Source organism: Saccopteryx leptura, chromosome 2, assembly GCF_036850995.1.
Source record: "Saccopteryx leptura isolate mSacLep1 chromosome 2, mSacLep1_pri_phased_curated, whole genome shotgun sequence".
Taxonomy (NCBI): domain Eukaryota; kingdom Metazoa; phylum Chordata; class Mammalia; order Chiroptera; family Emballonuridae; genus Saccopteryx; species Saccopteryx leptura.
In genome coordinates, this window is record NC_089504.1 from 111,483,916 (window position 1) to 111,556,004 (window position 72,089).

General features: G+C 38.8%; 1 protein-coding gene and 1 pseudogene across 4 annotated transcripts; one reads left to right on the forward strand and one right to left on the reverse strand.

Annotated features, from left to right (window-relative positions):
• Positions 1-14,988: 14,988 nt before the first annotated feature.
• On the forward strand, positions 14,989-52,870 carry CPSF6 (cleavage and polyadenylation specific factor 6). 4 transcript variants are annotated; one of them, XM_066368531.1, is made up of 11 exons: positions 14,989-15,115; positions 23,338-23,547; positions 25,730-25,833; positions 30,775-30,920; positions 31,818-31,991; positions 32,122-32,232; positions 32,677-33,181; positions 38,697-38,812; positions 39,323-39,476; positions 43,563-43,755; positions 51,223-52,870. In XM_066368531.1, exons 1-10 carry the CDS (start codon positions 15,056-15,058, stop codon positions 43,750-43,752), a joined length of 1,770 nt encoding a protein of 589 aa, XP_066224628.1. In that variant the 5' UTR covers positions 14,989-15,055; the 3' UTR covers positions 43,753-43,755; positions 51,223-52,870. The 4 variants fall into 4 exon arrangements, with proteins under 4 accessions (XP_066224628.1, XP_066224629.1, XP_066224630.1 ...); XM_066368532.1 differs by having other exon boundaries at positions 43,566-43,755; XM_066368533.1 differs by lacking the exon at positions 32,122-32,232.
• A 12,289-nt stretch (positions 52,871-65,159) lies between these two features.
• Positions 65,160-67,127, reverse strand: LOC136393083 (large ribosomal subunit protein eL27-like; annotated as a pseudogene).
• Between the last annotated feature and the right edge of the window lie 4,962 nt (positions 67,128-72,089).

Sequence of the window (72,089 nt, forward strand, 5' to 3'; positions counted from 1 at the left end):
CCGCCCAGTCAGGCCTATATAGTTTAAGTTTAAAAATTTGGCTCTCAAGAGAAATTTCAATCATTTTACTGTTGATATTTGGCTCTGTTGACTAATGAGTTTGCTGACCACTGTCAAGATCTGTAACTGAATCTTATCTAAAAAATCTCTTTTGCATTATAAAGTAGCATATTCACAGGTTCTAAGTATTGGGATGTGGCCATCATAGTACCTACCATACTACCATTCTTTATTATAAAGTGACCAACTTTTTTACAATGAAAAGGAGGACAAAAATAAATTGAAGAGAACAATATTGTAAATAAAAGAAACATTTTATTCATTGCAACAATAATACACTATAATATGATAAATGCATAATAAAAATATTTGTAATATTTTATTTTTTAATTATGATCACATGCCTATTAATTTTTAATAATAATTGTAAGAAAAAAGTACTCATTTAGATACAAATACATCACATCACACGCAATGAATCAACTCTGCATCGATTGAATACAAACATTTACAGATTAGTCTTCCAATATCAAAAAGGAAGACATGTAGTGTTATAAAGTACCACACCCCAGATTCTGAAAGGCACTGTACCTCATCTCATTGAGTTCACATAGAGACACCCAGCCCAGATGAATTTTGAAGAGTTTTATTAAAGGAGGAGATTTATTAATATGCCGGCCGCATATGGCTGACATGGGGCATCTGCAGGCCCAAATCGTACAGTCCCAAAAACAGTTCAGGGGCTGCTTATATACCCTTGATCATACACGGCCGGGGAGAGCATGACATCATGGTATAGGCTGGCAACATTTGTTTAGGGGATACACAAAAACATTAAGACTTTTAAGGTAATACAATCAAAGATGTTTACAAATCTTTCAGGGTTGCCTTCCCTCACTAGCCTAGAGGTATTTTACCCTCAAGATTCCAGGAAGGGGGGCCCTGGCCGGTTGGCTCAGTGGTAGAGCATCGGCCTGGCATGCAGGGGACCTGGGTTCGATTCCTGGCCAGGGCACATAGGGGAAGCACCCATTTGCTTCTCCACACCCCCCCCCCCTTCCTCTCTGTCTCTCTCTTCCCCTCCTGCAGCCAAGGCTCCATTGGAGCGGAAATGGCCCGGGCACTGGGGATGGCTCCTTGGCCTCTGCCTCAGGCACTAGAGTGGCTCTGGTCGAGGCAGAGCCGCGTTCCGGAGGGGCAGAGCTTCGCCCCTGGTGGGCGTGCCAGGTGGATCCCTGTCGGGGCGCATGCGGGAGTCTGTCTGACTGTCTCTCCCCGTTTCCAGCCTCAGAAAAATACAAAAAAAAAAAAAAAAGATTCCAGGAAGGGGGAGGAACTACAATCAATGCAGGGTGGTATGTAAATTATGCCTCCTATTGAAAAAGAAGTTTCTAGGTTAACCTTTATTTTAGATTTAAAACTGAATGACCTATTGTTCTTGCAAGCCAGAAACTTCTACATTCCTCTCCCCCCCCCCCCCCCAAAGGAAGGATAGAACAGGAAAGCCTGACCTTTCCTTCCAGAATATCAATATCAATTTTCACCTTTTTGGTACTGTACAACAGTAGGAGGACACTTTTCGAGGGAGGATAGAACTTACAAAAGAAGGACTGTCCTCCCTAAAGGAGGATGTTTGGTCACCTTATTTATTATGAATGGCTCTTCTATAAAGCCCCATGGAAAAAAAGTATTTCCGAAACACAGAAAAGGATAGGGCATTTTGCATACTACTTCATTTAAAACAATCATTAACCTTGTGGATGAAAAAGGAGCCACATGCTGAACCTGACAAGTTCAGGGAAAGTCTCTATATGGTGGCCTTGCAAACTCCAAGATCTCAAGTAACTAAGAATGAGACTGCACTTGAACACCAGGTGTGCAGGTTTTAGAGGAGAAAGACCTGCCCGGGCACTTCTCCAAAGGAAGGGCACCAGTTCAAACTAGGGGGACGAATTTTACAGGGTAAGGGAGAGTCTTGAGCAAGTGGGTGTTGAATCAAAAGACCTGGTATGTCCGGAATGCTCCTCCTTGGGGCCACTAACCAGCTTCTTGGAATTCCTCTGCCTCAGGGGCGATAGTCCAGTAAGTAAGGGTGAGGTCTGACAGATAAGTGGAACATCAAAAGGGCAGTGGAATTCCTGGTAAATTCATGTATCTATGTTAGGCAGATAAAATGTATTATGCTCACTTTGTTAAAGATAACACGAGGAGGCAGTCGCCCAGGTGATATTAATGTGTGTTGGGGTGGGCTAAAGGCAGGTGGAATCCTTGTAGCCTGGGGCTTGGTTTTGGGATTAAGCCTTTCCTACCCTTTTTGATGTGGGGTGGTACAATCCAATCATGCCTCAGAAAGTGACTTTGTATTAGAGACTTCCCTATTTTGTATATTGGATTAAAGGTTGTGAAGCTACACTATAAAATAGGGATAGAACGGGAGCTTGCCCTCTTGGTTCCTGGGATCATTAGAGGAGAGAGCAGAGCAGAGAGCAGGAGGCCACATGGAGCAGGCCAGGAGAAGCAGCCAAGATGGCGGAGTGTTGAGTGAGATGCCAGTTTGTATGTAGAGTTTGTATCCGGGATAAGGAAGGAGATGGGGAACTGAGGAGAATAAGGCTGGTGAGCTAGAAACCTTTGATTCTAGGAAACTTGGATAAGTCAGTAGCTTTGTGAGCACTGAATGTGAGTGGGTTTTGGAGCCCAGTGTATGTTTTTTACTTGCCCGCCAGGTGCAAGCTAGAGTTAAAGACTATGGCCCGCCAGTTTGTGGCTCCGTTGTTTCTTTACCGACTGTCCGAATCCAATGCGAACCTGCATGGGCCAGGAGGCTGCTGTGATGGTAGCCCTGGCCGTGGCTCCTGGCTTTACAATCTATCATTTCTCAACTCTGTGGTTACATATAAAAGAAAGGCAGTTATTAATTTTATAATATACAGTGAGGGGTGATGTAAAGTGTAAAGCCAGGAGCCACGGCCAGGGCCACCATCACAGCAGCCCGGCCCATGCAGGTTCGCATTGGATTCAGACAGTCGGTAAAGAAACAGCGGAGCCAAAAACTGATGGGCCATAGCCTTTAATCCTACCTTGCACCCGGCGGGCAAGTAAAAATACACACTGGGCTCCAAAACCCAGTCACACTCAGTGCTCACAAAGCCACTGACTTATCCGAGTTTCCTAGAATCAAAGGTTTCTAGCTCACCAGCCTTCTCCTCAGTTCCCCATCTCCTTCCTTATCCCAGATACAAACTCTACACAAACTGGCATCTCACTCAGCACTCCGCCATCTTGGCTGCTTCTCCTGGCCTCCTCCACGTGGCCTCCTTTAGCTGCTGGCTCTACTCTCTCCGCTCTCTCATGCTAACCTCAGGAACCAAGAGCCCAAACTCTCGTTCCGTCCCTATTTCATAGTGTAGAAAATCCAAACCCTTAATCCAATATACATAACAGGGAAGTCTCTAATACAAAGTCACTTCTCTGAGGCATGATAGGATTGTACCACCTCACACCAAAAAGGGTGGGACAGGCTTAATCCCAAAACCAAGGCTACAAGGATTCTGCTTGCCCCTAGCCCACCCCAACACACATTAATATCACCTGGGCGACTGCCTCCTCGTGTTATCTTTAACAAAGTGAGCATAATACATTTTATCTGCCCAACATAAAGCCAGTGAGCATAATACATTTTATCTGCCTAACATAGATACATGAATTTACCAGGAATTCCACTGCCCTTTTGATGTTCCACTTATCTGTCAGACCTCACCCTTACTTACTGGACTATCGCCCCTGAGGCAGAGGAATTCCAAGAAGCTGGTTAGTGGCCCCAAGGAGGAGCATTCCGGACATACCAGGTCTTTTGATTCAACACCCACTTGCTCAAGACTCTCCCTTACCCTGTAAAATTCGTCCCCCTAGTTTGAACTGGTGCCCTTCCTTTGGAGAAGTGCCCGGGCAGGTCTTTCTCCTCTAAAACCTGCACACCTGGTGTTCAAGTGCAGTCTCATTCTTAGTTACTTGAGATCTTGGAGTTTGCAAGGCCACCATATAGAGACTTTCCCTGAACTTGTCAGGTTCAGCATGTGGCTCCTTTTTCATCCACAAGGTTAATGATTGTTTTAAATGAAGTAGTATGCAAAATGCCCTATCCTTTTCTGTGTTTCGGAAATACTTTTTTTCCATGGGGCTTTATAGAAGAGCCATTCATAATAAATAAGGTGACCAAACATCCTCCTTTAGGGAGGACAGTCCTTCTTTTGTAAGTTCTATCCTCCCTCGAAAAGTGTCCTCCTACTGTTGTAAGGTACCAAAAAGGTGAAAATTGATATTGATATTCTGGAAGGAAAGGTCAGGCTTTCCTGTTCTATCCTTCCTTTAGGGAGGGGGGGGGGGGGGAGAGGAATGTAGAAGTTTCTGCATGGGCCAGGTGGCTGTGATAGTGGCCCTGGCTACTGGCTTTATACTTCTCATATCTCTGTTCCTGTCTGTATGTCCCTATCTATCTTTCTCTCTGTCTCTGTAGAAAACCAAACAAACAAACAAAAAATCAAGTCTCTCTGTTGTCTTTTGCATCAACAATAATCTACCTGATAACATGCCTTTGAAATGTAAAATAATCTTCTTTTCCTGCCTGCCTTGGGGCAGGTATCCCACCAGAGCAGGAACCAACAAACATTATCATGTTAATTAACTATCTTCTTGAAAATGTAAAAGTTTCAGAATATACATTTTTACTTTTTATTCTATCCCAGGCATTTCCCCACTTTACTTTCTCCTGCCTCCCTAATCTATCACCAGTCCATTTCATGTAACCCCCATCCAGCTTCCTCTTTGATATGATGTATAAAGTAAGTGATGAAACTGCCGTTTTTTTGGAGCATTTTCTCAATTTCTTGAGACTTTTCTTTCTGGTGATTGTCGACAGTTTGGCTCAAATAAACTCATAAAAAATTCTTGTAGGCTTGGAAGTTTCATATGTTAAGAATCTGTAACCTGCCTGATCTGTGGTGGTGCAGTGGATGAAGTGCCAACTTGGAATGCTGAGGTTGCTGGTTTGAAACCCTGGGCTTGCTTGACCGGGCGGTGGCGCAGTGGATAGAGCATCGGACTGGGATGCGAAGGACCCAGGTTCAAGACCCTGAGGTTGCCAGCTTGAGCTCGGGCTCATCTGGCTTGAGCAGAAAAAAAAAAGCTCACCAGCTTGGACCCAAGGTCTCTGGCTCAAGCAAGGGGTTACTCGGTCTGCTGTAGCCCCACGGTCAAGGCACATATGAGAAAGCAATCAATGAACAACTAAGGTGTCACAGCAAAAAACTGATGATTGATGCTTCTCATCTCTCTCCGTTCATGTCTGTCTGTCCCTGTCTATCCCTCTCTCTGACTCACTCTCTCTGTCTCTGTAAAAAAAAAAAAAAAAAAAAAAAAAAAAAAAAAAATATATATATATATATATATATATATATATATATATATATATATATATATATAAATAAACATTTAAAAAAATAAAGAAACCCTGGGCTTGCCTAGTTAAGGCACATATGGGAGTTGATGCTTCCTGCTCCTCCCCCTTCTCTCTCTCTCTCTGTCTCTCTGTGTGTAAAATGAATAGATAAAATCTTATATTTAAAAAAAAAAGACTGACCAGGCTGTGGCGCAGTGGATAGAGAGTCGGACTGGGATGCCGAGGACCCAGGTTCAAGACCCCGAGGTCACCAGCTTGAGCGCAGGCTCATCTGGTTTGACCAAAAGCTCACCAGCTTGGACCCAAGATCGCTGGCTCGAGCAAGGGGTTACTCGGTCTGCTGAAGGCCCGCGGTCAAGGCACATATGACAAAGCAATCAATGAACAACTAATGTGTCGCAATGCGCAACGAAAAACTAATGATTGATGCTTCTCATCTCTCTCTGTTCCTGTCTGTCTGTCCCTGTCTATCCCTCTCTCTGACTCTCTGTCTCTGTAAAAAACAAAACAAAACAAAAAAAAAAACTTCAACTTTGGTGAGGTAAATATTAATACCCTGTTGTAAAGCCAGGAGGCACAGCCAGGGCCACCATCACAGCCACCCGGCCCATGCAGGTTCGCATTGGATTCGGACAGTCGGTAAAGAAACAGCGGAGCCAAAAACTGATAGGCCATATTCTTTAATTCTAGCTTGCACCCGGCGGGCAAGTAAAAACACACACTGGGCTCCAAAACCCAGTCACATTCAGTGCTCACAAAGCTACTGACTTATCCGAGTTTCCTAGAATCAAAGGTTTCTAGCTCACCAGACTTATTCTCCTCAGTTCCCCATCTCCTTCCTTATCTCAGATACAAACTCTACACAAACTGGCATCTCACTCAGCACTCTGCCGTCTTAGCTGCTTCTCCTGGCCTCCTCCACGTGGCCTCCTTCCGCTGCTGGCTCTACTCTCTCATGCTAATCATCCCAGGAACCAAGAGCACAAAACTCCCCCTCCATCCCTATTTTATAGTGTAGAAATCCAAACCTTTAATCCAATATACATAACAGGGAAGTCTCTAATACAAAGTCACTTCTCTGAGGCATGATTGGATTGTACCACCCCACATCAAAAAGGGTAGGAAAGGCTTAATCCCAAAACCAAGCCCCAGGCTACAAGGATTCTGCCTGCCTTTAGCCCACCCCAACACACATTAATATCACCTGGGCGACGGCCTCCATCTTTAACAAAGTGAGCATAATACATTTTATCTGCCCAACACCTGTTTTTAAGGATTCTTTTTTTTTTTTTTTTTTTTTTTATATGCTGGTTGAGAAACCATGTATTAGGGCAGCAATTTTCAATCCATGTGCCGTAGAATATTTTATTTTTTTTAATTTTTATTTTTTATTTTTTTTATTTTTTTATTTTTTTTACAGAGGCAGAGATAGACAGGGACAGACAGACAGGAACAGAGAGATGAGAAGCATCAATCATCAGTTTCTCGTTGCGCTTTGCGACTTCTTAGTTGTTCATTGATTGCTTTCTCACATGTGCCTTGACCGCGGGCCTTCAGCAGACTGAGTAACCCCCTGCTGGAGCCAGCGACCTTGGGTCCAAGCTGGTGAGCTCTTTGCTCAAGCCAGATGAGCCCGTGCTCAAGCTGGCGACCTCGGGGTCTCGAACCTGGGTCCTTCCGCATCCCAGTCCGACGCTCTATCCACTGCGCCACCACCTGGTCAGGCTGTTTTTAAGGATTCTGAGATTGAACATTAGAGAAATTAGAAACCTTGACTGAACTAAAGTGTCTGACTAGAAATTTGTATTTAGATTACTAGATTTGTTTCTATGATTCCAACCAACTTTTTCCCACTGTTGGTCAAAAAAGTTTGTAAAATATAATTTTTATGTTTGCTCGCTTATAGTTTGCATTGGGACTGGGCAGCGCCAGGTATATGAGGTCAGTGAATTTGCACATTACCTTCCTGCTTGGGAAGGGCCACTGTTTTGTTAATGTTTGCTGGAGGAGAGGTTTTTGGGCCAAAAAGTTTTGAAGAAGAAGAGGAAGAAAAAAGCCATGATTGCAGATTGAGGGAGAAAGAATACAGAGTGCTAAAGGAGAAGCCATGTTTGGCAGAGAAAGAGAAGGTTTGCTGATGGGAAGCCAGAGGTGAGGGACTTTGCGAGATCTGCTGAGACTGGCGGAAACTTTGATTCTAGGAGGAATCAGAGAAGATTCTTCTGGTTGTGGAATCGGAGAATGTGTCAGTGGCTTTGGGAGGCCTGTGTGTTTCCTCGTTGGCAGCTGTGAGACTTTAATAAAGGAATGGCCCACCATTTTTTGGCTCCATTGTTTCTTTATGTCTGTTCGAATTCAATGAAAACCTGCAACCTGCATGTGCATGGCTGCGACAGTGGAGGCCTCAGGCCATACACTCACCCTACCCAGAACAGATGTTATTTGGCTTATCATTGTATGAATGATTTGTCAGTCTAGACCTTAGGAAACACAGTTTAATTTGGTAGAAAATAAAGAAAAAAAAAGAAAGAATGAGCAAAGGTTTCAAACTGGGAGAAGTCTTTGCATAAAGGATTGGTGGTAACAGCTCTTTACTGACCACATGACTCCAATTATGTTTTTTTTTTTAATTTTTTTTTAAATTTTTTTTTTATTTATTAATTTTAGAGAGGAGAGAGAAAGGGATAGAGAGACACAGAGAGGGAGAGAGAGGAGAGAGAGACAGAGAGAGAAGGTGGGGAGGAGCTGGAAGCATCAACTCCCATATGTGCCTTGACCAGGCAAGCCCAGGGTTTCGAACCGGCGACCTCAGCATTTCCAGGTCGACGCTTTATCCACTGCGCCACCACAGGTCAGGCCAATTTTGTTTCTTGAATGCTATTTGGCCTAAGTTCCCTCATCTGTAAATTGAGATGTTTGGATCTAATAACACCTTTTCCAGTGTTATCTCCCCACCCCCACCCCAGTGGGAAGGGACATTCTATGATTCTATGAGAGAAGCCCTTTACCTCAAGATTAGTGACCAAGCCTGACCTGTGGTGGCGCAGTGGATAAAGCGTGGACCTGAAAATGCTGAGGTCGCCGGTTCGAAACCCTGGGCTTACCTGGTCAAGGCACATATGGGAGGTGATGCTTCCTGCTCCTCCCCCCTTCTCTCTCTCTCTCTCTCTCTCTCTCTCCTTTCTAAAATGAATAAAAAATTAAAATAAAAAAAATTAAAAAAAGATTAATGACCAATCATCCTCCTTTAGAGAGGACAGTGTGGGTCAGATAAGTTTGTAAATATGATGTATATGTTTGCTCACTTATAGTTTGCATCGGGTGTGGGGGACAGGCTGTAAGCAGGCAGGGTATTTATAGCCTAAGGCTTAGTTTTAAGACTAAGCCTTTCCCACCCTTTTAATCCTAAAATCTTCTCAACACTAAGCTTTTCCCCACACCCTTGACTGTTGCATGATGTGGGATGATGCACTCTTATGAGGAATCCCATTTATGCCTCAGATAAGTGACTTTGTATCAGAGACTTCCTTATTTGTACATTGGCTTAAAGGTTTTGATTTCTACACTATAAAATGGGGCAGGCCCTGGCCGGATGGCTCAGTGGTAGAGCTTTGGCCTGGCATGCAGGAGTTCTGGGTTCAATTCCTGGCCAGGGCACACAGGAGAAGCGCCCATCTGCTTCTACACCCCTTCCCCTCTCCTTCCTCCCTGTCTCTCTCTTCCCCTCCTGCAGCCAAGGCTCCATTGGAGCAAAGTTGGCCCAGGTGCTGAGGATGGCTCCATGGCCTCTGCCTTAGGCGCTAGAATGGTTCTGGTTGGTCGCAACAGAGCAATGCCCCAGATGGGCAGAGCATCACCCCCTGGTGGGCATGCCAAGTGGATCCCAGTCAGGCGCATGTGGGAGTCTGTCTGACTGCCTCCCTGTTTCCAACTTCAGAAAAATACAAAAAGATAAATAAAAATAAATTAAATGGGGCAGACCGGGGGCTCACTCTTCGGTTCCTGAAACTAGCATTGCAAGGAGAAGCAGCCAAGATGGTGGAGTGCTGAAGAAGAAGCCAGTTTGTGCAATTTGTGCAGAGAGAAGGAGATGGACAACAGAGGTGAATAAGGCTGGTGAGGTAGAAACCTTTGATTCTAGGAAACTCAGATAAGTCAGTGGCTATGGAAGCCCTGAATGGAAAGAGAAGTGTTTTCCCACTCTGTGCATTTCTTGCCTGCCGGTGCGAGCTAGGATTAAATGTAATGGCCCACCAGTTCTTGGCTCCGTTGTTTCATTACTATTTGCCCGAATCAAGTGTCAACCTGTATGTGCATGGCCACAATGGCGGACCCTGGTCATACAACAGTCCTTCTTTTGTAAGTTCCGTCCTGCCTTGAAAAGTTTCCTCCTACATGTCCTCCTTTTTGATATTGGAAGACTAATCTGTAAATGTCCGTATTCAAACAATGCAAAGTCGATCCATTGTGTGTGTTGTGACGTATTTGTATTTGACATGATGATTCATCAAGGATCAGTACGGTGCGGCGAGATGTGATTATAAGAAGCATGCGCTCCGCACAGGAGACCTGAGAGAGCATGCAATACACTGAGCACATAAATGGCTTTGTGTACTTCTTACTGAAACACAACACAGCACATACGACATTGTAGACTCATGATTATTTCTTTCTCAGTGAATATTCAATCATAGACAGGTAAGCCCAATTCACATTTTATTATCTCATTATCTACTTAATAATTTCCAAATACATATAATTTTATTTACAACTATTTTCCTGAAATTTAAGTTTTAAAGTAGAAATCTAACCTTAAACCATATCTATTAATAACGCATTTTGATTAATAGATGCATAAAACAGACATTTTTTATTTAGAAAATAAATACACCCAAATATCACTCCAAATTAGTGGTTTTGTTTGATATTTAGTTTTATTAATTTATCTTCCAGAAAATTCACCTACCATGATGTAACATTTTCAGTTCCTAATGTGCTTACATTGTTCATGTATATCTATGTTTTATTTTTAATTTTAAATTTCACTTAAGGGATGGAAAAATCAAAAAGGACAGCCCTGGCCGGTTTGCTCAGTGGTAGAGCGTCGGCCTGGTGTGCAGAAGTCCTGGGTTCGATTCCCGGCCAGGGCACACAGGAGAAGCACTCATCTGCTTCTCCACCCCTCCCCCTCTCCTTCCTCTCTGTCTCTCTCTTCCCCTCTTGCAGCCGACGCTCCACTGGAGCAAAGATGGCCCGGGTGCTGGGGATGGCTCCTTGGCCTCTACCCCAGGCTCTAGAGTGGCTCTGGTCACAACAGAGCGACGCCCCAGAGGGGCAGAGCGGAGGGGCAGAGCATCGCCTCCTGGTGGGCGTGCCGGGTGGATCCCGATCGGGCGCATGCGGGAGTCTGTCTGACTGTCTCTCCCCATTTCCAGCTTCAGAAAAATACAAAAAAAAAAAAAAAGAAGAAGAAGGAAAAAAAAGAAAATGCCATTTCAATGATAAATTGAAAAAGGAATCTCCATTCCTCATATCAAAGAAAGACACCAGCCTGACCTGTGGTGGCGCAGTGGATAAAGCGTTGACCTGGAAATGCTGAGGTCGCCGGTTTGAAACCCTGGGCTTGCCTGGTCAAGGCACATATGGGAGTTGATGCTTCCAGCTTCTCCCCCTTCTCTCTCTCTGTCTCTCCTCTCTCTCTCTCTCTCTCTCTCCTCTCTCTCTCTCTCTCTCTCTCTCTGACTCTCCCTCTCCTCTCTAAAATGAATAAATAAATTTAAAAAAAGAAAGACACTATTGTTTTCTGCAATATTTGCAGAGGAGAATTTTGTATTGCAGTTGGGGTCAGAGCAACGATAACAAAATACTTGACCACCAACAAACATAAGCAATTGTTAGATGCATCAGCTTCCAGTTGTAAAGTAACAAGTTTTTTTAAAACTTCATATTATTCTGAAGATAAAAAGTTGGCTGTAATGGAGGGAACATTTGCATTTCATACCATAATTCACAATCAAAGTTTTCATAGTATGGATTGTACAACTAAAGTATTGAAAAAGTTTCACAATGCAGAATTTTCATGTGCCAGGACAAAACGTAAGGCTATTTTGAAATCAGTATTTAAAAATTACTGTGACAAAATTCTGAAGAGGACTTGGAAACTGCAGCATTTGTAATGATTTTATCTGATGCATCAAATCTTTTTTTTTTTTTTTTTTTCTGAAGCTAGAAACGGGGAGAGACAGTCAGACAGACTCCCGCATGCGCCCGACCAGGATCCACCCGGCACGCCCCTGACGCTCTGCCCACCAGGGGGCGATGCTCTGCCCCTACCAGAGCCACTCTAGCGCCTGGGGCAGAGGCCAAGGAGCCATCCCCAGCGCCCGGGCCATCTTCGCTCCAATGGAGCCTTGGCTGCGGGAGGGGAAGAGAGAGAGAGGAAGGAGGGGGGGGGGTGGAGAAGCAAATGGGCACTTCTCCTATGTGCCCTGGCCGGGAATCGAACCTGGGTCCCCCGCACGCCAGGCCGACGCTCTAGCACTGAGCCAACCGGCCAGGGCCTGATGCATCAAATCTTAATAAAATTAAATTGTATCCAATAATAGTAAGATATTTTACTGTTACCAAGGGCATTCAAATAAAAATTTTAAAGTTAGAATCCATTGAGGGCAAAACTTCTGAAATTTTGTCAAACCATCTATACACAGTAATATTATAAATGAAAACAATTTGAAATCCAAAGTTGTTGCACTAACGGCTGATAATACAAATACAAATTTTGGTGGGCAAAGACGCAAAGGGGTGAATAATGTGTATGTAAAATTACAAGAGTTACTCCAAAAGAAAATATTAGGAATAAGTTGTAATGCACATATTTTGTCAAATGCAATCAACACAGCATCATGTGCCATGCCAATTGATGTAGAATAATAACTACAATTTATTTGCATTTTAGTTGTTTTACCGTTAGAGTTGCTACTTTAAAACAATTTTGTGAAAAAGCAAATGTTCAATACAAAAAACTTTTAGGATATTCAAAAATTAGATGGCTTGCTCTAACATCTGCTATAGAGTGAGTTCTACAATTATTTGAGCCTCTCTGTTCATATTTTTAAAGTTTAGACAAATGTCCTAAAATCCTGGAATTGTTTTTCAATAATAAAATAGCTGGGATATTAATGTATTTTGTACATAATTAAGCATCTATTTTTCACAAAACGATTCAAAAGATTGAACGTGAACACATTTCAGCTATGGAAGTTAGTCTTATTTTGAATGACTTTATTCTTTAATATAAACCTCGTTTTGAAGAAAAATTTCTTACTTTAATGATAAAAAGAAAATTGTCAGACTTAGAGGAATCAAATCCGGGCATAACAGAAAAGTTTATCAGAGAAGTGCAGAATTTTTACCAGACATGTTTTCAATATACCGAAGAATAGTCTGAAACAAACACCACGGGAAATAACAGTTTTCAATGGTGTTTTCTTACTTCATCGCAAGTATATTGGACAGATATTGAATCTTGTCTTGAGTTTTTATCTAAAGAAATGCCAGACATCAAAATAGATGACAATGATCTCTTTGAAGAAATTAGAAGACTGAATATATATTTAAATTCTGAAAAATTAATACAACGGGGAAATGAACACATTGAAATTGATAAAAGATGGGTGGAAATATTCAGCCATTTCAAAAATGAACATATTCCATGCTCAATTTACATTGTGCTGCCCTGGAACTAATGCAGCAGTTGAAAGAGGTTTTTCAATTTCTCATGATTTTTGGACAAGTGAGAAGTCGAGATTGAATACAGCTAGAGAGCTGCAGCATTTGCTGTAAAATTCAATATGAAGGATATTTCTTTTTTGTGTGTGTGTTGACAGAGACAGAGAGGGAACAGAGAAGGAACAGACAGACTGGAAGGGAAAAAGATGAGAAGCATCAATTCTTTGTTGTGGCACCTTAGTTTCTCAGTGATTGCTTTCTCATATGTGCCTTGAAAGGGAGGGGGGAGCTACGACAGACCGAGTGACCCCTTGCTCTATCCAGAGACCTTGCTCTAGCTTTGCTCAAACCAGATGAGCCTGTGCTCAAACTGGCGACCTCGGAATTTCGAAATTGGGTCCTCTGTGTCCCAGTTCGACACTCTATCCACTGCGCCACTGTCTGGTCAGGCTGAAGGATATTTCTTATATAGATATTTCCAATATATTGTTACAAGATGATACATTGACAAAAATATTTATTCAATGGAAAAGTAATATTATCTAAATGAGTATTTTTTCTTACAATTATTAAAAATTAATAGGCATGTAAGCATAATTACAATATAAGATATAAATGTTTTTTATTATGCATTTATCATATTATAGTTTTGTTTTGTTTTTTACAGAGACAGAGAAAGTCAGAGAAAGGGATAGATAGGGATAGGAACAGAGAGAGATGAGAAGCATCTATCATAAGTTTCTCGTTGTGACACCTTAGTTGTTCATTGATTGCTTTGTCATATGTGCCTTGACTGTGGGCCTTCAGGTGACCCAGTAACCCCTTGCTCGAGCCAGCGACCTTGGGTCCAAGCTAGTGAGCTTTGCTCAAACCGGATGAGCCCGCCCTCAACCCTGGGGTCTTGAACCTGGGTCCTCCGCATCCCAGTCCGACGCTCTATCCACTGCGCCACCGCCTGGTCAGGCAGTGTATTATTGTTGCAATGAATAAAATGTTTCTTTTATTTACTATATTGATTTCTTCAATTTATTTTGTTCTCCTTTTCATTGTAAAAAAGTTGCTCACCTTCTCAAGATGCCTCCACCTTGGTGGGTTCCAGGATGGCTGCATTCAATTTAGAGGCATCTGAACTATTTCAAAGAAAAGCAACTGGAAAAGAAAATAGAGAAAGAAAGAGAGAGAGAGAGAGAGAGAGAGAGAGAGTGGGAAACTAACTGCAGTTCTAGGGAGGAAAAAAAATGAAGGGCAACGAACGCGGGAAGATGAGATGAAAGAAGAGGATGGCGGGAGATGGAGCTGTTAACATAAACCGAATGCAGATAACCTAAGTAGCATGCAGAGAACTCAAGCCAAACATCATGAGTGTCTAGCATTTACAAGGAGAACGAAACGTTGCTGGTCTCCGCATAAGAATGCGGGATCAGACATTGTTCTTGTTCTCAAGGCGTTCCCAGAACGCAGGGCGTCACACTGTATTTAATCGTGGACATGTAACTCCCGTTCCTGCAGAAACCCTGGCGGTGAGCAATGTAAGAAAAACTAAGAAATGAAAACATTACAAAACGTTACAGTGTGCCAGGAGCGATGAGAGAACACAGTATCTGGAAAGAACTGGCACGTCCCCTACCCCCGGGGCGTAACTCAGACACACAAAAGAACCCATCTCTGCCCTCAGCGACGCAGCCTTCCTTCCCCTGCCGCTCCGCGAGGCTGCTAAGGCTATCGCCGCCCCCGCCACCCCCACCGCCCCCGCCTCAGCCCCCAGCGCCTCGGAAGTGACGTAAGCGCCCCGCCCCCGCCGCTAGATCGGCTGCTTCTGCCGCTGCGAGCGGACCTGCAGGAGGCGGCGGCGGCCGAGGCCGAGGGAAGATGGCGGACGGTGTGGACCACATAGACATTTATGCGGATGTGGGCGAAGAGTTCAATCAGGTACGTGAGGGCCGGGCCGAGCCGCCGAAGCGGGCTGCGCTGCGGCCGGGACCCTAACGTGGGGGCCGCCGGGGCCGCGAGCCGGCGCGGCTGCACACCGTGCGCCTGTGCCATCCGTGGGCCGTGCCGCCGACCCTGGCGCGGCGCCCCTGGACCCTCGTTCTACCGCGTTGTTTCGCGGGCCGCGGGCTGGGCGGCTAGCCGCGGGGCCCCGAGCGCGGACGCGGGCCGCAGGGCTGCCGCCGCCGGCTTCTCCGTCTCCGGGGCCCGCTCCCCATTGTTGGCGGCGGCCGACGGGCGCTTCCCGCCGCGCTAGGCCCGGGCGGTGGGCCGCGTGTCTGCCGCGGGAGAGCGGGCCCCGCCGCGCCCCCGCCCCCGCCGCGGGTCCAGGAAGCGGCCCGGCGGGGCGCGCGCCGTTCGCCCCCTCGGCTCCGGCTCGGTCGCTCGGGCTCCGATTCCTCTCTTCGCTCCATTTTGTCTCCCTGCCCGCGCACGGTCCCCCTCATGGAAGGCCGCGTTCAGCGCCCTTTGTATCCCGCGCGCCCGGTTTCCTGGGCTCCCGGCGTTTGCGGTGGGTCTCGGCGTGGCGCCTTCTGCCTCCTCCCCGCACACTTGCTGCGGCGGCTGAGGTGTGGGCGCGTTTGCAACAAGTCCTATGATTTTCGGACCCATGGATCGCGTTAACAGTTTGTGCACTGCCCGTGCCTGAGTGTCGAGGGCTCGCAGTGCCTTTGTGGCACGGTCGTTCTTGGCCTTTTTGGTGAAAATGCCAAGGTAGATGGTTTGGGCCAAAAGGAAGACCTGGAAGCGGGGTGGTTGGATGGAACAAAAAAGATGGTAGCTCACCAAGAGATCAGAGGAGTGGTTAAAGAACGTTCACCCGAAATTCTTATGGTATCGTTTAAAAGTAAATGACTGTAGATCTGACCCGCTTTCCAAAAGCAAAATGCTAAGTGTCCTTTTTGTTTTGAAAGGTTTGAGGAAATGAAAATGCAAGGTATCTCATCTCACAGGCCACAGTTGACCTAGAACTAGCCGCCAAGCCATGATGCCTGGTGCTGGGCATCCTTGCAAAAGATCTCGTTTGTTACTGGAGTAGTGACGTTTAAGCCCCAAGCCTGCTGTTCACGTCTTCATTGCCTTTTATGTAGTAACACATTTTAATAAAAATCAAATTGTGCCTAATTGCAGTGCATCTAAAGGATTTTTTAAAATGTATTTTCCAGGTATGTATGAGAAACAATAAAATTATACTGGTTGATATGTTTAGTGTTTTTTTTTCTCCCTCCATTAGGGATCTTATGTGTAGGGGATCAAGATTTTTTTTTTTTAATTTGGGAAAGCTGGAAATCCTTTTTGTCAGGAATGACTTTGTGACCCTGGTTTCAGTATTACAATAGAAAAAAGTTGTTGATTTTAGAGGGGGGCGTAAGGGGGGAGAAATGGATTTGTTGTTTCACTTATTTATGCATCCATTTGTTGATTCTTGTATGTGCCCTGACCCGGATGGAACATGCAACCTTGGCGTATCAGGATGATGGTCTACCCATTTGAGCTACCCAGTCAGGGTGAAAAAAAATTTTTCAGTTAGCTTTCAATGTTTCCTACTGTGTTACAGGCTGATATGTTTAAATGTAAACCATTGTAATCAATCCTTAAGTTTTGAAATATTTGTTCTTTTTATTGTGCTTATATTTTGTACATATGATGCCTTAGTTGTGTCAGTGATAGATTAGAAAATTATCTTGAGCTTTATAGACTAATGCTTTTAAGGACACTAGTAGTAGCTGAACACCTCCAGGAATTTTTTTTCCCCTTTTATGAAACATGACATTTCATTCAAAATCAGGCCATACCTGTAAGTAAAAGAACAATTAAGTGTTCAAGACTGTCTTCATTAGCTTTTCTTACAACAGTGTACCACTTTTCTACCCATAATAAAGGAAGAATTGAGGCGAAATTTTAGAACTAAAGCTTTCTTCAGGATCTCTGTGAAATATATGTATTTTAGGCTTGGGCAGACTTAATTTGGTATGGGCATTTCTCTCATATAGCTGAATGGAGTGATACTTGTTTATGCTATAGCTAGTGCTAACGGAGCAGGAGGCAAGAAGAGATTAAAATTTTGTAGCCCTGATGAGGAACCGCTTTATAGTGTTCTTTTTATTTTTTATTGATTGATTTGAGAGAGAGAGAGACAAACATCAATTTGTTGTTCCACTAATTTATGCATTGATTGATTGGTTTTTTATTTTTATTATTTTGTATGTGCCTTGACCGGGTATCAAACCTGTAACGGCGAATTGGGAGGACACTAACCAACTGAACTACCCTGCCAAGGCTATAGGGTTCTTTTTTTAAATGTAACTTTTTGTTGACTTATCTACAGCACTTTATCTCGCACATAGTTGTATAGTTTGGTCAGTAAAATATTTACGCTTTTTCAATAGAGTAATGAGATTAAATGAAAGCCACAAAAAGATGGTTGTTTTTAAGGGTCTTTCTGTTTTTAAAATGTTAGTATTATTGATATTTTTTCTTAATTTTTGTCAGAATTAGAGGCAACTGCAAAATTATTACTGATTTTGCACTGTATTATTAGCTGGTGTCATTATTTGTATTGGTTGCTGTAATAAACTGACTTACTTTGTTGTGGTTGAGCAAAAATGCTTTACCAATATAACCAATCTTGTCTTGACTTATTTTAGCTTCTAAACTGTTGTGAACATTTAAAAAAATCTTTGTTCTTAATATAAACTACAGTTTTCATTGAATTTGTATACTTGGAAAATTTCCGTAGTCTGTGTATTTCCCATTTCTTCTATTTTAAATTGTCATACTTTTATGAAGTTGCTTTTTATGTAAATATTTTGGGAAAACAATATAACCCTATTTCAAAAAGCGGGAGACATTCAACTGTCTTAGAAGAAACTTCAATTAGAGGTGAGGTAATAATAAGTAAATGAAACAAACTATAGTAGAGTTTTTTCACCAGAATTTAAGAATGGAGAATAAAGTTGAAGGGCAGAAGACACAAGGGACTGGGCTATTCTTTATGTGTACTCTATAGTTCAGGGGTCCCCAAACTTTTTACACAGGGGGCCAGTTCACTGTCCCTCAGATTGTTGGAGGGCCGGACTATAAAAAAAACTATGAACAAATCCCTATGCACACTGCACATATCTTATTTTAAAGTAAAAAAAAACAAAACGAGAACAAATACAATATTTAAAATAAAAAACAAGTAAATTTAAATCAACAAACTGACCAGTATTTCAATGGGAACTATCCTCCTCTCACTGACCACCGTGCCCCTTCTGGAAATGCGGCGGGGGCTGGATAAATGGCCTCAGGGGGCCGCATGTGGCCCGCGGGCCGTAGGGACCCCTGCTATAGTTCTTACATCTAAGGTTTTTAGATGTAACCAAATCGAGAACAGTTGCTCCAGTGGAAGGAGAATTTGAACTACTTCCAGACTTCTACATTACTTGAATTTGGAGTTGAGAAGAAAGCAGTTTTGTTTTAGCCTTTAGTGTGTATTGGTTCAATTTGAACTGGGATTTGTACTCAAATATAGTGTTACTAGCCAAATATTTAATAGTTACAAACTTTTATTTTGACTAAAACTCAATTCAAAATGCATTTCATGAGTTTCTGTTATACTCCAACAAAGAGGGATACAAGGAGTGCAGTGGAGTGTGGGTGAGAGGCACTGACATAAACATTCTGACAGGTTGTGTATTGTAGATCCACTCCTCTATGTTTATCTCTTATCTGGAGAATTTTTGTTGGCAGGGAAGAGGAAAGTCAGTAATTTTATCAACTTCATGCATTGAAGTGTAGTGTGTATTTTGCTTGTTTGGGGATCAAAAGCTCTTTTTGATTGATTGATTGAATTTTAGAGAGAGAGTGTTGTGCACCTTATGCATTCATTGGTTGATTTTTTTTTGTACCCTGACGGGATCAATCTGAAATCTTGGTTTATCCAGATAATGCTCTAACCAGCTGTGCTACCTGGCCAGGGCAGATCAGCAGCTCTAAATGTAGAATTTAGTTACTAATCTTCCGCAGAGGGGCACTGATCACAGTGCTGCTTTAGGTAATCTAACCATTGAACTTTAAAAATGAAAATATATCTAAGTAGTGGCCAGGAAAAGAAATCATTTAGAAATTATAGACCTAGACATCCTCATAGGCCAGCTTGCCTTTGTTTCATGAGTCATTAAACTTTATAGTTAATCATGATGTATCTACGCTAGGCAGTTATCTAGACAATTTTGGGAAATGAGTTTATTAGACAAATATCAGTGAAACCTTATTTCTGATAAATTTATATTTAATAAAAAACCCTCTAAGGTAAGGCTGTAAGGTCAAGAATGAGGTAGGTAGAGACTGATTCAGAAACTTGGGTAGGAATGTTTAGGTGAGCTGGAACTTTTCTCGCTTAATCTTATTATTTATGAGTGTGGTCCATTCAGCTGCCTATAAATTGTTCACTTTGTGGTTTATGCGGCATGTTTTTAGTAACCAGTTGGCTTCCTTACTATTAGTTAAGGTTTTTATAGGGATTACAAACTAATTTTAATATCTACTAAGAACAGTTAGACAAAATCAGAAAAAGTGTGCTTTCTAAATAAATGCATATTAGATTGGATTATCTGATATTGGCGTTTGCATGCTAGCATTTTACTTTGTTGGTTATAAAAGGTATAAAATACATTTTGTAAATGCAAAATGTAGCTTTCCCCTGCTCATATTTCTCTAAATGAAAATGACTATTAAATTCCTTTTTTCTTTTTGTTTTTTAGTAGAGAGGCTTTGAAGCAAGTGGCCTTTGCTGTGCCTTTACTGAGTAACATATAATGCAGAAATGATATTACTACAACTTTAGGACCAAAAGTAGTGTTGGGCTTGTGAGGAAGAATGAAGACTATAGTATATACAGTATATCTGTGATGTTAAAATTTTATGGGAGGTAATTAGGGAGAATATATCTAAATAACTGTTTGAAGGAGGGGGTGGTGATAATGGGGGGAAAAAAGGTTGAGAAACATTGCTTTAAGAAGGAACTAACAGAATTTTGGTTACTTTACTGTCCATGTTATTGTTAAGTGTTTTGTGTGACTTGGCAACAGCTACTTGTATATCATGTAGAAGGAAAGAGCTGTTAATTACTGGGAGTTATATATGATATAATGCGAAGCTCTATTGGTGATTAACTACTTTGAAAGGGAGATTAGTTAAGATTGGGCAACATTTTGTATCTAAAAGAATTAGAGGGGTAATGTTGATATTTTCTTGTTTTTGAGTATCATTAACATTTCCTAAAGATAATACTTGAAAAGACTGCATAGTAGAACCTGACATGTTGACCATTTCTCTTTAACAAAGTAGAATCTGTATTTTTTTTTGTTCAGTGGACTTTCAGAACTCTGTGTATGACCTATGATGCACATTTTGCATAATTTCAGAATATGCATGTTTGCCCTCTTTTTTTAAAGTGGAAACAAAGAGTAGGATATGTTCTGCATTGATTTTTAATGTGGAGGATAGGTGTAATATACTAAAGCCAAAAAGGAAAATTACTGCTACTACAAGAGTATGTGCTTTGAGTTGAATTTTTAGTAATAGTGGCAAATACATTTAGATTCATTACTATATTTTCACATCTAAATCATACCGTTGGGGCTAGAAGTACAAGTTGTAGCCTTGAAACAGAGCCAAGCTAACTAGTCCACATGGAGATCAAACCCCAGGATATGGTCTCAATTAGCATCATACTTCAACCAATTGGGAGCAGTTCAACTAACAGACAGTGGCTGATCCTAAATATTGGTAGAGGCATATCACTATGGAAAATTGGTTGGTGTCAACATAGTAATACATGGATGGACAAAAACAGTAAGTGATTCTAGAACTGTGATCCACCAGGTTAGTGTAGCTGCACTTACGCTTGTAAGTTATTGTCTAGTAATGTAAACATTTTCTTAGATTTATGACCCATGGAAAATTAATGTTTTAAAATGCTTGGTGAAAGTATAAATTTAAATACTTTTATTTTTAGTCCTGCAATTACTCTCCTTCAGACCATATATTGTGATTAGAGTCACTGCTGAAGAAATACAACTCCCTTTGTATAATAGTAGTAGTAGAAATAATAATAGTAATAATAATAATAATTCTGTTTGAGGACCAGAACTGGATTGCAAGAGTTTAAAAAGTGCCCACTACCTCTTGTGGGAAGCTTTTTAGTATTTCAAGTGTATGAATCCTCTGCTGCAACTACTGAAATGTCATAACAACACTCACTCCTTTTTTTCTAGTTTTTATTGTCACTACAATTTAAGCATGCTACTTTAACAAAAACTCAGTTCTGCAAGATTATTTTGTTATTGCTGTACAAACAAAATAAAATTATGGGATTATTCAGTGACTTGTGGTCTTAGTTTCTGCCCATTGCTAAAAATGACTTTGTTCTGACATGCTATGGAGATTTTGGGTCCCTTATTAAATGTCTTACATGCTACCTAATTTATGTGAAGATTCTGTTACATAATTAGTAAATTGATTAACTCTATTATGAGAAGATCACTTGAAGATGACTACAAATTTCAGGTCCTTTTGGCTATGTGTATAAACGGTATTTCCCCTTCTTGGGCCCCCCCTTTAAAAAGAAAATTATTTACTCTGGCTTCCTGCTGAAGAACAAAGCAATAGCTATGCTCCTATGGGGCCTATAATAACAATATTTTGTTGATCTATTTACAGTGACATTGCCAGTGCTATCTTTTGGCTGTTCCCTATCTATGTAACAGTACTTAAAACTACACTGCTCACGAAAATTAGGTGATATTTCAAAATGACTATGAAGCAATAAAAAAATCCCCTAATTTTCATGAGCAGTATATTAGCTCCTTTTAATGTGACATTTATATAACAATTCATGCTTAATAAATTGTATTGATGGGAGAGGATATGAGTTATGTCAGAATTATTTGTTATGTAACAAGTTCATATGGAAAACAATACAATAATAATAATACAAAAATAAATTGTTTCCTGTGCTCACACTGTAAACCTACTTTTGCGCTATCCTGTATTCTACAACATAAGAATAAAATAGTTCACATCGATTTTAAGTATTTAGTGGTGGAAAGGGAGGAAGATGAAAATAGATTTTCCTCTAATACAGGCTGGTTAAACCTGTGGCCTAGTAATGGTTACCAAAGGCAATTTGAAGTAGTGTTGAGTGTTCTGCCAATACCTGATTCATTAAGGGGCGAGGGCTTATTTATAAATTGAACCCTCCTTTTTCATTTTTCTCTCCATGTCTGTTTCTTTTTCATTTTCCTCTTCCTTGTTTATATAGGCATGTAAGTGGCATCCACTAGCATTGCTTTAATTCTGCTGGTGACACTGGCAAAGCTTTACTAGATCCTTGTTCATGTCCTTATTCTCTTGCTAATTGACTAGATATTTAAGTCAGGTCAGGTAAGCATTAACTTTTTGTTGACTAATAAAACTATTGCTAGACACTCATTTTGTATAGTTTTACTTCTGTTTTATTTATTGCTTCTCTTTCCCTTGTTCATTTGTTATGTCATTTGGAATTCTTTACATATCCACATTTCCTTATTCTTTCCCTATAGCTTAGCTCACTATGCTTTCTTCTAAAACTAATAGATTTCAGGAGCATTTGAGATATTACTCCCGAACATGTTATTTTGGTTCAAATTATTACAAAAATTGTCAAGAAAGAAAAACTACCAGTTTCACAGGTATGGGAAACAAGATCATGAATACCATTGAAAATAGTAGTCGTGTGGTTAATATTAAAGATTTGGCTCTGATTTTTGTGTCAATTTTTTTTAAAGCTCATCTATTTGTATTATTCATATATTACTTATTAATCTCACTTTAAGAGTATTTTACGACCACGGGAAGTTTTACATTATTTATTTTGTTTCCATGCCATTCTTTTCCCGGAACGTTATTTTCTGTTATAATAGTGGAAAAATAGGATTCATTGTATAGATATTTACTTTATAGGTACTATTCAAGAATATATGTGTGGCATAAAGTGAGAGATTTTTTGCTTATGTCTTTGTGCCTTTTCTGATTTTGTACAAGATTTTAAAAACAAATAGTTGAATGACTTTCAAATCTATTTAGTATAGTAGTCTGATTATTGTATAATCTATAGTATTATTTCTGTATCTCAGGAAGCTGAATATGGTGGGCATGATCAGATAGATTTGTATGATGATGTCATCTCTCCATCTGCAAATAATGGAGATGCCCCAGAAGACCGGGATTACATGGATACCCTCCCACCAACTGTTGGTGATGATGTGGGTAAAGGAGCAGCACCAAATGTGGTCTATACATATACTGGAAAGAGAATTGCATTATACATTGGAAATCTAACATGGGTAGGTAAACTTAGCATACGAATTAAATTATTGGTAATTGATCTTGAACTATTCGAGTAGTTAACATTTTTCTTGAGTTTTATAAAATAAGAATTTGAAGTTCCTAGATTGTTTGTTCTATATAGTATATGCTTGCTTATGAATGGGGGTGGGCAATAAAAGTTTCTTAAAACATAAATTCTAGATTTTGTACTTTCGAGTTTTATAGTCATTAAGCTTATCTTGGTAGAGCTTCCGGTTAAATATACAATAGTTCAATTATTTTGTTTTCAAAGTAGTTATTTTTTACCTATTCCAAGACTTGAGGTATCTCAACTTGACAAAGAAAAATGCTCACAAAAGGTCTCAAACCAGGATTCAGAGCTGTAGGTGAGAAGTAGATGGAGTATGATACAATATGATTCCTGGTTTTAAAGTTTTCATTATCTAATTTATGTTACAGACTTGTGTTTAATTTCTACTCTTAAATTTGAAATATGGTTCATGGAAATACTACTGTATACATTGTATTTCATTTGTGTTTGTAAGACTAAGATTAATGCTTGGGAGTTTCATTAACTGTATATTTAATGTTATTAGCATTAAAATGTAAACACTAAAGCATTCCTATAGAATTTTTACATCCTGACTTAGAAAGGTGTCTAATATATACTGGAAAGTTTAAAATTGTCTAGAAATCAAAACCTGTCACTTGGAAGGAGACTTGACTTTGGGTTGTGAACACACTGTACAGTATACCAGCAATTTTCAAGTGATGTGCTGCAAGAATTTTTAAAACATGTTTAATCAGGCGCACTGACCTCTATTCCCTTTGATTGTTAAATAAAAAATTGAGAACAGCCAGTACAACAATAGTCATCCAGAGTAAATGAGTTAAAATTATACCCTTTCTTTTGTCAAATTGGCAAAAAAATGTAATGTATTTTTTGGTGTGCCACAGAATTTTAGTAATTATGTGTGCCATGAGATGAAAAATGTTGAAAATTGCTGCAGTATACAGAAGATGTATTATACAATTGTACACTTGAAACCTGTGCAATTTTATTAACCAATGTCACTCTAGTAGATTCAATAAAAATTAAAAATAACTTGTCACTCTTCCACTTCCTTAATAGCTTTTGTGTGTGTGTGTGTGTGTGTGTGTGTGTGTGTGTGTGTGTGTGTTTTTCTGAAGTTAGAAGCAGGGAGGCAGTCAGAAAGACTCCCGCATGAGCCCTACTGGGATCCACCTGGCATGCCCACCAGGGGGTGATGGTCGGCCCCTCTGGGGGATTGCTCCACTGTGGCCTGAGCCATTCTAGCGCCTGAGGTGGAGGCCATGGAGCCCCTCAGCTCCCGGGCCAACTTTGCTCCAATGGAGCCTTGGCTGCAGGAGGAGAGAGAGAGAAAGAGAGGAGGGAGAGGGGGAAGGGTGGAGAAGCAGATGGGTGCTTCTCCTGTGTGCCCTGGCCTCCCGGGAATTGAACCCGGGACTTCCACATGCCAGGCCGACACTCGACCACTGAGCCAACTGTCCAGGGCCTATTGTTTACATTTTTAAAAAGCTAATTGGCCATTCTCCTACCACCCAGTTTGAGCAATTTTATATTATTAGAAACTATAGCAGTATCCTTACAGAGAGTGGTTGCTAAGTAAGACTTTGAATCCTAGCACCTCCCCTTATTATTTTGTGATGTTAGACAAGCTCTTTAACCTTTCCATTGTATCCTATGTGAAATAGGAATAAGAGGACTTGTAAGATTGAAGATTTAAATATTTGATAAAAATTACATGATAAATACTCTATTTGGGGTTTTTTGTTTTTGTTTTTATATTTTTAAAAATGGAATTTATTTTCCCAAATAATTGCCTTTAAGGAGAGGAAGTGACAAGTAAGATTGGTTTTATTGAAAAGTTTAAAACATTGCAGTTTAAAGTTGGAAGAGACCAGAAACTTTAATAAGTAAAAAAAAAAAAAAAAAAAGATCCTATCACTAAGGGTTTGTAATCTCTAATTTTTGAAACTTGTTATCAAGGAATCAAGTTTTTTCTGCTGTTTACAAATTGGAGACTGACTTGTAATAACCACACTTAGATTTGCACTATTTTCTCATTTATTCTGGGTTTACCCTTAAAAACTAAATTGAAACAATAAAAATCTTGGATGTGTTTTGATGGTTAATGAAGGGGAAATGTCTTGCAGTGGACAACAGATGAAGACTTAACTGAAGCAGTTCATTCTTTGGGAGTAAATGATATTTTGGAGATAAAATTTTTTGAAAATCGGGCAAATGGCCAATCTAAGGGGTAAGATATTTTTCCCTAATATAAGTTTGTGGCGAGTGATTACATTTTTGGGAGGAAGTTTCTTAAATTTAATGCTAACTATACATGTGTGCAGGATGCTTTATTATCCACATTGGCAGGAGGTTCTTGGGCAGAGATACGTACTCACTTCATTTGCCCCGAGATCTAGCTCAATAAAACTGGTGAAGCTGGAGGTGTGGGCAGTTTGTTATTAAAATTTTCCTGAGTTATCTCCACCGGTGGTTCAAATTGAGATAATAGTTTGAAGAAATGTTACTATCTCTGTGAGTAAAGGTTAGTGGAAGATGGGCGATTAGAGAATAATAAAGCATGGATGTTTTGCTTTATTTTTTTTAAACTGTTAAACTATACAAATAAGATAGAGTCATCATAGGAACATTATAAAACAGATATCCAAAAGTAAAAAAAAAATAAAAGCCACAATCTCACCATCTGTAAATGATCACTCTTAACATTTTAGAGAATATATTTCAGGTTTCTTCATAGTGTTTCTTTATATTTTTATTGCATAAAAATTCCAGTATTATAATTCACATGTTTTTATAACATGTTTGATATAAGGAATAAACCAAGTGTTAATAAATTAACATTTTCTCTAATGTCCTAATTCCTTCGATCATACCTTGATGCTCCTATAAATTATTTTACTATTCTTGTTTTTGCCTATTTTAACTTTTACAGCAGACATCATTTTATATATAAACTATCTCCTGAACTTTTGCAATAGCCTTCTACTTGGTGTTCCTGCTTGTATCCTAATTTCCTACTGTCTGTACTACACATAAGTAGAATTTGGAAAAAAGTAACCATATTTGTTTGCTCAGAATCTTTTCATGGCTTTCTGTCTCACTCAGTAAAGCCAGAATCTGTAGTGTGGCCTACAGGCACTTTGTGTTGGTTACCCACCGCCTTCTACCACTCTGCTTCCTTAGGCTGTTTCAACCACATTAGTCTCTTTGCTCCTCAGACACATTCCTGCTTAGACCTTACACTACTAGTTTTCCTCTTCTGGTTTACTTTTTCCCTAGATATTCACATGGATCTCACTTTGTTCAGGACTCTGTTTAAGAGCTCCCTCCCTGACCATCTTGTGCAAAATAGCACCTTCAGTTCTTGTCGCTGTGTTTCCTTTTTTTTTTTTCCGTTACTAGTGTATATACATTTTAAATACTTACTGATTTTTAGAGGGAGAGAAAGGCAGAGTAGGTGGGAGTAAGGAAGGATCGGGAAGCATTAACTCGTAGTAGTTGCTTCTCAGATGTACCTTGACCGGGCAAGGCTGGGGTTTCGAACCAGCAACTCAGCATTCCAGGTCAGTGTTTTATCCACTGCACTTGTTGATTGCCTTGTCTCCCACTACATTGTAAGTTCCACGAAAGCAGGGATTATGTTTTGTTCACTGTTGTATCTCTAGCCCTAGAATGTTGCCTGGTGAATAGGAGGTAGTATGTTGCTCAGTAATATTTGTTAAATTAATGAATTCATCAGATTATTTCTAAATTTAATTTTGACTCAATCAGCAGAATTTTTTTGTTGACCAGAATAAGGGATCTAGTTAATAACCATTTTGGACATTAAAGAGAAAAGGGTTCTAAGTTCCTTAGAGAAGTGGTCCCCAATCCCCGGGCCGTGGACCGGTACCGGTCCTTGGGCCATTTGGTACTGGTCCGCAGAGAAAGAATAAATAACTTACATTATTTCTGTTTTATTTATATTTAAGTCTGAACGATGTTTTATTTTTAAAAAATGACCAGATTCCCTCTGTTACATCCGTCTAAGACTCACTCTTGACGCTTGTCTCGTAAGTTCTACAATTATATTTTAAAATACCACAGTTTTTACGCCAGTCGCATAATTTTTTATCTTGTGCATTTATCCGTCCCACCCTAAAGGCCGGTCCATGAAAATACTTTCTGACATTAAACCGGTCCGTGGCCCAAAAAAGGTTGGGGACCACTGCCTTGGAGCCCTTCTGGTAATAATCTAATTGTGGTATCTTAGTGTGGTTTCGATTTACATTTTCCTGATGGTTAATGATGTTGAGCATCTTTCAATGGTGGAATTATTCGTAATAACCAAAGAGTGGAAACAACTCAAAATGTCCATCAGTGAATAATAGATTTTTATAAAATACTTTTTATTGACTGATTTTAGAGAGATGGGTGAGGGGGCAGAAAAACATACATTTGTTGTTCCACAACTTCCATTGGTTGCTTTCCATCATAGGTGCCTTGAGTGGGGATTGAGCCTGCAACCTTGGCATATCTGGTGATGCATTAACCAGCTGAGCTACTTGGCCAAGGCTTGTTTTTGGTTTTAAATATATTTTTCTTCATTGGGATATATAATTCACATACCATAAAATTCACCATTTTAAAGTGCTCATTTTTTTTAGTATATTTACAAAGTTGTTAAATCATTTCCACTATCTTTCCAGAACATTATATCACCCCAAAAAGAAATCTCATAACCATTAGCAATCTGTTTTATACGGATTTGCTTATTCTGAACATTCCATATAAATGGAATCTTAAAGTAAGTAGTCCCGTGTGACTGGCTTCTTTCATTTAGCATGGTTTTCAGGTTCACCTGTATTGAAGCATATTATCAGTACTTAATTCTTTTTTTCCTACTATTTCTCCCCCTCCCCTTGAAGGTTTTACTTACTGATTTTTAGAAACAAAAGGGGGAATGGGAAGCATCAACTCCTAGTTGCTTCTCATATGTGCCTTGATTGGGCAAGCACAGGGATATTGCCTGGTGACCTCAGCACTCTAGGTTGACACTTTATCCACTGGGCCACCCCAAGTCAGGCGTACTTAGATCTTTTTATGGCTACATAATCCATTATATAGATGTACTACCTTTTTTTTTCTTTTTCTTTCCTTTTTTTTTTTTTTTTTTTTTTTTGATAGAGTCAGAGAGAGGGATAGATAGGGACAGACAGGAACGGAGAGAGATGAGAACCATCAATCATCAGTTTTTCATTGCGACACCTTAGTTCATTGATTGCTTTCTCATATGTGCCTTGACCGCGGGCCTTCAGCAGACCAAGTAACCCCTTGCTCCGAGCCAGTGACCTTGGGTCCAAACTGGTGAACTTTTGCTTAAACCAGATGAGCCTGCGTTCAAGCTAACGACCTCGGGGTCTCAAACTGGGATCCTCCACATCCTAGTCTGACACTTTATCCACTGCGCCACCACCTGGTCAGACTCTTTTTTTTTTTTTTAATTGATTTTACAGAGAGAGGAAAGGGGGTAGCGTGAAGTATCAGTGTATAGTTGCCTCTCTTTAGTTGTTCATTGCTTGCTTGTCATATGTACCTTGACTGGGCAAGCCCAGAGTTTCAAACCTGCGACCTCAGCATTCTAGGTCAATGCTGTATCCACTACACCACCACAGGTATGGCAGGCAGTGTACCTCTTTTTTATTTTACCCATCATTTAATGGACTTTGGTGTTGTTTCTACTTTTGCTATTGTGAATACTGTCCCTATGAATATTCATGTATGAGCTTTGTATGAACATATATTTTCAATTGTTTCATATGTACACATGTATGCACACATACTTACATATAAGACTAGAATTACTGGATTGTGTGTCAACCTTTATATTTAACTTTTGAAGAATTGCCAGATTGTTTGTCAGAGTGGCTGTGCCATGTCACATTTCCATCAGCAGTGGTTGAGGCTTTCAGTTTCTCCTCATCCACACCAACACTTGTTAATTATCTTTTTTTTTAATAAATAAATTTTTATTAATTTTAATGGGGTGACATCAATAAATCAGGGTACATATATTCAAAGAAAACATGTCCAGGTTATCTTGTCTTTCAATTATGTTGCATACCCATCACCCAAAGTCAGATTGTCCGCCGTCACCTTCTATCTAGTTTTCTTTGTGCCCCTCCCCCTCCCATTAATTATCTTTTTGATTAAAGCTACCCTAGTGAGTATGAAATGAGTATCTCATTGAGGTTTTGATTTACATTTCCCTGATAGTTAATGATGTTGAGCATCTTTTCATGGTGGCATTATTCATAATAAACAGTGGAAACAACTCAGATGTCCATCAATGAATGTGCTTTTTAATTGTGCTATATCTATGTAATGAAATATTAATCAGCTGTAAAAGGAAATTAAGTACAGGTACATGCTGCAACATGCATAAACCTTGAAAACATGCTAAGTGAAAGAGCCAGTCACAAAGGACCGCATGGTGTATGATTCTATTTATCTGAAATGTCCAAAATAGGCAAGTCCACTGAGACAGAAAGTGGATTAGTGGTTGCTTAGGGTTAGGGGATGAAAGGAAATGAAATAACAGCTAATGAGTATTTGGTTTCATTTTGAAGGGATGAAATGATCTAAAATTGATGTGAGGATGGTTGTAAAACTTTAAATATAGTAAAAACCACTGAACTGTATATACCTTAAATGAGCGAATTGTATAGTTTGTTTTTGAGCTTTTTATAGTTTTAAATTAAGAAATATTTTGGCCTGACCAGTCGCTGGCGCAGTGGATAGAGTGTTGGACTGAGATGCGGAGGACCCGGGTTCGAGACCCTGAGGTCACCAGCTTGGACCCAAGGTCGCTGGCTCGAGCAAGGGGTTACTCGGTCTGCTGAAGGCCCGTGGTCAAGGCACATATGAGAAATCAGTGAACAACTAAGGTGTTGCAACGAAAAACTAATGATTGATGCTTCTCATCTCTCCCTTCCTGTCTGTCTGTCCCTGTCCATCCCTCTCTCTGACTCTCTGTAGAAAATAAATAAATAAATAAATCAGTGGTTTTCAACCTTTATTTTTTTTAAAAATATTTTGTTTTCTTAGATAAAGTTAAATTCAGGCCATTTCCTTTTTAAAATAGTAACATCTCTCCTCATTTTCTACTTCTACTCCTTTAAACATCTTTTAGATTTGCCCTTGTTGGTGTTGGATCAGAAGCATCCTCAAAAAAGTTAATGGATTTGTTGCCTAAAAGAGAACTTCATGGTCAGAATCCTGTTGTAACTCCATGCAATAAACAGTTCCTGAGTCAATTTGAAATGCAGTCCAGGAAAAGTAAGCAATTCCTCAGGTTTTTATTAAAGATGTGTATTTTAATCAGTGTTGCTAGCATTAGATATTATACTAGAAAAATTATCTTAATAAATTGGTTTGTGGGAGAATCCACTTTAGAAAGTCCTTGCTTTGAATTTGATTTAATTACTGGTTATGACTGTGGTCCTGTGTACTGGAAACCTACTCCCATTTTTCTCTAGGTGTCACAAACCCAATACAATTCAACAGTGTGCAAGTTCTGTAGCCCTGCCATTCTTGTCCTGTCATTCCCATCCTAGAGAAAGGAAGAAACTACATTGTAATCCTTAGATTGAAGGAAACTTTTGTGGATGTGTGTTAAGGTGGTGGAGAAACCACTGATAACCAGAAAGTATTCGTTGATTTCTGCTTGGCACCAAGACCTTTCACCACTTGGTAAAGTGAATATAGAAAAGATTTGCCATTACCCACTTATGAATGTTATCACTTAAAGAGATGAGAGAATGATCATGTAATTAACAGAAATTCAAGTGGTTTGTTTTATTTTTAATGTATTAACACTTAAAGCTTAACTGAAGAATATGTTACAAAATATAAATGATTTATACTTAATGACATTTAGATTATTGTTGGAGAATTTTGGTCTTGGCTGCTGCAGAGTACTGTATTTTGAAAGTAACTCATTTATTTTTTGGAAATACGTCTATGCCTGGATATTTTGAGATTTCAAAAGAACTGAAATAGATGTGAATGTTTTCCTAATCAATACTTCTCAAGTAGTTTGGACAGGTCTTAGGCATCTACAAGTTGGTGTCTACTATAAATGAAATTTGAAATATGGTTGTTTCTAATAACAGTGGTTACACTTCAGAGAACTATTTTAATAAATGCTATTTATGAGTATTTGGATATTTGCAGCTACACAATCAGGACAAATGTCTGGGGAAGGTAAAGCTGGTCCTCCAGGAGGCAGTTCACGTGCAGCATTTCCACAAGGTGGTAGAGGACGGGGCCGTTTTCCAGGGGCTGTTCCCGGTGGGGACAGATTTCCTGGGCCAGCAGGACCAGGAGGGCCACCCCCACCTTTTCCAGGTAAAATTTTTTTCTTAAATTACCATGGATAAAATATGTCTATCTAATTCCTCTTTTCCTTTTCTCTCTTTTCAAGTAATGCATTATTAATGTGACTTACTCTCCTTGTTATGCTATTTTTGGAATCCAGGAAATTTGATCAAGCATCTTGTTAAAGGAACTCGGCCTTTGTTCCTGGAAACTAGGATTCCATGGCATATGGGGCACAGCATAGAGGAAATACCCATTTTTGGCCTAAAAGGTCTTTATTTTTCTCCAAACTTGCTTGACTTATATATAGAATATTTACATCCGTCTTATTTTCTTACCTCTTAAAAAATTCTTTCAAGACCATTTTTCCTTGTTTCACTTTCTAGCTTGGCATCAGAGTAGAATATAAGGTGGGTGATTTCACTGTAAGAAATGTGTATATGCTGAAAGATGGAAACTATCTCTAAGCTTTATTGTCTTTAGTAAAATTTTTGTTTCAATAATTTTTAAGCATAAATTGAGGAAGTTAAATTTATAAGTATATACTTTATCTTTGTAGTTGTTAGTATAGCATTACCATATAGGTTTTATTTAAAGGGAAAGAATATTGGTCTACGAGTTATGCTTTAAAAGTATAATCTTGGTATAAAGGTTAAAATACCTTATTAAAGTGTTTTTTTTCTCTCTCTCTCTCTCTCCCTCCTTTGTTCTATAGCTGGACAGACTCCACCACGTCCACCTTTAGGTCCTCCAGGCCCACCTGGTCCACCAGGCCCTCCGCCTCCTGGTCAGGTTCTGCCTCCTCCTTTAGCTGGGCCTCCTAATCGAGGAGATCGCCCTCCACCACCAGTTCTTTTTCCTGGACAACCTTTTGGGCAGCCTCCATTGGGTCCGCTTCCTCCTGGTCCTCCACCTCCAGTTCCAGGCTACGGCCCTCCTCCTGGTCCACCACCTCCACAACAGGGACCACCTCCACCACCAGGCCCCTTTCCACCTCGCCCACCTGGTCCTCTTGGGCCACCCCTTACACTTGCTCCTCCTCCGCATCTTCCTGGACCACCTCCAGGTGCTCCACCACCAGCTCCACATGTGAACCCTGCTTTCTTTCCTCCACCAACCAACAGCGGCATGCCTACATCAGATAGCCGGGGTCCACCACCTACAGATCCATATGGCCGACCTCCGCCATATGATAGGGGTGACTATGGGCCTCCTGGAAGGTAAGTTAGTGTGTATCTTTGAATGGAGATGATGTGTTTGGTAAAAGATATTCTATGCTCCATCACTGAGGTTTTTTTTTTTGTTTGTTTTTTTGTTTTTTTTTTTTAAATATGGCCTTTTCCCCAGACATATAATTTTCTGTGTTATTTTCTTACTAGAAGAGGCAGTATGGTAGGGTGAAAACATACAGGACAGAATTGGGAACAATCAGTTCTGCTATTTTATGGCCATGTGATTTAGGGCAAATCAGTGAATCTTGGGGTCATTTCTTTCATATATTATTTTATTTTTATTTTTTTAAATAAATGTTTTTAACAATTTTTTAAAAAAAATTTTATTTATTGATTTTAGCGAGAGGAAGGAAGAGAGAGAGAGGGAACCTCTACGTGATCCTGTATGTGCTCTGACTGGGGATCAAACCAGCAACCATTGTACTTCAAGGCAGTGCTCTAACCATCTGAGCTATCCCCACCAAGGCTTCCTTCATATTTTAAGTTAAAAGAAGTTAATAAAGATAATTTACCTTGCTGGATAGCTTAGCTTGTTAGAGCTTTGTCTTGATAGGCCAAGGTTGTAGGTTTGATCCCCAGTAAGGACACATATAAGAATCAACCAATAGATGCCTAAATAAGTAGAACAACAAATCAGTGTTTTTCTCTCCCCCCAAAAAAAATTAATTAAAAAAAATTTTTTTAATGATAATTTATTACCTTTAAAATTATCTAGGCCCTGGCCGGTTGGCTCAGCAGTAGAGCGTCGGCCTGGTGTGCGGGGGACCCCGGTTCGATTCCCGGCCAGGGCACACAGGAGAAGCACCCATTTGCTTCTCCACCTCCACTCCCCTCCTTCCTCTCTGTCTCTCTCTTCCCCTCCCTCAGCCAAGGCTCCATTGGAGCAAAGATGGCCCGGGCGCTGGGGATGGCTCCTTGGCCTCTGCCCCAGGTGGCAGAGCTATGCCCCGGAGGGGCAGAGCATCACCCCCTGGTGGGCAGAGCTTTGCCCCTGGTGGGCGTGCCGGGTGGATTCCGGCCAGGCACATGCGGGAGTCTGTCTGTCTCCCCGTTTCCAGCTTCAGAAAAATACAAAATACAAAAACAAAAAAAAAAAAAAATCTAAAAAATAAAAATGCAATTTAAGGAATAAAGAGAATTAAGGGTTATCATGTCTGCAAAATAAATACAAAAACAGACAAGTAATGGAATCCTTATGTTATTTTTAAAAATTTTCCCCATTGATTTGAGAGAGAGAAACATTAACTCACGGATCCACTTGATTGTTCCATTTAATTTTGCAGTAATTGATTGCTTCTTGAACATGCCTTGACCAGGGGTGTAATCCAGAACCTCAGTGCACCAGGATGACATTTTATCCACTGAGCAACCTTGCCAGGGCCTCTTGAAGCTATATTTAAGATTTTTAAATCTTATAAACAGTGTCAAACATGTAACAGAATTTAGTACTTACAAGTTTAGTTTGTTAGATTTACCAGATTTGTATAGCTATTTAGGAATGTTTACTTGTCATTGTGGAATTGAAAAACATTGAAAATGTATTGTGTTAGTTAATGAAAAAGAAAAGATTTTTTTTTTTTTTTTTTTTTAATTTTATTTATTCATTTTAGAGAGGAGAGAGAAGGGAGAGAGAGAGACAGAGAGGGAGAAAGAGAGGAGAGAGAGACAGAGAGAGAAGGTGGGGAGGAGCTGGAAGCATCAACTCCCATATGTGCCTTGACCAGGCAAGCCCAGGGTTTTGAACCGGCGACCTCAGCATTTCCAGGTCGATGCTTTATCCACTGCGCCACCACAGGTCAGGCAGAAAAGATTTTAAAGTCTGATTCTCGGTTAGTGGTAGAGCACTACACAGAGCATTAAAGTTTCTTGTTTTAGGAATAACCCTTTGAGGAGTACAAACATTCATGTACATCCTCATACCTCCTGACCATCCAGAGTACGATCATACAAAAATTTTTATTTTAAAAATGTGTACAGCAACATTAAAAAAAGGCAAATGTATGTTCTTGTTTCCATAAATTGGTTATCAAACAAACATGATTTTAAGTTAATAAAACTGTAGCTAATTTCATTTTTTGAAAAAAAGAAACCTCATTCTCGGGGTCAGCGAGCATGAAAAAAAACTCACTACTCAAAGGGATAATTTACAAGAATATTTGGTTAGACAAAGACTTGTGTGCCTGACCTGTGGTGGCTCAGTGGATAAAGTGTCGACCTGGAAATGCTGAGGTCGCCGGTTCGAAACGCTGGGCTTGCCTGGTCAAGGCACATATGGGAGTTGATGCTTCCAGCTCCTCCCCCCTTCTCTCTGTTTCTCTCTCTCCCTCTCTCTCTCCTCTCTAAAAATGAATAAAAAAAAAAAAAAAAAAAAAGACTTGTGAAACACAGGCTTCATGGCAATTAAAATAATGATGAACCTTAGGGAGAAGCTAAGTGCAAACTCCTGTTGAACTAAGTGATCTCTTAGCCCCCTCCCAAACTACTTAAAAAAAATTTTATCTATACTCTTATAATTTGCAAAATATGTTTATAATTTCCAAGAAATGTTTGCCCCTTCAATTTTTTTTGCATTTATTATAATTGTCACTGTTAAATTACTTTGTATTTCAGTTTTATAATCTCCCAGGATGGATTTGAGAGTCTGCCTAATTCCATCCTATCTCACTGTCCATCCATCCCTCCACCCGCCGGCAAATTTGATGTTATAAACAAAATCTATTAACAGTTATCCAGCCGTAGAGTTTGTGTTTTTTTGACTGCTAAAAATGATTTGTTTTCTTCGGAAGAAATGTTAACATGCTAAACTAATATAAATTTTTCTTTTGTTCACTGTCATTCCTATGAGCAACTACATATCAGGTGTTCACCATTAGTGTATAGGAGTGGGTTGGATGATGGACTGCTTCAACAGCTTAAAGTCCCAGTTTTATATCCAGTATCAGAGTTGGAGGGCAGAAGGTTTTATTGACTAGATTTTTTAGCACGAGAGACAGAAAGAGAGGGACAAGACAGGAAGGAGATGAGAAGCATCAATTCTTCATTGCAGCACCTTTAGTTGCACCTTAGTTCATTGATTTTCCATATGTGCTTTGACGAGGGGGGGGGGGGGAGGGTAGCTGAGCCAGTGACCTTGGGCTTCCAGCCAGAGACCTTTGGGCTCAAGCTAGCGACCAAGGGATCATGTCTGATCCTGCACTCAAGCCGGATGAGCTCAGGGTTTCCAACCTGGGTCCTCAGTGTCGCAGGCAGATGCTCTATCCACTGCGCCACCGCCTGGTCAGGTTGACTGCTGTAGTTTTTTGTTTTTGTTTTTTTTTAATTTTTTCTGTAGGTTTTTAAAAAAATTTTTTTTTATAGAGACAGAGATTCAGAGAGAGGGATAGACAGGGACAGACAGGAACGGAAAGAGATGAGAAGCATCAATCATTAGTTTTTTTTCCTTGCGCATTGCAACACCTTAGTTGTTCATTGATTGCTTTCTCATATGTGCCTTGACCGTGGGCCTTTAGCAGGCCGAGTAACCCCTTGCTTGAGCCAGCGACCTTGGGCTCAAGCTGGCGACCTCAGGGTCTCGAACCTGGGTCTTCCACATCCCAGTCCAACGCTCTATCCACTGTGCCACCGCCTGGTCAGGCTGTAGTTTTTTATTGAGGAAGAAAAAACTGATCGTCGGTGGACAGAAGTCAACAGCATTTGGGTTTATAATTTGGGCAGGATGTATTTAAAGTCTTGGGGGGAAAATGAGCACATTATAAGTATGCAAAAGATTAGATTAGCTATTTTGGGAAAGGACTACTGCTTGCCTCAACTTAACATCCTAACTCATAAATAAGAGAGCAAAAAAATTTTACCTTTTTCTGTAATGTACTTGTACAATTTTTAAACTTGCCAAGCAGCTTTAGAAAATCTTGGCATTTTATTCATTTTTCAACAAATATTTACACTTATTGAGTACCTTTTATTTTCCAGATATTCTTCCAGGGATTCAGTGGCAAACAGGATAGTCTAAGATCTTGTCTGTCCTGAAATTCTGTTAATCAAACAATTATACTTGTGAGTTGGGACCTCGGCCTAGAGCAGGGGTCCCCAAACTTTTTACACAGGGGGCCAGTTTACTGTCCCTCAGACCATTGGAGGGCCGGACTATAAAAAAAACTATGAAAAAATCCCTATGCACACTGCTCATATCTTATTTTAAAGTAAAAAAAAAAAAACGGGAACAAATACAATATTTAAAATAAAGAACAAGTAAATTTAAATCAACAAACTGACCAGTATTTTAATGGGAACTATGGGCCTCCTTTTGGCTAATGAGATGGTCAATGTGCTCCTCTCACTGACCACCAATGAAAGAGGTGCCCCTTCCAGAAGTGCGGCAGGAGCCGGATAAATGACCTCAGGGGGCCGCATGCGGGCCGTAGTTTGGGGACCCCTGGCCTAGAGGATCCAAACAAAATACGCAATATTTGTTTCAGTCAACATTTTTTGTGTGTGTATTTATCAAGACGGTTTCTTGTATCTGGGGTTTTTTTGTTTGTTTTGGATTGGGGAGGGACAGACAGGAAGGGAGAGAGATGAGCAGCATCAACTCATAGTTGCAGCACCTTAGTTCATTGATTGCTTTCTCATATGCGCCTTGACTTGGAGGCTCTAGCTGAGCCAGTGACCCCTTGCTCAAGCCAGTGTCTTTGGGCTTCAATCAGCAACCATGGGGTGAAGTCTATGATCCCACGCTCAAGCTTGCAACCTCGGGGTTTCAAACCTGAGTTCTCAGCCTCCCAGGCCAATGCTCTCTCCACTGTACCACTGCACTGCCTGGACAGGCTTTTTTTTTTTTTTTTTTCTTTTTTCTTTTTTTTTTTTTTTTTTGTGGCAGAGACAGAGAGAGTCAGAGAGCGGGACAGATAGGGACAGACAAGACAGGAAGGGAGAGAGATGAGAAACATCAATTCTTTGTTGCGGTTCCTTAGTTGTCTGTTGATTGATTTCTCAAATGTGCCTTGACCGGGGGGAGGGGGGGGGGGCTACAGCAGACTGAGTGACCCCTTGCTCGAGCCAGCGACCTTGGGCTCAAGCTGGTGAGCCCTGCTCAAACCTGATGAGCCCGCAGTCAAGCTGGTGACCTTGGGGTCTCGAACCTGGGTTCTTCCCATCCCAGTTTGATGCTCTGTCCACTGTGCCACAGCCTGGTCAGGCTGGACAGGCTCTTATATCTGTTTTTGTATGACTGAAAAAGATCATATTGTGTATATATATAAACATATAATTTCTGGCCTCCAGAAAGACAAGATTTCTAAGCCGCTTACTTCATTTTAGCTATAGTGGTGTAAGAGAATTTTGCTTAGAGTTGCTTTCTTTATAGGAGAAAACTAATATGCTACACTCTGAAAAAGTAAATACTAGCTCTAAAGCACTTGTCAAAAGCAAGCAGTATGAATTGCTTTATACTAAGATCAACTTAGAAATTTGTTCAGTATGATTTAAGGTTATTCTGATTTTATAGGGAAATGGATACAGCAAGAACGCCATTGAGTGAAGCTGAATTTGAAGAAATTATGAATAGAAATAGGGCGATCTCAAGCAGTGCTATTTCAAGAGCTGTGTCTGATGCCAGTGCTGGTTTGTATATTTTTTCCTGTATTAATATTTCTTATTTACATTATTAAGAATGATCATTTACATATAGCAATATTTATATTCCCAAATCAGTACTTGTACTTTATTTAAAAGGTATTAAAGAAAGCCGTGAAATATGGGGACCGTCTACAGCTTAAAATGTTCCCCTGAGGAATATCCAGTGTAATGGAAAAACTCCCAATTTAAAATTTTTGGTGTAGGTTCAAATCTTAGCCCTAACATTTAATGGTTCAGCGGCCTTAGGGCAGCTTATTATCATCATTAACAAAAGGATAACCTTCACACCGTTACAATAATAACTATAATTTCATGATAATTTTATGCACATAAAAGCCTTTTCCAAATGTGAATGCTAAAAAAAAATTTAAGACAACTTATGTTGTCATTTTAAAATTCACTTTTGCAAAATGCTTTATCTCTGTTACTGCAGGGATTTGGTGGTATTTTTAAACAAAATTCATTTGACTTCACTCTGTCTTCTTTCCCTCACAGGTGATTATGGAAGTGCTATTGAGACATTGGTAACTGCAATTTCTTTAATTAAACAATCCAAAGTATCTGCTGATGATCGTTGCAAAGTTCTTATTAGCTCTTTGCAAGATTGCCTTCATGGAATTGAATCCAAGTCTTATGGTTCTGGATCAAGGTAAAACTTTTCTGTCTCACATCTATTTAAAACTACTACTTTTACAATAGAAAAAATATAGTAGTTTTGGGACTTGAAAATAGGACTTTGATTATACTTATTACTGTTTTCTCAGAGAGTGATTTTTTCTTCTTTTTTTTAAAAATTTTTATTTATTTATTTTTTACAGAGACAGAGAGTGAGTCAGTCAGTTTTTCATTGCGCATTGCAACACCTTAATTGTTCATTGATTGCTTTCTCATATGTGACTTGACTGCGAGCCTTCAGCAGACCGAGTAACCCCTTGCTGGAGCCAGCGACCTTTGGGTTCAAGCTGGTGGGCTTTTCCTCAAACCAGATGAGCCCGCACTCAAGCTGGCGACCTCGGGGTCTTGAACCCAGGTCCTCTGCATCCCAGTCCGATGCTCTATCCACTGCGCCACCGCCTGGTCAGGCTGATTTTTTTTTTTTTTTTTTTTTTACTGTAAATCAAATAACAGGTGTTCGTTTGCTTAAAACCCCTCAAAGGCTTCCATTTACACTTAGATGAAGACTGTAAACATGGAGAGGTACTCTGATAAAGTTCCTGTCTCAGTTTTTCAGCCTCTTTGTGTTCCTCTCCCCTTGCTTACTATTCTCTAGCCATACTGGTCTTCCTTCTCTTTCTCTTGACACCTCATGTAATATGATCACCTCACTGTTTTTCTACTTGATGTTTTTTCTTTCTTTTTTATTCATTCATTCATCCATTTATTGTTTGTTTGTTTGTTTAATTTAGTGGAAGGAAGACAGAGACAGAGAAAGACATTGATTTGTTATTCCACTTCTTTATGCATTCATTGGTTGATTCTTGTATGTGCCCTAACTGGGGATCGAATTTACAACCTTGACCTATTGTGACTACCACTGACACTAAACAACTGAGCCTACCTGGCCAGGGTGTACCTGATATTCTTTCTCTTAGGAGCCATTTTCCTCAGCTTATCACATAACTTCTTATTTTTCATGCTTCAACTCAATGAAACTTCTAGCAGGGATCTTCCCCCAAGATGTTTTGTCATCTTATTATTTCTTTCATAGCACTTACTATAATCTATTCTTATTTATTGTTCTCATTTGTTTTCACTATGCATGTTGAAAGATAGTACCTTACCTGTCCTGTTCACTACAATATGTCTTTTTAAATTCAATTTATTGGGGTGATGTTAGTTAATAACATTATGTAAGATACAAATGTACAATTTTAAATACATCATCTTCATATTGCATTGTGTTTGCACCACCGAAAGTCAAGTCTCCTTTCATCACCATATATTTGACCCCCTTTACCTTGTTCAAAATCCTTCACTGCTTTTACCCTCTGGTAACCACCATACTATTATCTGAGTATTTCTTGCTTTCTCTTTCATATCCTACATTTGGGTGAAATCATATGGTTCTTGTCCTTTTGCTTAGCATGATGTTCTCAACATCTGTTTATAGGTGAATATAATGCTAAGCTTTTGACTATTTCACCTTATGCCTGAGTATATATGAATCACGTCTTTTTTATCCAATCATTCATTGAAGGACACTTGTTGTTTCCATATCTTGGCTACTGTGTATATTGCTGTGATGAACCATCGGGTTACATACATCTTTATGAATAAATGTTTTCTAAATTTTTTCATAGATACCCAGAAGAGGGATTCCTGGATCATATGACAGCTCTATTCTTTTTTGTTGATTTTAGAGAGAAAAGAAGGGGGCTAGAGAGAAACAAACATCCATTTGTTGTTCCACTTATTTATGTATTCACTAGTTCATTGTTATATGTGCCCTGACTAGGAATCCAACTTGCAACCTTGGTATATCAGGACAGTGCTCTGTCCAACTGAACTACCTATCCAGGGGTTGATGCAGTAGCTCTATTCTTAATTTTTTGAGAAACTTCTATACTTGTTTTCCAGAGTGGCTACAATATTTCTAATGACTATATAGAATGGGTGCTAAGTTAACATTTCTTGAACAAGGGAGTTAATGAATGAATGATCAATTTTTAGTTTTTATTTATTTTTTTTAATTTTTACTTATTTATTACAGAGACAGAGAGTGAGTCAGAGAGAGGGATAGACAGGGACAGACAGGAACAGAGAGAGATGAGAAGCATCAATCATTAGTTTTTCATTGCGTGTTGCAACACCTTAGTATTCATTGATTGCTTTCTCATATGTGCCTTGATCGCGGGCCTTCAGCAGACCAAGTAACCCCTTGCTGGAGCCAGGGATCTTGGGTTCAAGCTGGTGGCTTTTCCTCAAACCAGATGAGCCCACACTCAAGCTGGCGACCTCAGGGTCTCAAACCTGGGTCCTCTGCATCCCAGTCCGACGCTCTATCCACTGCGCCACCGCCTGGTCAGGCAATTTTTAGTTTTTAAATTAGGTAAATTCCATTTCTTAGCATTACTGCTAACCTTGAAATTCTATATGTTTTTAGAAGATATATCTTTAATCTTCATATTATATTCTTAGATCTGTCTTCTGTTTATCTGGTGATAATCTTTTTCATAAAGTTATGGAAAAGGAGCTTGTATTATAATGGTCTCCAACTTTGTAATTACTACCCTTTGACCCAGTGTAAGAATTTTTGTATCTGAACAAATTAGCTATAGCTAAAAACCGTATTTTATACAGCTGTCTTTTAAAAGTCCACAGTAAGCACCTAATAATGTTTGCTAAATATTGTTGTCTTATGCAAACCTACAAAATAGAAATTTAAACTAAGTCGATTATTATTTCCTTATCATGAATTTCAAATTTAGAATAGAATTTCTAAAATTATTACTGGTGCTTTTTTTTTTGCCCCCCCAAATGGTTCACCAAACATTTCTCTTTCTTAAGTAACAATGTGAATAGTATCCCAATCTTTACTAGTGGTGGTTGTAATTACTAGGTTTTCTTTTCTGCTTCTCACCATGCTTCCTAGCCCTCCCAGCAAACATTTACATATTATTCGAAGTTTCTTAGAAGAATAGCATATTTTGGTTAGTTATAAATGTAAAATTGGTTATTTACAAATCTACATAAGGTTTTGGTGTCCTGTGTTAATAGATGGTAATTTTTATGTATTTTTTTTAATTTTTATGTATTTAAGTTTTGATGTATATTGAGTAATTTCATGAATTTTATAGCTACAAAACTATGTTTTTTGTTTTTGTTTTTTAGTAGGAGAGAGAGACAGGAAGGGAGAGAAATGAGAAGCATCATCTCATAGTTGCTGTACTTTTGTTCGTTGATTGCTTTCTCATATGTCCCTGATGGGATGTGGGAGCTCCAGCTGAGCCAGTGACCCCTTGCTCAAGCCAGAGGCCATGGGGTCATGTCTGATTTCATGCTCAAGCCGGCTACCTCAGGATTTTGAACCTGGGTCCTCAGCATCCCAGGTCAATGCTCTATCCAGTGCACCACCACCTGGTCAGACTGTATTCTTGAACTTGAAACAGAAGTCCTTTGAAATTTTCTCCTTTACCTTTCTGTTTTTATTCAGTAAACACTGCATGTCTGTTTCAGACTACCAGTTATGTATTTCCCTGGTTTGACAGGTTCCCAATCTGGGGAAAAATATTTTTAAAAATGGAATTTCTAGTTTACGCTTTTAGGTCAGTTGGTAAATCATTATTGACAGTTCAGGATATGATTAGTCTAAACTAGGCTTATAAAGAATTTTTTTTGCTTGAGGATTTAAAAAAAGTATTTATTATTTATTATTACCTGACTGGTGGTGGCACAGTGGATAGAACATTTTCCTGGGATACAGAGATCCAACGTTCCAAACCCCAAGGTTACCAGCTTGAGCGCAGAGTTGCCATCTTGAGTATGGGATCATCGACATGATCTCATTGTCACTGGCATGAGCAAGGGTCACTATTACAGATTTTAGATTAGCAGAGACAGAAACATCTATCTGTTTCTGTATGTTCCCTGACCAGTGATTAAACTGGCATTCTTTGTGTATCTAGACAATGTTCTAACCAACTGAACTGCCTGAGATATTTTTGAATACCAGTTTGTTGAACATCTTATTAAGCAATCTAGTTATGGCGAGCATTAATCCAGTAATTTCTTTTAGAAGACGTGAACGATCAAGAGAGAGGGACCATAGTAGATCACGAGAAAAGAGTCGGCGTCATAAATCCCGTAGTAGGGATCGTCATGATGATTATTACAGAGAGAGAAGCAGAGAACGAGAGAGACACCGGGACAGGGACAGGGACCGGGATCGCGAGCGTGACCGAGAGCGCGAGTATCGTCATCGTTAGAAGGTGGGTATTCCTTGTTCTTGTTGTATGTAGTATATGCATTCTTAACAGTAATTATAACTCTGAGGCTGTTGTTTATGCAGTATATGCCTACATTGTAAATGGTCCAATTACTTGTTCTGAATTTAATCTTCTGGAAGCTTCTGAGACAAATGACAGGTAAGTAATGACAGGTAAAAAAATTTGACCTCTTTGAATATTGCTGAGTTGTATACCTTTAGCTTTCAGATTGTTAAGAGTATTAAGGAAGCGAGAAAATAATCAAGAGGACTCATTGTCTACTTCTAAAATCTAAAAATTGGAATTATCTTAATCACATAGTTTGCATGTGATATAAAATATAAAATGCAGGTAACTATTTTACATATCTATATATAATGTGCTTGGACTTTAAAAAAGAAATTTGAAGTTTCTCTACTGGAACTAACTTGATTATCCCTAAAACTTAAAAATACAAGAGGATGTTTTATCAGTATTGAAAGAGCTTTTCTAATTTTTTTTAAGACACTTTTTATAGCATCTGGTTTTTATTTAATTTGCAAAGAAGATATAAAACATTCACTTAATGGGTTCAGGGTACTTCATATCTAATACTTTTAAATTGTATCAAATTATACATCCCGGGTTAGAATAACCTTGAAATAATTTTCTTTGATGTTCATTCATAAACCATAATCATTGTCTTTTTTCTGTATTTTAAAACTTGTGTACATTTTTCATAAATTGGGGAGAGTTGTCTGTTTCTACTTCATTTTCACGTGTAATTTTATTTTTATATGTGAACAGCATTTAGTCATGTGAAAAGCAGGAGGAGTGCACTATAAAGCTTATGCATGTGACACAAAGTTTATTCTGTAAACAAATATTTTTTCTTTATATATTGATAGCATATTCAAATTAGGCTGAAACAAACCTCTTATAGGTAACTACTGTTTACACAGTTATTTTCCTTAATCATGAAACATTGAAAATTAAGTGATGGTAATTGTTAGTATTTAAATTGTTATGGACAAAATTAAAGACTATCAAGTGTATACTTTTGTGATAGAATATCAGTTTCTTTATAATAGATAACTTTTAGCAAATGATAATTTTTTTTTTTTTTAGAAAAGAAGCATGTAAGTTATTTTTATGGTACACAATTAGCTGTGATATTACTTATAGTTTTAAGAGTTCTTTGAAGTGAAAAGGCCAGTTATCCTTGCATTTCAAATATGCATTTCTAATATTTATTGACATTTTAATTTAAAAAGTCTTTCATGTATTGTATTATAGAACTTAATAGTATAAATCACAATGCATTTCTTTAATATGCAAAACATCTCACTTTTAAAATTAAACTTACTAAAATTGATAATGGGTTTTGGATATAAGTAAGAACCGAATGTTGTATCATGTAAATTTAAACATTAAAATGTAAAGATACAGGTTTTTTCCCCCTGGGTTGAGTAGATCTGAACTCACCTTATGAGAAAATTCTCAGTGTCCATCAGTTGCTTAAGGTGAATTGTGGCCAAGTTACTACTTCACAGCATATTATTTATGTAGTAAGATACAAATCTTACAAGTTATGTTTTTATTTAGACTTTGTCAGTTATCAATAAGATTGTATTTACTAAGAGCTTGGTAATGAAACTTGCATATATTATCAGTCATTTCTTAAGATTGGGTGTCTCCATCAGGTGCTTCTGAACCAGTTTGTGCCCAGAGTTAGTTAATGAGTTTTCTTACTGGTTCTGTTTAAACTTAGCATACTCAGCCATGTAAACCTGAAAAGTTCATTGTGGATTTTTAAGTATACTTTGAATTAACATAATAACATTACAGTCCAGTAATGGGCACACCTAATAACATCATGGCTTGAATTTGTTAGATTCAGACATTAACTTTGAATTCCAAACTTGCAAATTATTGTTGACATTTTTTCTTAATCACTGATGTGTACCATCCCCAATTTTCCATGTTTTGTTTGTACATTAATCAGAATTGAGTTGTAATATTGTTATGTGCCTTCATCCAAACAAATTTTACATAAGCATTTCTAGTGCAAAAAAAATCTGTTATTCTGGAATATTATACTTTTGCTTTACCAAACTTATTTATTGTGGATTTAGATACGAATAAAGGGATGGGGAGTGGTATTAGAGTCAAGTGAAAAACTTTTAAAAATAACTGTCTGCACATTTAATCACCATAATAATGTTTTTTGACCTTTTTAGAAGTTTTAAAATATGAGTCCTTTTGAGCTTTCATATAAATCTTAAATTGACTAAATGGAATAAGTAACTTGGAAGCTAAAGTGAATGTCAGTGAGTCTGTATACAAATAAAAGAGTAATGTAATCTGTTAAAGTGATGATGAATGGCTAAAAGAGCAAGTTCTTAATTTAACTGGAAGCATAATGTTGGCAAGGTGTTAATGTCTGTCCCATCTTAATTTTTTTTGTGTTTGAATTGTTGGTAATGTTAATTGCATTCTCTCCTTTTAAAAATGTATTAGTTTTTCTAAAAGCACATAGTATCTAAGTTCAAATAGATAATACTTTAATGAGAATATCGGTATTATGAATTTTTGGTATGTAAATACATTGTGCTTCTTATTCTGTAATTTCTGCATCTATTCTCAGACCACTCTGAGCAAAACAAAAGTCTCAGTGTTTTAAGATTGTACATTTCTTACAGAAAGTAATTTTACTTTGATAGTTATTTTAGGTTGCATTCCACTTACTGCTTTTTTGGAACAACCCTACTTAGTAAATTTTGGTTAACAATTCAGTTTTTCTTGGTGTACTGAAGAGTACTGAAACCAAATTATTTTTTAAATACTTTTATTCCATCTCTCCCTTTCTCTGTTAAATGAGGTTTAATATATTCTCTAATTATTATCTTTTTTTTCTTTTTAATTTGTATTTATTGATCAAGACTTGTTGTTCCACTTATTTATGCATTCACTGGTTGATTCTTGTACATTCTCTAACCGGGGATCAGACCCACAACCCTGGCGTATTTGAGCGATGATTTAACCAGCTGAGCTACCTAGCCAGGGCTGTTTCTTTGATAAAATATTAAACATCATGTTTGGGATATGGATTAAATAACTATACTTCTTTGTTATTGTTGTTGAATGATTACTTCTGCCATAAATATTATGATCTTCAATGTTATTACACAAGTGTTGGGACTCTGCATTTCTTAATCAATTTAAAATTTTCATTAGTTTGGGGGGGGTTGGAAAGCCTAAGAAACGAAAGTTTTTTCTTATATTTTAAAATGTTTCATCTTCTTAGGAGTTGGTGTTACTTTGAGATTTATGTGAAAATTAAATTCTCTTGATTACCTGATAAATGATACTGGTGATAATAAGACTTAAAAATTCTTCCTGCAACTCCTAGATCATCTGAGACCTGCCTTATCTTGTACAGCCCTATGTTTTTCATATATACTACCTGCTTCATTTGGATATGCTAGCTCTCACTTCTTTCTCTCTCAATTTTCCTGGCTTTTATAGTAGTATTTGCAAAACCTGTCTGACTACACAGCTATGTTCATTGAAGTGCAGGAGGGTAGGAAGTGGTCCCTTGAATGTGAATGGATATATAGTGTGTTTTTGCTCACTGTGGTTTAAGAATATGGTTGTTTACAATTAATGTTCCCTTTTTAAAAAAAATTCCACGCCAATATGAATCACTTTGCTCTCTCACCATAATCTCAGTGTGAAATTTATTGCCATTGTTTTAGTTTGTAAATTGAATTGTTCTGAATGACTAATGGTTTGAATAAATATTTAGTTAGCATTGTTTAACAAATACCTGACAACCAACAAGGGCTAAACTTGTCATATCTGCTATCCAAATTTACTAATTTGTGTCTGTGATGGCATGTTTCAACTGTCACAGTGAATTCTAAATTGCATAATCAGCTTATTTTGAAAATGTTCATTTTGTGAAATTTTGAGGGCAAAGTTGAGTTTTAACTATGAAGTTTATTTTTATTTAGTGAACTGCCTAGAGCAACAATTATGTAAAGGTTTTATAGGGTAATGAATGAAAGGCATTAGTTAAAATGAGGTAAGTACTATCTTTAAAGGTAGAAGGCTGAAAATATGAAATGTTTTGGTGGTAAGGGAATATTTGTAAGCATCTACAGTAAACAGAATTTTGTATAATATATCCTAGTTAATGCAGGAAGGAATTTTGATTTTTTAAAATTTTTTAAAAAATATTTAACTTATATTTAGACACTTCCATTTCTTTTGCTCACCCAGCTCCATTTTTCTGATTAAGAAGGAATTTTGAGATAAAAGTTAATTCTACTTCACTGAAAAAAGCCATATCAAATATACATTTGAATCTTTTACTTGCAAGATGAATTTGCCATGAGTGTATAATACTGTGCTTACAAATTTGCTTAGTTTCTAACAGAAGCACTCATAATTTGAATTGTTAGCACTCATAAAGTAATTGACTTCATCTTACTTTAATTTTAAAATGCAGGTGCTTCTCTGGATTAAAGTTTTATTTAGTGCTCACTTTACATTCTTTATTAAGGAGCTACAGGTTCCATTGTTGTCTTAGTTGTTTAACAACTGTTAACATAGGTCTTTCTTTTATAACTGAGAGCTAAAGCAAATTATTTTGCTTGGACATGGAAAGATTTGACCAAATGGTATTCTGAAAACAAAAGCATTGAATGTATTTGTCACCTTTAAGCTTCTTTTTGATATATTTGGTTATGTAGATGTCTACTTACAAATCTGAGACTATAATATGGAAATGGATTATTGGAAATGAGTTGTATTGCCTTCATTTGCTTCCGTTTGAGATTGTAAATTTTGTATTTCCAAATGGATAACTGTAAAAGTGTTTAGAAATAGAAATAAAAACTGTCAGAATATCCCCTAGATTTTATGTCTGTATGGTGAAAATGAGAGAGACTAATAGTAAGGTTAACTATAATCATGTGAAAGATAAGTGCATTCGTCCTGGATTAAGATGTGTGTTGTAATTTCACGAACAGAATTTTCTACGTTAAAAGTAGTAAAGTCCGTTGGAGTGATGAATGATATAAAGTTGCAGTGTATGCCGTATTTTTTTGTGGAAGGGTTGGATATTTTTGTTTTGCTCATTGTGACTAAATAATTGTTCCATCTTAATGACATCCCTCTCAGCATAACAACAAAAAAAAGGAGGCAGATTTTTTAAAAAATTGATATTAGAGACAGAGGGAGAGAGGAAGGGGGAGAGAGAGAAACGTTGGTTTGTTGGTCTACTTATTTATGCATTCATTGGTTGGTTCTTAGATGTGCCCTGTGCCCTGACTGGGGATTGAACCTGCAACCATGGGATATTTGGGCAACACTCTAACCACCTGAGCTACCCAGCTAGGGCTGGGAGATAGTGTTCTTCTGCAGTAAGACTTTTTTAGCAATCGGGGGTTTTTTTCATATTTTTTATTTCTTTTTTTTGTTTGTTTTTTGTATTTTTCTGAAGTTGGAAACGGGGAGGCAGTCAGACAGACTCCCGCATGCGCCCGACCGGGATCCACCCGGCATGCCCACCAGGGGGTGATGCTCTGTTGCAACCAGAGCCATTCTAGCACCCAAGGCAGAGGCCATAGAGCCACCTCCAGCTCCCGGGCCAACTTTGCTCCAGTGGAGCCCTGGCTGCGTGAAGGGAAGAGAGAGACATAGAGGAAGAAGAGGGGGAGAGGTGGAGAAGCAGATGGGCGCTTCTCCTGTGTGCCCTGGCCGGGAATCGAACCTGGGACTCTTGCAGCCAGGCCGACGCTCCACCACTGAGCCAACCGGCCAGGGCCATTTTTTTGTTTCTTTAATACTGTGGTACTAGTTTTTAAAATTGCTTTGCTTATAGTCCGACCAGTAACGGCACAGTGGATATCGCGTTGACCAGTGTCCCAAGTTTAAAAATGCCAGCTTGAGCAAGGGGTTACTAGTTCAGCTTGAACTCCTCCCCTCCTTGGTCAAGGCACGAATGAGAAGCAATCAATGAAAAATTGAAGTGGCACCAGCTATGAGTTCATGCTTCCCATCTCTCTCCCTTCCTGCCTCTCTTGTCTCTGTGTCTTGCACTCTCTCAGCAATAAATAAATAGAGATAAATAAATAAAAGAGCATTGCAAATAATAAAAACAAAGCAGAAAAGCTGCATTTCCAGATTTTTTTCCCATGAAATAATTCCACCAAAACGTTTATCAACAATAAGATAAGGGTATGATAACAGGTAACATTAGAATGTCTTAAGGATCTCTTTGAAACACCTGGGCAAATATAAACTGTTTAAAAGAGAAAGTCCGGGATTGTCTTTCCTTCTGCAGTTACATAGTTTAGCTTGTTGCTGCTAGGCAATGTGAATGTATATGTGTACTGATGCTCTTAAGAGTCTTACAGCCTAGTGGAGAGGAAAGGAAAGAAAAGATAAAAATTTATAGTTTTGACAATATTAATCTTAATTGTAGAGCAAAAATAATCACTTTTACGGCAAAATATCACTAAATATTAGACTCTTTTGCCTTTAACTACATCATCTTATTATTGAAATGCCCTCTTGGAATTTTTATTTTAAATACCTGATGTTTCAGTAATCACTTATATCCAAGTTAATTGAATGTTTCTTGTGACTCAAAGTTTGCATATTTATGTATTCTTGAAATTTTAGTTGATTAAATTTATTGGGTTTTTTTCCTTTGTGAGATTTTAATGAAATTTTTTTTATTGTAGATTCCTATTTATCTTGTTTTTGGTTATTTTATATACTACACTAGATATTTAAATATAGGTGAAATACAGTGAAAGTAAAGTAAATGTTTTAATTTGTATTACGTCTAAAGATTTGTATGTGGATGTTATATTTAAATGTGCATACTAAGCTATATATTTATAAATTTTATTTATAAATTTTGTAACATAGAGGCTCTTTTGATTGATAACATTTACAGAAGTTCCTGTATGCTGTCAAATAAATGCAACTAATTTGTAAAATAATTGCATTTTATATTCAGTTCACATTTAATTGTTAATGCATTCTATAGAATTGATATATGGTTGAATGAAAAATATTTGCATTAAAATCATTCAAGCATTTTTTTCATTTATTTTTGTAGTATGCATACTTTAGAAAATGACTTATAAAAAAAAAAAAGAAAATGACTTATAAATGTTTCCATCATCATAAAAACAGTAGCTGTTATATTTTCACTTCTATTTCTGTCATTAATGTATAAGACAGTAGTAATGTATAAGGAAGAATGAAATCAGTGTCTCGGTTTTACTCATCACATAAATTGGAAGGATTTCTCCACCATAAAGGCAGCTACTGTTTGTTAATTTTTACTTTGTGTTAGAATACATAACAGTGAAGTAGATGCACGACTTGTGTATGTATAGTTAAGCCAGCATTTTTCTGTGTATTATGGGGAATAGCAAAATCTACATCACAAATTTTGACACATTACAGCTGAAGGAAGAGGAATACCTTCCAAGACAAAAGAGTCTTCATGGGGGAAACATGACGCTTGTCCAGCAGTTTGCTTCTTGTGATTGAACTGAACCTGTAAGGATTCATGGATAAAATGAACAGGAATAGATCTGAATAAAGCAAATCTGCATAAATGGTAACCAGTAGCTCTACTTTTATTTTTTATGTTGCTTAACTGTTTTTATTTGAAGAAAACCTGTGTGATTTAAAAAGTTATAGCTTTTTGCAACTTTATTACTGGTTATATACTTTTTGGCCATTATAATGTGCAAGCAATTGGAAAAATGTCAAGTAAATGCTTGTTTTTTATAGTAGTTTGTTCTTGTTAAAAAATGTTCATATGATAATGTCTGTAAACAGCACCACTTTGATTACAATAGATGTAGTGTTACTGTAATAAACTGTTTAATGGGGCTGATGTGTAAAGCTGTTCAAGTTATTTGATGTTTACACCTCAGGGAAAGTCTTGTGTTCAGCAATATCTAAAGATAATGTTACTAAGACATTTATACTGTCCTTTAAAAAAGCATTGCAATAGCATTTTTGGATATGCATCAATCTAATCTTGGGTTCAATGAATTAAACATACTAATTAAGTGTTTATTGCCCTTGGTTTTGATATTAGGATAGGTGATTACATGGATATTTAATATTTCTATATTCTGCTTTTCTAGCTGTTTTTACCTAGATAGCTTTGTGATTTTGCTGAATGGTATGTAAACCTGTAAAAACTGAATTTCACAGACATAGCAATTCAGGCAAATGTGTTAGGGGTTAAAACAATTTCATGGTTTTAACATTTTAGTAAAATCCCATATGTTACTTTCCACAGTAATGCAGCTTAAACACAACACAGATGTATTGAAATGCTTAATTGTAAACTGCTGGCATTGAAGAAATATTTTGACAATTCTGATTGATGCAGTAGTTATTTGTGGTTTTATATTGATAGTGCTTGTGGTTAATTGTTGAAGCCATGGGCAGTGTAAATACAGTCACGCAGCAGATAAATTTGAGTAAAGAGAGCCTTAATTTTATTTTCCGGTTACTATATAGATTTCTGAAGGTGTGATGTTTATTAACATCAGATTGTATTCTCCTGTGTGTGTAATGGGAGGTTATATAGGTACATTCTATTTCCAGTTTAAGGAATTCTGTGTGTTTTCATGTTACTGAATTGATTCATGCTAGTTACTTAATCTAAGCTTTTTTTCAGACCTGCCTTGCAAATAGGCCCACAGTATAAGCACTTGCCTAACATTTGCTCTTAATTGCAAAATTAGCATAGGGAGTGTCACCTTGATTAGACATTTTATAGGAAGATTATTCTGAATCATTACAGAAATTTGAGTTAAAATTCTTAAACAGGTTATAATTTGCTTTTAATTTTTTAAAGATCTGATTAGTTTTGAGAGATCTTCTGAAATACACATGGGTTTTTAAAAAGTATCACCAAATTAGGAACATGCTTATTTTTAGGTACCCTAAGCATTGTTATGTGCAACTGTAGACGCCCTCCAGAGGTCTGCACTGCAGTTCTTCTCTTTTATCTTGTGCGCTACCACAGTAGTTCCTACAAAATTAGCTGTTCCAAATTATTCAGATTATTGCCAGTTTTATTTGAAAACATTTTGTGAAAATATTTATGCATGGGATCATTGTTGTTGATCAGAACTGTTTGCTCTCAAATCTTTTAAGTGTTTTATCTTGTTGAAATGTAGTTGTCTTTTTAACATTATTTGAGAGTTGTATCAATGTTGATTTTCTTGTTTTGTGTATAGGTGCTTTTTAGTTTTTGTCATTTCCTAGTTTTTTATATTTTAATTACAATGCTCTAATGCAAAATATGGACATAAATATATTACAAGGGAAATTAGTTAATAGTAAGTTTAAAAGGTAAGTAAATATCCATGAGAATAAAATTTTCTCTGAACAGTTTTAAAATGGACTCATAAAAATCTAACTGTGTTTGAACTTGAAATGAAACTGGAAATATTTTATGTTAATGAAGTCATATACTTTTGCACTTTTTATCAGCGGAACCCTTTATTGCTCATTCTGTGTCTCCCTTCGTGGCTAATCTCATTACGTGACTTGTTGCAGACAGTGTGAGTGTTTAGAATTTCTTGCTGCTAGTCTAATATTTTTAAGTGTTTGTCAGAAGGAAATAACTTCTTAGTTTGACCAATTAATTTTTGCAGTCTTTTTCTACCTGATAACATATGAATGTATAGCTGTAAAGGTGAAAATTGGAAGCCTTGTTTTATTTATATCCCTTCTGTTATCTATGGGCTGATGTGATTTGAAAAATATTTTCTTTTTTTAATGTATAAAAACAATCCAAAGAGATAAATCTTTATTTACATAGGCACCAAAAAATGGAGTCTCACAGACTTTTTCATTTCTTCTTAGTAATAATTATAGTGGATATGAAAACAAACGAGTTTAATATTAAATTGTAGTACTTATTAGTGCTGTGCAGTCAACATTCCTTTCAGCCAGTCAAGTTTTGTATGAATGGTACAGCACCTGAACGGTATTGCTTTGAAGCAAAACTTTGAATTGAATGTGCTGCTTTTATTTAAAGGACATATGTTGCGGAAAGGATATTCCAGTGTAAATTTGCAAGTGTTTGTCAGTTTTCATAAGCAAGATTTGAACTAAGTTGCAGTAGCTAGTGATCAATCATAGTTTTTAGTCTGTTTCTGTCCTTTTTAAAGACTAGAATATTCTTAAGCAGTTAACTGCAATTCAGAGTTCACAAATAACTTAAGGATTGTAGCTTAAGGTATTATTTTCATTTAATTCTCCTATGGAGATAATTGGTTTGTTTTTTTTAACTAGTTTTTTAAGGTCAATTCTTAAACATGGAGGTTTTAATGAATGTTGTAAAAACATTTTATAGTAAATGGGGAAGATTGTTGGAAGGGTAAAGACTTTCCCTTACGTATTTAAATGTGCCAATAACTATATTATAGTACGTTTTATACAGTGAGATGCTACTAAAAGATTGTGCTGGAGTGCTTTCAACAGTTTGGTTTTTATTACCTGAATGATCATTGCATTTTCTGTATCTTTGAACATGGCTCCAAGTTTGTGTTTTAAGGTTCAGCTTGTTATTCTAAGGGAAAGTTTATGTTCTGATTCTTTACTGAGAATACAGTATTTAAATTCTTGGTGTTTTATAGATACCCATCTTTTAAATTTTGATCCATTAAGTTCATTTGCACCCCATAGCCATCTGTAAATGTTTCCCATTGTACATATTTTTGTGCTAAAATATATTAAGTGGGGTTTTTGTAGCAAAGCATTCCATTTTTCTGTTCTTAAAATTGTGTGTGCTGTTTGTTTTTGTTTTTTTTACATTAATCTTCAGTTTACACACTGTTTTTAGTTTAGCAACTTGACTCCTAGAAGCCTTAGACTAATTTTTAATAAATATCCAACCAAAAATTATAAATTTATTATGATGTAGCCTTACATATAGCATTCTTTGTGTTAGTACTGTGAGATTTTTGATTTAGAGAAATCAAAAGATTTGAGATTAAAGTATCATTGTAAGTTGAAATAGAAAACATTCTAAAATGTCTAGGCTTCTGGGAGGAAGTTCTTATACTCTTCTTTCTTGGCATTAGAAAGAAGCAATATGAATTTTTATGAATATTCAAAATATTTAGGCAATTGTATCCTGTTCAGATTGATTTAGGTTTGTCTTAACCAATGTTTCTTTAAAATTTCAGGTTGTTGGCATTCACTCTGAGTATGTAGCTACTATGGATTTGTATGGGACGTATAAACATTTGGTTAGATTTTAATGTTTTCAAGACTTCCTACTATATAACATTGTAATGGGAGTCTTTTAAAATATTAGGTAGAATTTAATAGAAGTCACACAGATCTTGAAATGGTATCTGCAGATAGTAAATACCGAGAGTTTTCCATTCCACAAGAGAGTATCCCTAAGACTGCCATGGGTGTAAATGTTTTACATTAATTTCCTAATTGGACAGACCCTGCAACAGAAAAAAACATTTCATTTTGAAGATTTTTTTTCCTTGTTGCATTGTTACTGCGTAACATTTCTCAGCATTTTGTATGTTATTTTAAAATATAATGATGAATTCATGTTTATTTTTTTATGTTGAAAATTGAAATACTCAGGTGGTATTTAATTGGAAAGGATCCTTTGGGTTAAATAATAGTGTATTCTAAGGAATGCATCTATAACATTGATGACTTTAGCCTTAAAAAAGGTCTATTATTATTCCTTCCTCCTCTTTATCCCATGGTATACTGGCAAAGTAGTTTACAGCCTTGTACAGCCTTACAAAGTTGTTTCACAATTTTTAATGGAAAGCCCTAACAAAACAATTGTATCATATTCCAGTATCCATGAATTACTGAATCACGGTTTGTAAATAATTTGATACCAGAAGGCCAAAGAAAGTCTTGACATTTTAGCTATTGATTCTATGGTGACTTCACAATAAGATTTCTGTGAAAAAGGTAAGGTGATATTGGGTCAAAATGACATATTTTTGGTGTCCATGAGAACTAGACTTCCATATTTGCTTCTATTAGAAAGCCCATTCCATTTTACTAAACTGTTTGTAATTGCAGTTCTGTGTTTAATGTTTACTTTCTGTCTTTTCTTTCTTCAGCATTTAGGTGATTGTTCAGCAGTTTGCTATATGGCCATTGTTGGCCTTAAACTGCAATAGTAACAAGCATGGTATTTATCTTGTATTGAAAATAAAACACAGTTTTGATAATAACTTTGTGGTTTGTCCTTGTTTGATTTATAATTTTTTAACCATTCTATAAGGTTTGAATAATGTATATATTGGCCATACGCACTATAACAAAAATTTGACTTGTTTGTATTTTGTCTTTAAGTCAGCCTCCTAGATAATGGTTATTTGTTCTATGTTGGCATTTGGTGGTCCTTAAAGCTAGTGGTATCTAGCCAAAATTAAGATTTAGAAAACAAAACTAAAATAAATTTATTGATTGATTGATTTTAGAAAGATGGGAAGGGAGAGAAACATTGATTTGTTGTTCTGCTTATTTATGCACTCACTGGTTGATTCTTGCATGTACCCTAATCGAGGATCAAACCCACAACCTTAGCATATTGGGATGATATTCTAACCAACTGAATTACCTGGCCAGGGCTAGAGGCTCTTTAATTTTTAAATCTAAGATCCAAGAAACATTTGTCTAGTTTTAAGGGATTATTAACCTTACTAGACTTTAGTAATTTTTTTTTAATCACCTAGTCTTATTTTTTAACCATTAATTAACATGAAACACATACTATTAGAAACAGTTTCCAAAATGTAAAGAGTCTAAGACACAGGACGTGTGTCTTGATCATAGTGTTTTCTTGTTACATCAGTTCCAATCAGCTGCCATTGTCAGTGCCCGGTTAAGGATGTGTATGTTCTTTACCTTTCAAAATCTACATTCAGAAAGCAGTTTACTTCCTTAATGTTATAGAGACCTAAAGAAGAAATAAGACCTGGCTTGATGAACAGGGAATTCCCTTCTAGACAAAAGGTTTGAACAGGCCTTTGGGCAGAGTGAGCATATTAGTAGAAATTAGAAGAGTGCGGTTTGGCTGAAGTAGGTAGTGAGGGTCATTGCCTATGTGTGGGGCTCAAGAAGTAGTTATGGGTCAAGATTTTTCAGGGCTTGTAAATCACATTAGTATTGTCCCAAGTATGATGTGGAATCATTTAAGTGTCAGAGTAGCATTTCAGAAATCTTGGCTGTAAATTAAAGCAAGAAAATAAATGAGGTAAACCAGTGAAACCATTAACTTTTCTTTCTTTTTTTTTTTTTTTTAATTTTATTTATTAATTTTTAGAGAGGAGAGAGAGAGGGAGAGAGAGAAAGGGGGAGGAGCTGGAAGCATCAACTCCCATATGTGCCTTGACCAGGCAAGTCGGGGGTTTCGAACCGGCGACCTCAGCATTTCCAGGTCGATGCTTTATCCACTGCGCCACCACAGGTCAGGCCACCATTAACTTTTCAATTGCAGAGAGAAGGGTGTAGTAGAGGTAGAGAATAACTGATTTAGTGAAAAGCTTAGGTAAGTTGGTAATAGTGGGAGTTTAGGTGTGACGGGGTAAGAAGAATGACTTAGAGCTTGTGTAATGATATGCCATTGATCAAAATAGAAACTGGGAAAAGATATGGAGGTAATGGCTGTATGAATTTAGTGCTTTTGAAATCTAAGAAATAGCAAGTACTTAATGTAGCCATACGGTTTTGGAGTTTAGAAGATATGAGTTAATTTTTAGTAACAGTTAAAGAAGAAACTGTCTAAATATGGGGAGAATGTAGAAAGTGGGGAAAGAGAAAAGTGTAGTACAGCTTTCAGGTTCTTGGTTTGGGAAATGAATTAATACTGAGATCTAGTAGCATGAAGAGGAAGATAGACTCACTCCCTGACTGGGGTCCACCAATCAGCCCCCATTTGAGGCTGATAGTCTATACCTGGGGCCATGTTAGCAACTGAGCTATTTTTAGCACCTGAGGTCGAGGCTCTGGAGCCATCCTCTGCACCTGGAGATTCAATCCAGCCATGGTGGGAAGGGAGTAGAGAGAGGAAGGAGGGATGGAGAAGCAGATAGTTGCTTCTCCTGTATGCCCTGACTGGGAATCAAACCTGGGACATCCACACGCCAGCTGACCCTACTACTGAGCCAACTGGTCAGGGCCCAGTAGAGCATCATCATAAGTCACTATGTTAAGAGATAGTACTCTTCTTTTACAGTTGAGCCAGTGGTGTCTGAGGGGTTCTGGATATAGAAGGGTGAGTTGAAGTTAGAATGGGTTTGATTCCAAAAAAGCCTTTTCTCAGTTACTTGCTGGATTTTATGAAATGAGCCTCCACTGCCGTTAGTGCTAACTTTAAAGGCTTTATTGATACCTGAACTATAAGCATTTCAGAATATATTAGTTTAAATTGTATATTTCCACAAATTGTATACTTGCTGTTACAAGATAGTCGGCTAAAACAGACCATAGCAACTTAGTGGTATCTTGCTAATTTTATGTTTTAAAATGTCTCCTAGATATTTGCACAAGTTCTGTCTACATAATAGCTATCCTATTAGGTATAAGATGGGTATAAGATTTGTGGAAATATTAACATTGTGGGGGAAAAATTGGCTCAGGAATTGCTCCCCTCCCCCATATTTTTTTGAAACAGCACTGTGTACCACTCGAGTTCTCATTTTGCATTATTACCGCTATCTTCAACTTTCCCCAAGTAGGGGAGAAATCACCTTAATGAAAACAAATGCAAGAATTTTCCTAAGCATCTAACATCCTAAGTAAGAATGCTCGATTTATTAGAAAGTAATTTGCATAATGTGAAGACTAGAACTATTAGTTATTCACTGGTGGCTAGTTTTAAATAGTGTTATCTATTGTAAACACCTGTCACTTTCATACAACTCAAATTATTCCAGAATTGCTGGCAACCATTCTACCTTGAACATATTGAACATATCAACTTAAGCTCTCTTATATTTCACATCACTTGTAAACATGCTATTGCATATCTGCGCACTGGAGACTGCCTGCCATAAACTTTTGTAGCAATCTGTTTCTGTTGTCCTTGGCCTTTTTTTTTTTTTTTTTACAGGGACAGAGAGAAAGATGAGAAGCATCAATCATCAGTTTTTCCTTGCGACACCTTAGTTGTTCATTGATTGCTTTCTCATATGTGCCTTGACCGCTGGCCTTAAGCAGACTGAGTAACCCCTTGCTCAAGCCAGTGACCTTGGGTCCAAGCTGGTGAGCTTTTTGCTCAAGCCAGATGAGCCTGCGCTGAAGCTGGCGACCTCGGGGTCTTGAACCTGGGTCCTTCCGCATCCCAGTCCGATGCTCTATCCACTGTGCCATCGCCTGGGCAGGCTGTCCTTGGCTTTCTAAATGATCTGAGTATGTGAATGGATACTAATGGCACAGTTCCTCTCCTCCCTGTTGAGTATACCTGGCAGTAATCTACCTAAGTTACCTTCTACCAGGTGTCACCCCCTGACCTCTGTTTACACGAATATTGAGGAGGGAACATGCCCTCTTATCAGAAGTTAATCAGTTGGTCAGTTAATATAAATAGGCAGATAAAGCAAGGTGTCGTAAATGAAGGTTTTAATTTACTTTTTCATTCCATACATCCTTAGTCTCCTTTGCTGTGTTTCTTCCCTAACCTTTTCATTTTGGGGTACTCCCAGGAGATTTAGTCCTGGGAGTCACCTGCATTTCTTGGCACTTTTATTATTTTAATTTATTGTGTTAACGTGGATTCAGCTGTCCCACTCTGCATAAAACTCTCACCCCCCAACAACTTGCCCCCATTATACCCCTTTTGTCTCCCCCCTTTCCTCTGGGATTTTCTGTCTGGTTATCTGTATGTATAACTGCTAATCCTTTCACCTTCTCTGATCCTGTTTCCTCGTGCCCCTCTGTTCTGAAGCTGTCCCTCTGCTCCCTGTGACCCCACCTCTGCCTCGGTTCCATTCCTCAGTTCACTTTGTTCATTAGATTCTACATATACACGAGATATTATATTTGCCTTTCTTCTCCTGGCTTATTTCACCTAACAATCTCCAGATCCATCCATACCACTGCAAAAGGAAATTATTTCCTTTTTCTTGGCTGCAAAATATTTCATTGTGTATATGTACCACAGCATTTTTATCCACTCGTCCATTGTTGGCACTTGGGCTGTTTCCAGATCTTGGCTATTGTGAACAATGCTGCAATAAACATGGAGGTGCATATTTTCTTTTGAGTTAATGTTTCGGTGTTCTTAGGATATATTCCTAAAAGTGGGATAGCTGGGTCAAAAAGCAGTTCCATTTTTAAATTTTTCAATGAAATGCCATACTTTTTTCCACTTTGAGTAGCTGCACCAGTCTCCATTCCCACTAGCAATGCAGGAGGGTTCCCTTTTCTCCACATCCTCGCCAGCACTTGTGTTGATTTGTTAATGAGAGCCATTCTGACAGGTGTGAGGTGGTAACTCCTGGTTTTAATTTGCATTTTTCTGATGATTAGTGACATTGAACATATTTTCATGCGCCTATTGGCCATCTCTGTCCCTTTTGGAGAAGTGTATTCAGTTCCTCCTCCTCCCTTTTTTGTTTGCTGTTGCCTTTTTGGGGTGGGGGGTCATTCTAAAAAATTTTATTTAATCCAGAGAGGGGCAGGGGGAGTAAGGGGAGACAGAAGCATCAATCTGTTTCTGTATTTGCCCCGGCCATGCACCGAACCAACCACCTCTGCATTGTAGGACAGTGCTCCAGCCAAGCAAGCTATCCAGCCAGGGCCCTTTACCCATTTTTAGTTGGATTGTTTACCGGCCTGGTATTGAGTTTTATAAGTTCTTTATAAATTTTGCTTATTAACCCCTTATATGACGTATCTTGGCTCTTTTTTTCTTGTCCACAGCTTTGCATATTAATAGTTTTCTAAGTTTATGTTTTTAGTTCAGAATTTCCCCCCAAACTGGAGCCTTACCTAACTACTGGATATCTCTATTTGAATATCTAATAGGCATCTCAACTGTTCACCCTCAACTGTGCCCCACCACCTGCTCAGTCTAGTTCTTCCCAGCAGCTAACATCAACACCATTTCTGTTACTTAGGCTCAAAACGTTGAAATCATTCTTGACTCTTGCTACAGTCCATATGCAACACATCAGGAAATCTGTCTCCCATCAGAAAATACTTAGACTCTAACCACTTGCTACATTACCACTGCTTTCATCATTTGCTGTCATTCCTAATAGATTTTTCTGCTTTTATTTTATACAGTCTTAAGTCTGTCAAGAGCTTTTGTTGTCTTGAGGGGAGGGACATAGAAAGAGCTATGGGGTGGTAAATAGTTATGGGAATAAAAATAATTTTTATTGTCTCTGTTCAAAAATGGGCTGTGACTCTTTCTTTCTATTAAAGCTCCAGCCCCTAAAGATTCCTCCATGATTTGGCCTCCAATCTTCCAATACCTCCTCCATGCTCACTACATTCCAGCCACTCTATCCTCCTTTTTCAAGTGGGCCAGGCATACTCCTGTCTTAAAGGCCTTTGCACTGGCAGCTTCCCCAGCGTGGAATGCTCTGAGTGTTGACACTATAGCTTAATGAGGTTTCTTTTTATCTTTCCTTTGAAGAATGGAACTTATTTCCCTTACTAGTTTTTCCCCCCAAGCATTTATTACCTAACAAAACATTAGTAGCAAGCACCATATATGTTGTTTTTTTAGACTTGATCACCATAATTTTAATTGTCATTGGGTATTCAAGTTATTTCATTAGGTGTTTTGACTAGTATAAAATATACTGCAGTGAATATCCTTATAAATTAATCTAAGTGCACATTTCTGTTTTCCAAAATAAAGTTTGTTGGAGTGCTTCATTCAATGAGTATGAACATTGGAGACTTTTGACACAAGTTGGCCTCTGATTTACCTTCATCCCAGCTGTATGTGAAAATGCGTATTTCTCCATATCCTTTCAGTAATAGGTGTTTTGTTTTTTAATTTATTCATCTTAGGGGAAAGAAAGAAAAGGGGGGAGTGGAGTTAGCAGTAAGCATCAACTCCCATATGTGCCTTAACCAGGCAAGCCCAGGGTTTTGAACTGGGGACCTCAGCATTCTAGATTGACGCTTTATCCACTGTGCCACCACAGGTCAGGCTAATGGGTGCTTTTTACAATTATAAATTTTGGAGGTGAAAACTTCCATCTAAATGTTTTAAAATATTTTAAAATGTTAGTGAGCTGCCATCTAGTGGTAGCTTTATGTAAGAAAAGAGTAGGTCATAAGTTTTAAATTCCATTTTCTAATCCCAGTTCAGTGTGAGCATTCAGGCCCAAAGGAATACAACCGTTAAAAGAGGTATAAAAGCGGAGGACCCGGGTTCGATTCCCGGCCAGGGCACACAGGAGAAGCGCCCATTTGCTTCTCCACCCCTCCGCTGCGCTTTCCTCTCTGTCTCTCTCTTCCCCTCCCGCAGCCAAGGCTCCATTGGAGCAAAAAAAATGGCCCGGGCGCTGGGGATGGCTCTGTGGCCTCTGCCTCAGGCGCTAGAGTGGCTCTGGTCGCAACATGGCGACGCCCAGGATGGGCAGAGCATGGCCCCCTGGTGGGCAGAGCGTCGCCCCCTGGTGGGGGCGTGCCGGGTGGATCCCGGTCGGGCGCATGCGGGAGTCTGTCTGACTGTCTCTCCCCGTTTCCAGCTTCAGAAAAATGAAAAAAAAAAAAAAAAAAGAGGTATAAAAGAACTAAAAAATCCAAGTCAAGCTTCAGTTACCAAGAAGGATCTGAAAGATTCATTTCTGAATCAATGTCCCTATTAAGTCACAACAGTTCAATCAGAATGAATAATAATAATTGATTATTCTGATAAAATCAGTAACACCTTTATTTCCATACTTATACTGATAATATTTCTAAATTTGCTCAGTGCACATGATAAGTCATTTGAAAGGAAGATATTTTGTACCTATATATTTTATGCTTTTATATATGTATAAATTAGGGCACATTTAGCATTTCTTGGAGGAAGTGTCATTCTGAATAGAATTCTCATGGTAAGTTTAAGAGAGTTAGCTTAATTTTACTTAGCTATATAATACTTTTTTTGTTTATAACCTTAGATGACAGCATTTCTTTTTAAGCATTTGACTGCCTACTCTAGTACATACAGGATTCAGGAAGTATATACAAACTAAGGAATATGCTTTTTTTCCCTTTGGAGTCAGGAAATAAGTTAATTTCCACTTAGTGAACACTCAGAGCAACTGCAGTGTGCAAAATCCCTTAAGCTCACAAATAAATATGCTGTCTGAAAGAAAGGGATTGAAGAGACCGTGTTCGCTATTTCCTCGTGTTATTTCAAATAAATGTCAATACAGTCCTCCTGAGGTTCCTTATTTTAATAGGTGAAGAGACAAATTTGAATTTAGTAGCAAAGTTGTAATATTCTCCCTTGAAGTCAGGAGCCAACCCAAAGTATGTGACAGTGGGTTTTCTCAGTGGTCATTACATGTGATATGAGATAGTATGAAAGACTACAGATGAATATGGTTAAATGCAAGCTCTAAATACAAAATATAGAAACCGGATATAATGTAGCTAGTATTAAATAAAAAGATGTACAGGCCCTTTTTGGGGAAAGTTTTAAATCATTTTTGAAAGGCATTACTATAGACCCAAATCAATGGACCTACCATGTTCATGAAAACAAGGAAGTCAGTGTTGTAAATGTGACAGTTCCCCACAATTTGATAGAGTACTAATGCAACTCCATTAAAAACCTGAGAGATTGGTTTCTGTTGTCACTGAACTTGAGGATCTGGTTCTAAACTTTATGTGGAGGTTAAAGGCAAATAATAACCAAAAAGAAGGTATGGAAGACTTGCCTTGTCAGGTCTCAAGACCTGTGATAACAGGACAGGTCTGGTGAAGGAATAAACAGACTGTAGAAAAATAGAGACCAAGAACTACATGGATGAAAACTGGATTTATGCTAGAATGGAAATAGGATCTTTATAATACTATATATAAGTATCAGTTCTAGGTAGATTAAATGCAGACCTAATGGGAAAGGCAAATGTACACTGTTAAATTATTTTTAATTGGTGTTAGAGAGAAACCTCAATTTGTTCCATTCGTTTATGCATTCATTGGTTTATTCTTGTATGTGTCCTTACACAGGATTGAACCCACAACCTTAGTACATCCAGACAATGCTCTAACAAACTGAGCTACCCAGCCAGGGCCAAATGTAGACTTTTAAGAAGGAAATATAGGAACTAATTTTAAGACCTGGGATTAGAGAAGAATTTCTTAAAATTATAAAGCAATGTGGAAGATTAATGTGGATACATTAAATTTAAACACTAGTCATTAAAAGACACCACAAAGAATGAAAAGAAGCACCAAGTTAGGGGAAGACTTAAAACTGAAAACTGATTAATACCAAGAATATGTAATGATTTACCGATCTGTAAGAGAATGACAAACCCATTAGAAAAATGGGCAACAGATATGAACTGCCATTTCAAAGAAAAAATATTTAGCCTGACTGGTGGTGGTGCTGTGGATAGAGTGTCAACCTGGAATGCTGAGGACCTAGGTTCAAAGCTTATCAACATGATCCCGTGGTCAGTGGCTTGAGCAGGGGGTCATTGGCTTGGCTGGAGACACCCCTGCCTTCAGGGCTCATATGAGAAGCAATCAATGAACAAGTATAGTGACACAACTACAAGTTGATTCTTATATCCTTCCTGTCTGCCTGTCTCATTCTCTGGCTAAAAAAAATGTATACAATGTTTGAGATTATATTTAACTTCATTAGTAATCTAAGAAATGCATATTCAAGTCATTGGTGCCATTTCACCCTTAAAAAATTAAAAAAAAAAAAAGTTTAGGGCCCCAGCCGGTTGGCTTAGCAGTAGAGCATTGGTCTGGCATGTGGAAGTCCCAGCTTCGATTCCCAGTCAGGGCACATGGGAGAAGCAACCATCTGTTTCTTCCTCCTCCCCCTCTCCTTCATCTCTCTCCCTCTTCCCCTCCCGCAGCCAAGGCTCCATTGGAGCAAAGTTGGCCTGGGCACTGAGATGGCTCCATGCCCTCCGCCTCAGGCGCTAGAATGACTCTGGTCACAATGGAGCAACGCCCCAGATGGGCAGAGTATCAGCCCCTGGTGGGCATGCCGGGTGGATCCCTGTTGGGCTCAAGCAGGAGTCTGTCTGACTGCCTCCCCGCTTCTCACTTTGGAAAAATTTTTTAAAAATTAAAAAAGTTTAGTTATTTCTAAGTACTGACTAGGATATGGTGCAATGAAAAATACTACTGAAAGAGGTTTAAGTCAGTACAACCATTTTGTAATTTTATAACTGCAGCTTTTGGGAGAACTGTTTGCTCTTGCCAGTCTCGTTTCTCTCTTTGGACTTAACCTTGGCCTCCCATTCGGCCTTCCATTTGAGAGCAGAGTCTCTGAAGATGTCCTTGTTAACTACAGTTTTGTTCAAGGAGATATCCAAAGAGTACCTTGTGTTCATGAGGGGATTGTAATTATAAACTTTCACAAAAAGATTTGATCTTTGATCTCTTGGCAAATTTGTTCATGGCCATGGCAGCTGTCACTTTGCAGGGATAGAGGTCAATTCCAGCCACCACAGCATGGCTGCAGATGTGGTCTGAGTTGCTGTCATTAATGTCCTTCACAATGATGGCTTTATGTCCAGAGTAGCATCTGTCCAGGACTAGCACCACTTCCTGGGTTTCATAAGCATTTCCATTTGGACAGCAACCACTCTGGACTACGGCATTTCCTGGTACAACCACTTTGGAAAACAGTTTAGCATTACTTTGTAAAATAAATATGTGTGTGTGTGTGTGTGCACGTGTCATCTCTGCACTAGCAGTCATTTACAAGAAGGTAGCAACTGTGTGTGTGTGTGTGTGTGTGTGTGTGTGTGTGTGTGTGTGTGTAGCAACATTTCTTATAGCAAAAAACCTGGAAGCAGCTCAGATGTCCACCAACCATAGAGTAGATGAGTGGAACACTTGTGTAATGAAATACTGCATGGCCTGAAAATAAAAGAATTCTAGCTGCATGCAGCAACATGAATGAATTTTAAACGATGTTGCTTGGAAAAAGCAAGTCACAGAAGACTTTTATTTTACATTTTAAAAGTCTTCCCTCCCCCCCCCCCTTGATTTGAGCATAGCATTGACTCATTCCAGTTCATTATACATTCATTAGTTGCTTCTCTAGGGATGGAACCCACAACCTGGTGAGCCATGGTGACTCTCTATTCACTGAGGCATCTGGCCAGGGCTTAAATATCTTTTAAAATACACTCATTTAAAAATAAAGTCAGCCATGGCTGGTTGGCTCAGTGGTAGAGTGTCAGCACAGTGTGTAGTCCTGGGTTCAATTCCCAGTCAGGGCATGTAGAAGTGCCGATCTGTTTATCCTCCCCTTCCCCTCTCGCTTCTCTTCCACATCCTCAGCCATGGCTTGATTGGTTCGAGCACATCGGCCTCAGATGCTGAGGATGGCTCCGTGTAGCCTCTGCCTCAGATGCTAAAAATAGCTCAATTATGAGCATTGGCCCCAGATGGGGGTTGCCTGGTAAATCCTGGTCAGGGTGCATGTGGGTTTCTGTCTCACCCCTCCTCTCACTTGGAAAAAAAAGATAGAATAAAATTAAGCTAGAAATAATCTTTTTATTGGATGTCTAACTGAATTCTGGACCAGTGGTTCAACCATTGGTCTATAGACCGATGGCAGTCCACTAGAAATTTTGAGCAGGCCCATGAGAGTTAACCGCCCTGATGTATGAAGATTATGGACCCATTGATCCTTAGTTGAATTCACTTATGCTCAGGATTATTTCTGCTTTAGCGGTCCCCAAAGTAATTCTTTTTTACTAGTCCCCAAGTGTGAGAACATTGCAAACCACTGATGTAGAGGAAGAGTAACATTGTTCAGAGCTTTAAACTACAGTTCATCAAGTATGATTCTGACACTCAGTCCAAAATACCTGACTTACCAGAAGACAGGACATGATGAAAGCCAAGAGAAATAATAGACAATGGAAACAAGTCTATAAGGGATCTAATGATTAAGCCAGAGGTCAGCAACATATGACCCATAGGCCAAATTCAATTCTGTGCCTATTTTTAAAAGAGTATTGAGGTGCAGTCATACTATGTGTACATCTGTGACTGCTTTTGAACTGTACAGCATAGTAACAATCTAGGCTAAGTAAGATATCTTTTTCTTTTTTTAATTATGTGTGTTGGGGAGGCAGAGAGAGACTCTCACATGCACTCTTACCGGGATCCATCCCACAAGACCCCTACCAGGGCGATGCTCTGCCCATCTGGAGTCATTGCTTCGTTGCTCAGCAACTGAGCTATTTTAGCACCTGAGGTTAGGCCATGGAGACATCCTCAGCGCCTGGGCCAACTTGCCTGAACCAGTCGTGCCATGGCTGCAGGAGGAGGAGAGAGGGAGAGAAGGGGGAGTGTTGGAGAAGCAGGTTGTCTCTTCTGTGTGCCTGACCAGGAATCGAACTCAGGACTTTCACACACCAGGTTGATTTTTACCACTTAGCCAACCTGCCAGGGCCAGGTATTATCTATTATAATCATGTAAAGTCCTTTGTATCCATGCTTCTATCTAAAGTACTTCTTTAAGTTAATAAGCAATTTAAAATAAATAAAATGTTAAAAATCATTAGAAAGTGGTCATACACAAACTTACAGGCAATAGAATAGAGCCCTGAGATCCAAAGTCTAAAGTATTTACTATCTGGCCCTTTACAGAAAAAGTTTATCTCCCAGTCTAAGCAGATAATAAAATAACAGAGCAACAGCAAGCACTTAAAAAAAATAGAACAAAGACAATTACAGAGATAAATGCAGAAATTAGTGAAATAGTAAAGAATCAACATAGCCAATAATTGGTACTTGGAAAAAGTAATAAAGTCAGTAAACCTTAATGAGACTGATAGAGACTGAGAAGGTACAACTAACCAGTATCAGGAATTGAAGGAGAAAACTAACATGAGTTCTGCATAATTTAAAGGATGCTAATAAACTTGAAAATTTATATTTATTGGAAAAATTCCTAGGGTAATAACCAACTTGCCAGACCTGACAGAAGAAAAGTGAGTAGTTCTTTGTATATTAAAGAAACTGGGTTTCATACTTCCCACAAAGAAGACAACAGATGAATTCGTTCAAATGTTCAAGGAATAACACCAATTACATAAAACTTTTCAGAGAATTAAAAAAAAAAAAAAAGAAAAGGTCATCTGGTCTCTGCTGAACAGGGTGAAGAGGAATCACAGGTAGCTGACCCAGCGTGTGGTGTCGGAGCCCAAGCAAGGTGATGAGGCTGCCCACATGGGGGCAGCATTACCCAGGCTGTCCGCCCATATGGCGTGAGAACTGTCTGGAAGGGGTAGCCAGGGTGCGCGTGCGTGCGTGCGTGTGCATGCACAAGTGGGCGTGCAGGGACTAGAGGTGAGAGTCCCAAGTGTCCGTGTGGAGGAACAGCCTTTGTGAGTGTTACAGTCCAAGGTGAATGAGGAACGGTCCATGGTGGCTGCATCCTGGCATGGGAGTCAGAGCCTGAGAAAGGAGAAGAAAGCCAGTGTGGGTTGTCAGCCTGCAGGCTGAGGAGGGCATCTGCATGGGAGTCAGAGGCTATTAAGCGGATGTGAAAAGGGTATTCATGTCGGGAAGGGGCAGCCTGGGGAGGGGTGGCAGAGCCCCAGCAGGGAGAGGAGATGTCTGTATGGGTCAGAGGGTAGCAGTGGAGATGGGAAATTAGTTACAGTGGGGGATATAAAACGGAAAATGAAAGCAGAAGCTAGGTTTCTTTTGTCTGAAATTTAAAGGGTGAAAACTGGAATGAATCCTGTGGTTTTGGCTTGGAGGTTTATGTACATCAATATATTTCCTATCTCTGTCCATTGAGAGGGCCTAGGAAGCGACACTTTAATATCCATAGGGACACCTAGCATCTTTCAGGGGTCTCAAACTCAACTCAGCATGTGGGCCACAGAGCAAGATGCTAGAGAAATGAAAAATACAAGTAGGCCCCTAGGCTTACTTAATTTTATCCAAAATATTTTGAACTTCATGGATTAGTCTGCGGGCCGCACAAAATTGTTCGGCGGGCCGCGAGTTTGAGACCCCTGATTCTAGATCTTGGCTTCTATTTTCATTTTATTCGTTTTTTAGAGAGGTTGGGGGAGAGAAATAGAGAAGGGAGGGGAAGACCAGGAAGCCCAGGGTTTTGAACTGACAACCTCAGAATTTCAAGTTGACGCTTTATCCACTGTGCCATCACAGGTCAGGCTAGATCTTGGCTTCTTTTTAAATTTTTTTTTCTTTTTACAGGGACAGAGAGAAGGATAGATATGGACAAACAGACAGGAACAGAGAGAGATGAGAAGCATCAATCATCAGTTCTTCGTTGCGACACCTTAGTTGTTCATTGATTGCTTTCTCATATGTGCCTTGACCGAGGGCCTTCAGCAGACCGAGTAACCCCTTGCTTGAGCCAGTGACCTTGGGTCCAAGCTGATGAGCTTTTTTCTCAAGCCAGATGAGTCCGCGCTCAAGCTGGCAACCTTGGGGTCTTGAACCTGGGTCCTCTGCATCCCAGTCCGATGCTCTACCTACTGTGCCACCACCTGGTCAGGCTAGATCTTGGCTTCAAAATGTCATATTCACTAAAAGGAATCAGGACTCCTTAGAGAAATGGCTGCTTTTGAGACTGTCACAAGCAAAGTGAAAGAACAGTATCTTGTACTAGAAACAAGGAATTTGCCAAAGAATGGTGGAAACATCAAAATAACACAAACATCAGCTAGAATGGGTGCTGTTCCCTGGCCAAATTGGGGACAATTTGAACAACAAAAAAAGTGATAGTACAACCTTGGCCAGATAGCTTGGTTAGTGGGAGCATCATCCCAACACACAAAGGTTGCTGGTTCAGTCCCCAGTCAGGGCACATACAGGAACAGATCAATGTTTCTGTCTCTCTCTCTCTCTCTCTTTCAAATCAATCAGTAAATATTTTCTTAAAGTGATAGGACAGACACAGACCACTGAATGAGAAATAAATCCTTGTGTGTATGGTCAGATGCTCTTTGAGAAGGGTGCCTAGTCCACAATGGAGAAAGGATAGTCTTTACAACATCGTTTTGAGAAAACTGAATATCCACAGGCTAAAGAATGAAATTAGACCCTTACCTTACACCATATACAAAATTTAGGGTAATTCAAAATGGATGAAAGAGCTAAAACTATAACACTAGATGAAAACGGAAAAGTTGATGGCATTGGATTTAAAATCGCAATAATTTGGATATGATGCCAAAAGCACAGGCAAAAAAACCAAAAATAGGTTAATTGGAGACCTCATTGAACCTATAAACTTCTGCATATTAAAAGAAACAATCATAGGGTGTAAACAAACTACAGTTCACAGAAGATGTGTTGTAGAATTGTGCACCTGAAACCTGTATAATTTTGTTAGCTGGTATCACCTCAATAAATTTAATTAAAAAAATAAAACAATCAATAGAGTGAAAATGCAACATATGAAATAGGAAATTGTAAATTATAGATGATAAATCATTCATATTCACAATATATAAAGAACTCTAGGCCCTGGCCGGTTGGCTCAGCGGTAGAGCGTCGGCCTGGCGTGCGGGGGACCCAGGTTCGATTCCTAGCCAGGGCACATAGGAGAAGCGCCCATTTGCTTCTCCACTCCCCCCTCCTTCCTCTCTGTCTCTCTCTTCCCCTCCCACAGCCGAGGCTCCATTGGAGCAAAGATGGCCTGGGCGCTGGGGATGGCTCCTTGGCCTCTGCCCCAGGCGCTAGAGTGGCTCTGGTCGTGGCAGAGCGACCCCCCGGAGGGGCAGAGCATCGCCCCCTGGTGGGCAGAGCATCGCCCCTGGTGGGCGTGCCGGGTGGATCCCGGTCGGGCGCATGTTGGAGTCTGTCTGACTGTCTCTCCCCGTTTCCAGCTTCAGAAAAATACAAAAAAAAAAACAACTCTAACATCTCAACAACAAAAAATCATCCTGATTAAAGAATGAGAAAAGGACATTAATAGACATTTCTCCAAAGAAGACAAATGTCCAACAGCATATGAAAAGATGATCAATATCACCATCATTAGAGAAATGCTAATCAAAGCAAAAATAGGGTATCACCTCATACCCGTTATAAAAAAATTAATTTAAAAACGTTGATGTAGAGAAATTGAAATCCTGAGCACTGCTGGTGGGAATGAAAAATGATGCAACCACTTTTAAATCAGCATGAAAGTTCTTCAAAAAACTGGAAATAGAATTACTATATGACCCAGCAACTCCATTTTGAGTATACATTTGAAAGGACTGAAGGCAGGATTTTGAAGAAATATTTGCACACCCATGTTCATTGCAGAATTATTCACAATAACCAAAATGTGGAAGTAGCTGAAATGTCCATCAACAGATGAATAAAGTATGATATAGACATAGAATGGAATTTTATTCCACTTTAAGAAAGAAGGAAATCTAGTCACTTCCTACAGAACCTTGAGGACATTATGCTGAGTGAAACAAGCCAGTCGCAAAAGGACACATACTATATGATTCCATGTATGTGAGGTACCCAGAAACCCCAATCAAAGTCATGATTCCAAATTTTCAGTTAAACTCATGGACACAAAATAGAATGGTGGTTGGCAGGGGCTTGGGGGATAAATGGAGAGCTAGTTTTTGATGGGTATAGAATTTCAGTTTTTCAGTTTTACAAGATAAAAAAAGTTTCAGAGATCCGTTACAGAACAATGTGAATATAGTTAACTACTGAACCATACACTTAAAATGGTTGAGATTAAATTTTATGCTAGTCGTCAGCCTAGCGTGCGGAGGACCCGGGTTCGATTCCCGGCCAGGGCACACAGGAGAAGCGCCCATTTGCTTCTCCACCCCTCCGCCGCGCCTTCCTCTCTGTCTCTCTCTTCCCCTCCCGCAGCCAGGGCTCCATTGGAGCAAAGATGGCCCGGGCACTGGGGATGGCTCTGTGGCCTCTGCCTCAGGCACTAGAGTGGCTCTGGTCGCAACATGGCGACGCCCAGGATGGGCAGAGCATCGCCCCCTGGTGGGCAGAGCATCGCCCCCTGGTGGGCGTGCCGGGTGGATCCCGGTCGGGCGCATGCGGGAGTCTGTCTGACTGTCTCTCCCTGTTTCCAGCTTCAGAAAAAAAAAAAGAAAAAAAAAATTTTATGCTAG

Bases quoted from the DNA above. Each gene is read 5' to 3' on its own strand.
- CPSF6 (XM_066368531.1), top strand. From the start codon at position 15,056: ATGGCGGACGGTGTGGACCACATAGACATTTATGCGGATGTGGGCGAA. The intron at 31,992-32,121 runs GTAAAATTTTTT...TTTGGAATCCAG, and splicing joins GCCACCCCCACCTTTTCCAG to GAAATTTGATCAAGCATCTT. The intron at 33,182-38,696 runs GTAAGTTAGTGT...CTGATTTTATAG, and splicing joins GACTATGGGCCTCCTGGAAG to GGAAATGGATACAGCAAGAA.